Source organism: Salvia splendens, chromosome 15, assembly GCF_004379255.2.
Source record: "Salvia splendens isolate huo1 chromosome 15, SspV2, whole genome shotgun sequence".
NCBI classification, from domain to species: Eukaryota; Viridiplantae; Streptophyta; class Magnoliopsida; order Lamiales; family Lamiaceae; genus Salvia; species Salvia splendens.
The window spans coordinates 14,057,190-14,129,278 of record NC_056046.1 but is presented as its reverse complement, the minus strand read 5'-3'; the positions used below and the strand labels follow the sequence as shown (position 1 = coordinate 14,129,278).

Below are 72,089 nucleotides of genomic sequence, written 5' to 3'. Positions count from 1 at the left end.
TGAGCGTGCGTATATTTTCTCTCTCCTCACTTCCTGTCCTCCTCCCTTCCACGTTTCTCTTTTACTTTCATTATCCATCAATTTCTCTTTCTTCACCCACTTTTGCTTCCGTCTAATTCAACCAGAGGGAAGAAGAAATCCTCACTCACTTTCTCATCCCTTCAATTCAACCCAGTAGAAAGAAGAAATCCTCACCGAATTTCTCATTCCTTCAATTCAATCCAGCAGAAAGAAGAAATCATCACCCGACTTTCTAATTCCTTTGATTCAACCCAGCCGGAAGAACAAGAAAAAAAAACTTAGATTCAATTAAATTATGGCGAAATTGATATCCCGAATAAGAGGCGAATAATTTTCATTTTTTATTGTTTTCAGTTTTTGTTAACTTTCTTTTACCCATTGATTAAATTCTATTGAAGAAAGAACTAGGATTCAACTGAATTCTCGCGGAATTTATCTTTATTGTTGCTTAATCAATATTTTCTGCCATCGACGCAAATTTGTGTTTTCTTCTCTTTTTTTCTGAATCAATTCTCGACGACGCTTTTATTAAAATATTTAATTGCAGTAATATCATTGGCAATAGGCAAGAGTGAGAATAAGAAATTTGTTATGGGTTTCACATCTCTGCAATTTTGATTTTAGGAGAAAATGAAAGCAAATGTTTTGTGGAATATCAATTTAGAGAAAAAATTCATGGAGATGAAACTGCTTGGTTATGAATAATGTTGATGGAGAATTAGATTTGTAGACAATAAAAATAAAAAAAAATAAAAGAAAAAGGAGAAAATTGGTTTAGCCGCTCACGCGCTCCGCAGAACATCTCTCTATATTTTAATTGTTTTAAAATATAAATAGTAGCATTCCCTCAGTCCAATTCAAGATGTTCACCTTTTCTTTTAGGATTGTCTTGTTCAAGATGTACAAAATAAATTTCCATCTCCTCATTAAAATACCCAACCACTTTTTTCTCTGTACTTGTTTCACTTAACAATTCTTTGAAATCACGTGCCACTCAAGAACATGAACATCCTAGGTGGGACGGAGGAGTAGTATATAATTGTGGGATGGAGGAGTAGCATATAATTGTGGTAGGTGATTCATTCCGCTCAACGGAAGTCAAATGGTTTCTTTTTATTTAAAAAACACTTACAAAAATATGGCTATAAAAAGAAATCATACATGTTCAAAAAAAAATGTGAACATGTTGGCTTGATGGGCTAGCTAAAACTTAAAAGTCAATAGTTTAGGTTAGGAATAAAGGGTAAAATAAATGCTAGTCAGAAAAATATTTAGTAGTAGATGCTAGTTAAAATCTGAGCATTTTACAATTTTAATGTGAAAGAAATCCGTAGCAAGTAGTAGTATATTATGGCTAGTACCAAAAGACAAATTTTTATGTTAACAGAGTAAATAAAATAAAGAATATAACAAAAAAATCACGTTAGGAATAAGATGCAATATAGAACACAAAAAATACTGTAAGTATTTTATAGGATAAATAATATGAGTAACATCGCGTGCAGAACTATGATACAAGTAACCCACCTAACAGTTTTAGCTATTGCAAACTTCCAGCAATTGCACACGAGAACATCTTCAAACCATCACAACATTAAACCAATTACCTGGTTGTAAAAGTCCTTTTGACTAAAGCCGACAGCCATGTTAAACATTGTTGCATAACTTTCTGATCTTCCTGTCGTGGTTTAACATAGCACTCACACTCTCAACTACCAGAATGATCTGCAAAATGCAGAAACAAATAAATATAGGAGGGAGATGTGAATGTAGAAAATCTAATGAATACATCTTTAATGGTTCTATGGAAATGGAATTTGTGAAAATTCTGTATTGCAAAATCCTAAGTAGATTTTATACCAATGTAATCTTTCATGTATATTCATTAAGCCACTCTAATACATCACCAAAAGTGAAAAAGGTGACACCAATTTGCAAGAATTGGCTAACTGGAGAAACTTAATCCACCAGTCATGTGATTCATATATGGTTGTTTTTAAAAAGTGTATTACTCATAAAATTGCTGCGGTAATCACTGCAAATTTTCCGGATGGATCAAGAGGAAAAAGAACATACAGATACATTTCTTCTCGTGTTCAAAAAATGATGTATGTTCATTCATCATTACCAAGGAACAATATTGATAAGTAATTACCTGGAAACAAGCATATCCGATTGCAGTCGCAAAGTAAAAGTTTGCATTCCCAGTCCCCTGCATTGTATAACAAGTTAATAACAAGCAGAGACACTTAATTTGCAAGTACATGATATTATGCCCAATTCCCAGGAAAAGGTTATGCATATCCATCTAATCACACAGGCACATACCCTCCAAATCCATAGGTTGTGCATTACAGGGCTGAGAAGAGAGATCCCAACATATCCACAAAAGAGGAAGAATGTAAACTGCATCTCTGTGCCCAAATTGATTTTTAGATGTCAGTTCATGGTAAGGAAGCTCACAATCAAACTTCACATGAAAGTGCATCCAGAGAAAGAGGGCAACTAACCTGCTAACTCATTAACAAATAACACCAGTAAACTCAAATATAAAGCCGAGTCCCCAACCTAGATAGAGCAGAAGTAAAACAAGATATTAATATTAGTCAATAATTGTGACTCAAACGATATATGAGGATATCCTATATATCAGTCGAACACATCAACAGAGAAACCAAAACAATGCTAGGTTTAAGTTTAACCATCACTTAAGTCTACAAATCCTTGCCCAACAAACTATTTCTCCTTGTTCATCCTTATTCAACTGACTGCAACTAATCTAAGATTAATTTTGCACCTCAATACCTAGTATTCAGTTAGTAGCACAACTGAACTAAACTGCAGCATTGAGCAGTTGCACCAATTGAGATTAGGATTTACTAGTACCTGCTCCTTTAGATATTCTTAAAACTAGAATTCAACTCAATGTATCATTAGCTGGTTCCAATCAACAAAATCTGTCAAACTGATGGAGCATTCTAAACATGTAAACAGCAAAATTGCAAGAACGTTTGAGTGCATGGCTTCAAGTACAGGAATTTCAGTTCTATCTGAATATCATTCTCTTATTCATACAATTTCTGGCACTCAGTTTTTCCAAGAGTGAGGATCCTGCATCCTAGATAGTTCGCTTTTCTCCATGCTGTGTAGCAAGATTCATAAGAACATTTAATTCCTAACTCAATTAATGGACTCTATGAATATCTTATATGTCTAACTATATAGTACATAAAAAAGAGTAGTCATCAATTATCGGGCATAATTCTTGTTTGGGAATGGAGAAAACTGGGAGTAGTTATTGGTTTTATTTTCCTTCAATAGTAACAAAAAGTAACAGATGCTGGTTCCATTTTCTTTTTGAAAACTTAGAAGTAAACACTAAATAAATAGTTGTTCAAACATCAAAGCATAATTTATATAAGCAAAAAAAGATACACCCTCCGTCCCCAAAGAATATGCACTTTGGGTTCGGCACGGGGTTTTAATGTAAAATTGGTAAAGTGAGAGAGAGGTAGAGAGAAAAAGTAATTAAAGTATTGTTAGTGGAGAATGGGTCCCACCTCATTAGAGAGAAAAGAGTTACCAAAATTAGAAAGTGCATATTCTTATGGGACGGGCTAAAAAGGAGATAGTGCATATCCTTGTGGGACGGAGGGAGTAATAAAGAGAGAATTGGTCATAAAGTAATGTACGCACTAAAAATAGAAACATTTAGATTCTATGATTTAGATAAAATGGGAAAGCTCACCGATGGATAAGATTTTAGCATTGAAGAGACTGCCAAGTAAAGAAAGGCCAAAAAACATGGCCTATGATTTAGCCGTATAGCTAACGGCAATATCATGAATAGGATGTTCACATGAAAAACAATCAGGAAAAAATTCCTGAAAAAATCAAACACTTCTGCAAAGAAGTACCTGCAGTAAAGATGCAAATGTGTTATGGAAGTTTGGAAAGAAACAAACTGCTACGCAATGCACATTTGACAAACAAAACACTCACTCAGAACTCACCATAACACACCAATATTTGGAGACAAATCCTCAATGGCAAGAATAAATCCATATGTCCTGCAAAATGGCACCGGAAGTAATCAATGAGTTCGAGAAAATAGATAGGCCATTATATCAAATCGTAGGTCTTCAGTGCACAATGATGAGAGAAAACAAAATAAGCAAATATATAACAAAGTATAATCAACAAAATCCAATAGGTAAGTAAAGCACATTCAATTAAATATTGCAAAGATCAAAGAAATTATTTCAACCACAGATAAGCAAATTATTTTCCAGTTGGAAAGGGGGTAGGGAAAGGGGTCAAATTCTGCCAATACTTCCACTCCAGTTAGGTAAGAGTTCAAGTAAAAGTAACAAGTTGAGAAATCATAATATGGTCATTCACTATACATATCAGGAAACGCATGGACCACAACAGAGATCCTGAATAGCTATTCAGATAGATGATGTACATAAAGATGTGGGCTTCTTGGGGATGACCAGTTATCGGTTGTGGCTTGTGTTGAGAACATTTGACGCGCATGCATGGCATAAAGCATAGCTACTATTTCATGTTGATACTCCTAAATAATTGCTAAACCAAAACAAAAAATTTAACCATAATTATATGTATATACATTCAATGTTTACCTCTTAAACATCTCCCCAAGACCACCATACTCTTTCATAGAGATGGCACACATAATTAACACATAGGAAGTCCATACAAATGCCCAGAAGAAGAAGGTGACAACTCTCCGCCAAGAGAAATATGTTTTAGAGAATTTATCATTCAGTGACTTGAGTTCAGCATGATCGGCTGATATCTTTTCTCCACCTTTTAGATTACTCTGCGCAAAAAGTTTTCTTGGGGGTGCATCAAGACCATAACCCAACAAAAAAACCACCTGAATGGGAGAAAAATCAGTGAACGTTCTTTAGCATCTGTCTGTGCTAAAAAATTACCGCTAGCTAAATAATAAATTTCTGCCCAACACATACCGGAATCACTAGAACTATGGGATACAGAGACAAATGTGATGATACGACCCACCCAAAAGCTGCCAATGGTACTAATCCTGCATATTTCAAAAGCAAACATGTAATCCACATTACGTCAAAACTTAATAATGGTGTTTATTTTAAAATTTTGGTCTATCGTACAACAATAGTAAATGTGAAGTGTACTGAATGAGGTCAGCCAACGTAACACATACAAATTGAAATTTGGGACACAATCAAAGAGTTGTATAGTATTACTACTACAGTACTAATTAAGCCTTTCATGACAATATACATAAGACAGCCTCTAAAGCTTTACAGAAATAGCAAAATAAATGTGTAGCAGTTTAAAATTATTAATATCCTAGATAATGAATGCAGAAAGAAGACAGGTTGCTCACTTCATACCTGCAGATGCTCCATAAAGTGACATGACAACAAACATATTTTCTATAGCTGAAGTATTGAAACCAATGCAAGAGACGATTGTGAAAGGGTTCCACAAATACACAAGGGCAGCAACATCACCAGATGGCACAGCCTCTATAAACAAAATTTACAAAATAAAGTAATTTTTATTAGTTTCTGGATGTGCTATCGAAAAAACTAAACGATCAATTCAATGGCAGCGTGTTCAGTTACCATTGCCTTTGCACAGCTTATCAAGGCCTAATGCTTTACAATTGTGAAGATGTGCTCTTACAAGACTGGTCCCAGTTGCACGAATAAGGATTGCGCTGATAAAATCTGCAACCACAGAAACCAGACTGTATCCAAAAGTATGTTGATTTTTTACTGAGCTTAATGATATTCGCACAAAAAAATCCAAATACAGGATGTGAAATTGGCACAATTTCGGTTGCGAAGAAAGAAGATGAAGACGTGCAGTACATGCTGCATGAATTCTACATCTGGTAGCCCAACCCCATCCACACAAGAAAAGGCAAACTAATTTGACATAGTTGTGTGGGTAATAATAGTTTTACATTACAATTGTCAGAGAGTCACTTCCGAGTGAAGGATCATGTGGCATTTTAAGTGATGAACCAGAAAGATGAAGGGTGTAGCATTGTAGCATGGTGTGACATAATTGTGTTGGCATGGAGAAATAACATACTCCCTCTGTCCCACAAGAGTATGCACTCTTTCCTTTTTAATCCGTCCTACAAGAGTGTGCACTTTTTAATTTTGGAACACTTTTCTCTCTATTGAGTGGGACCCATTCTCCACCAACAATACTTTAATTACTTTTTTTTTACTTTCTATCTCTTTCTTACTTTACTAATTGTGCATTAACACCTATGCCCAACCAAAAGTGCATACTCTTGTGGGATGGAGGGAGTATCTATTCTATCACCAGTAAATAAAAGCTTCACTTGATTCCTCTGAAACTGCTCAGAAAGATGCAATGCATCAGCATCACCAATGATCCTAACTAGCATTCTAAGTATTTCTGATAGAATTAGAAAGTACAGATTACAGCCATGTGTGAGAAAACATGAATGCTTTACAGAGTGGACCATAAGCCAGAGAAAGAGAAAGAGAGAGAGAGAGAGAGAAATTGATAGGAAGCCAATACCTGCATAACAGTTCACTAGATAGCCCTCCAATTCTGCATCACGCAATTGAATAATCACTAAAATGACACAACATTGATGATCAAGTCAAGCATGAAGTTATTCAAAGTCTGTTCAATACAAAAATTAAGGGGGTGATTACTTTTTAACAGTAAGAGGCCCAAGAATCGAGAGCAACAAAGGCGACCCATGGTACATTGAACCTGTTTATCACACCCATAAGAGTAGTCTTAACACGATAAAAATCCAAAACAAAACAAAATATAAGTTCATATACAAATGCAAGGACAACATGAACTATCACAAACCAGAATAAGGAGACATTGACAATTGCTTTAGCCAGTAGCCTTCCGCCACTACAAGAAAAAAATAAATTTCAATCGAACTTATTACAGATATAGTAACATCACATACATGTACGCAGCTAATACAGAGAGATAGTGAGAGAGGAAGTACGACGGCGGAGGCTGGTGAGCGGAGTGGAGACTTCGGGGCGTGAAGAGAGGTTGAGATTTTTGGAAAAATAAGTTAAAATTAGTCTGAATAATACAGATGGACCTATAAGAAAATTTAATGCCCATATTACCCCTCGATCTGTGCAAAAGGTCAGCTCAGGCCATCCGCAACGCTGTCTCTTATCCGTCTCTTAACCGTCTCATCTTTTCACTATTCTGGAGCCTCACTGTACTTTTTATCCCATCTCTTAACTAAGATACAGCACCTGCAATCCTCTATCTCTTAACCGTCTTTTAACCATCTCATCCCTTAACTATTCATTCAATTTCATTTTTTATTTTTATTTCCAACAAATTCAATTAATAAAAACACACTTCATTAAATAAAATAAAATAAAATTTTTACTTAATATTCAAAAAAAAATTTTAAAAACACATAATTAAAATCCTACAAAAATATTTAAAATACATAATTTAATTTCTTCCGCGCACTCTACTGGTTGCCAAAGTTTGTCCAAATGTGCTCTATTAGATCATCTTGGAGTTGGGCGTGGGCGGTAGAATCACGTGTCTTTGCCCGAATAGACAACTGATCTTGCATAGACGGATGCACCCCACTGCGAGGCGGACTACTTGCGGTAGAGCTTCCCGGGGTTTTAGGGTCGAACCAATTTCCCGCCTCAGGTCCTTCGTCGGCGACAATCATGTTGTGCAAGATTATGCAAGTATACATGATATCGACCATATTCTCCATAAACCACGTACGAGCCGGGGCTTTGATAATGTTGAAGCGAGCTTGGAGAACCCCGAAAGCTCTCTTCACATCCTTGCGAGCAGCCTCTTGCTTCTGCGCAAAAAGAGCCTGATTTTCGTTCACCGCCCAGTTGAACGTCTTTACGAAGGTTGGCCACTTCGGGTAGATGCCGCCGGCAAGATAGTACCTCATTTTATACTGCCGGTTGTTAGCGATGAAGTTGATGGCCGGCGCTTTACCATTCAAAACTTCTGTGAAGAGGTCGGATTGGATTGAGCACGCTGACGTCGTTGTTCGATCCGAGGACCCCAAAATACGCATGTCAAAATCCATAACCGATAGTCGGCAACGGCCTAGAGTATAACTGTTGTTGCCGCTTGTGTATGACCCCCTCCACGCCACAGGGCAATTCTTCCATTATCAATGCATACAATCGACGCTGTCAAGCATCCCGGGGAATCCGTGCACTTCTTCGTGAAGTCGGAGCAGAAACTAACAATCTGCCGTGCTTGGGCTCCGGAGAAATTCGTCGGTGAAGGCTGCCCGGACGCCTTTGCAGAAGTTTATCAGACACATTCTCTCAGTGCTTTCCCCGATGTGCAGGTATTCGTCGAACACATCCGTCGTTTGTCCAGTAGCAAGCTGACGGATTGCTGCAGTACATTTCTGCAGCGTCGTGTGACTGGGACGGCCAACGGCGTCGAACCCTTCTTGGAAGAACTCTTCCCGGGCTGCCAACGTATTTGCGATGTGCATAAATAGTCGTTTTCGCATGCGGAAACGGCGACGGAAGTAGGGTCTCTCCCCATACCGGGTTATCACAAAAGTAGTCGCGTACCAACCTTGAGGCGGCTTCCTCCCGGTTACGATGGATGTAAGTTCGGGATCGCCTTGGAGGCGCCGCGGCTTCCTCCTTCTCCCGACGTCGATCTTCTGCTAGCGATTCTTCCATTATGCGACGCATTTGCTCAAATGGATCCATAAATGATTAAAATTTGGGAGAAAAATAATGTTTTGAGATTAAAATTAGAGAGGAAAGAGAGATCATTTGAGAAGAATAGATGTGTGTTTGTGTGTATAAATGAGAATGAAAGAGGAGTATTTATAGAATAAAAAAAGAAAAATAAAAAAATAAAAAAAAAATACCGTTCAACGGTAAAAACGGTAACATTACCGTTATAAAGTTTTTTTTTATTAAAATTGAATTTTTTAAAAAAATGATTTATTGTGTCAGCGTGACGACGCCCACTCGCGGGCCGTCCCTCCGGGATGAGACGCTCGGCGAGACGGGACCGGGAAGGAAGGCTGCAACGCTGTCTCGCGGCCGTCTCGTCTCTCCGAGACTAGACCGAGACGCCCGCGAGATGCGTTGCAGATGCTCTCAGTCTCCACAATTAGACAATTGCTGAGTATCTCCATATTTCTACTAAAATTTGCCAAATAAATTAACTTATCACTCACAAAATTAATTCACTTCTCAGTTCTCACGCAAACTCTGATTCCATTCTCCTCAAATTTACAAGAAGTAATCGGCTAATGGCGGCTGATCAAGGAGCTATTGAAACGTTCATGAGCATTACCGGAGCCGATGAAACCACCCGCTATACAGAAGCTTGAGGTGGTTTTTAGCATAAATTAGTGCGATAATTTTATTTTCTGTTCTTCTGTTGATTCGATAATATTGTTTATGTTTTTCATTTTCTTTCTGAAAATGTTATGTCTGATCGCAATATGTGGCGTTGTTGGATTGCAAGCTACAGGAATATATATGTATGTGTGTATATATATTGGTAGCATATTAGGGTTTTCTTTTGTTCAGATTTTTTTTTGTGAAATTTCATTAGTTATAGGGAAACTCACGTGCTAAAATTTTGTTGCTGTGTTGGTGGGGAGCAGTTTCGTATTGAGATTGGATTTTACTAACTAAAGATGTATTTTGTTCGAATTAATCAAACCTTTTGTACTCGCAAAGCTTCACGTTTTGGTGGTGGTGATGGTTTCTGTGGGACGAAAAACATTGAATAAGGTTTTGGCAGTGATGAGGCTTTGATTTTGTTTTAAACTAATCATCATGAGATGATTTTTGTGGAATAATTTAGACTCTTACATAAGGATTCGTAACTTGGTAGTTACTTATATGAAAACCAGCATTCTTCTTGTATGCTAAAGCATGGTGTGTTTGGAGGGCATCCGCAGCGCTAGCTCGTTGCCAGCTCGGTCTCGTCTCGGCGAGACGAGACAACATCGAGCCAGCGATGCGGCCACTCTGTCTCGTCCCGTATCCCTCAGCCGAGAGCATGTTGGCGAGCTCCCGTGCGGCTGTGACGCCCACTCACCGGCCCGCGAGTGGGCGTCGTTTATATCCGTTGAGAAAATGTTTTTTTTTATTCCGAAAAAAATCAAGAAAAAAATCCCCCAAAATACTAGCAGTTTTTTCCAATATTTTAATTTTTTTTCCTATTTTTTTAGCCCCCAATCACTTCTATAAATACCAAATCATTCCACAATCCACCATAAAAAAACTCTCTATTCTCACTCAAACACTCTACATTCTTCATCTCAAAACATTATTTTCTTTCAAATTTAATTCATTCATGGATCCATTATTAGTATTGATTTAATATTTCAATGAAATATTAATTGAATTTGTTGAAAATGAAAATAAAAAATGAAATGAAATGAATAGTTAAGGGATGAGATGGTTAAGAGACGAAGGGGTTGTAGGTGTTGTCTCTTAGTTAAGAGATGGGGTAAAAAGTGCAGTGGGGTCCATGAATAGTTAAGAGATGAGACTGTATTGATACAGAGATGTGGATGGCCTAGCATCATGCTGTGAAATAAACAAAGTGTTTAAAGTGGATTAGAATCTATTCTTCCTAAAATAAGTTCTTGATAGGAAATTAGCAAATATCTCATTCGTTAAGTTTTTTTGCTTGAACTAGTTTGTTTCAGCACATAAATACTCTAGTAGTTATAGACACCAAAACCTAGGAGTCAACAAAGCAATGGATTTAAGCTTATGGCATCTACTACAGAAAAATAGTGGAGCAGTTGAAAAATCAGCAGATGACTTACCTGATCTTTCAATTTCGCACATAAATGGTACCTGATCTTTATTTTATATTATTTTTGGTACTCATGACAAAAATAACTCTAGATACCAAACATGTGATTTTTTTGTTATGGAGGATATTTTTGAAAATTTCAATTAAATAGAACCAAATATGTGATTTTTTTTCTTCCTTTCTTATTTCTTTTTTTCCTCTTTAGTTTATTCTTCTTTCTTTTTTCTTCATTTTCTTCTTTATTTTTAGTATTTTATCTTCCATTCTTCTTTCTTTTTTCTCCTTAGTTTATGTTTCCTCTTTTTTCTTTTCTCTTCTTTTTCTTCTTTCTTTTTAGTGTTTTATACATACATCTAATTGCATCCATAATATAAATCAATAACAAAAACACCTAATTAAATTAATTATTTAAAGTAATTAAATTAATTGAATATTTTTAATTAAATTATTTATACTCATTTTTGGGTTGAAATACCTAACTTAATATATTCAACTCTTTATTATCATGAATACAATTCACAATTTTAAATTTTGATTAAGACTATATTGATTAGTTATTAATTTAATATAAAATCATTATTATTATTTATTAATTACTACTCCATTCGTTCCTTCATAGTTGAGTCATTTTCCATTTTGGAAAGTTTCTTCATAGTTGAGTCATTTCCATATATGGTAACTTTTTTCTCTCTCTTACTTTATTCTCTCTACTGTATTCACTTTATACTTTATTCTCTCTACTGTATTCACTTTATACTTTATTCTCTCTACTTTTTCCTTTCTCTTACTTTTTTTTATCTATTTATTTAACGCACCCAACATTCATTTCTAAAACTCCGTGCCAAAAAGTTTCGCCTCAACTATGAAGAAACGGAGGGAATACTAGTTTTTAATATTATAACAATAATATTATTATAATAATTAAATATAATTATAATTATGATTAAGTATATTTAAATGATATTAAAAAATAAATTAATTATTAATTCATAACATCAAAATAATAATATTAACATTGATTAATAATAATAGTATAAAGAGTGAGGAGAACGAGAGAAGATATTATAATAGCAATTTTGGCACTAGTTTTGTCTATGTCCAAAATACCCTTTATAATGCAAATGGAAAAATGAATTTGTTTAGAGAGTATTTTGAGGTGAAAATTGCATCAGGTATCAAAAATGTGATTTATAGGTATAAAAAACGATATAAAATAAAAATCTGGTATCATTTATGTGCGAAAGTGAAAGATCATGTACCATTTACATAGTTCACTCTATTTTTAAAAGTTTGTTCCTATTCAGGAAGAAAATTCTGACGATGATGAAACCAAGAATACATGGATTATGGCTTTTTCATTATACTAAAACTAAGTTCCTAACTCCACTTGTTGATAACGAAAAGATCAATCTCCTGACTCCCCCTTCTGCACATGCGCGCTACAGACAGATAATATCTTGAAGCAACCATGTTTCTTAAACAATAGCTAGTTTCTAATATATCATTTTAGTTTAGTCAAAGCAAAGGTCTGAGGGCTAAATGTGTAGTTAATGTGTGGTAGCGTGGGGGATTATATCATCAGTTTTTTAGTTTTTGAATAATGTTGATGTGTGCAGCCATGTGTATTAATTACATGAGAGTGGTGATGCATGGAAGGAAGGGGGTATAGATGCTACAGGTGAGCACTTTCTCATTACTTCCAACTTAAATTTGTTTCATTCTTGATCATGCTCATCTTTGGTTGTTGACTGTTGAACACGTACTGACATGGTTATGCCATGTTGTAGCATTTATTTACTGATGTGAGTATCTTAACTTTTCAAGCTATGGTATGCTAAAGTGTTTCTAGAGCTGCTGATTGAACTGCTATATTAGGCATTAGGATTATTATGCTTCTGTATAGTGATATACACTATGTATTAATGTCTATATAATTATGAATGATGAATAACATGCTTTTTTCTTATTCTGCATAGTCTTTATTTTATTGATTAAAAACTGTACCTTTATAGTATATATATATATATATCATACCATTGTGGTCCAAAAAATGTCTAAAACAAAAGCTGAAGCCTGTGCATAATGAATTGGGATTCAAATGCAAATCTGCTCCTTTTAGAGTGGCCATCTGGACTGTTTAAGCTTGTTCCTGTAAAATGAAATGATTCACAGCATATCAGCCTCTTTCTACTGAGGAATACTGTAGTCAAATTATGCCTATGAACTAATATCATGATTTGAATGAAATTTCTTATACATTCTTGGTGTTCCCTATGTATAGGATCTCTGATGGTGATAGCACTAAAAATCATATCATGTGTGATCAATTACAATGATGGAGTTCTAAAAGAGGAAGATTTGCGTGAGGCTCAATTAAAAGCGTTGAAAAAGCTGCCATCTTTGCTTGAGTACTTTGGTTACTGTCTGTGTTGTGGAAGTCACTTTGCTGGTCCAGTGTATGAAATGAAGGATTATTTGGAATGGAGTGAGAGGAAAGGGGGTATTGGTTCTATATTCTTGTAAATGCTTCAACATGATCTTGTTATTGATTCAGCCATTATCATCTGTGATAGATTTGGCACTTGCAAAGCTGTTCTTCAAGCCACTGTCTGTATGGGATTATATCTCTATCTTTTACCACATTTCCCACTTTCTCGATTCACAGAACCAGTATACCAAGAATATGACTTCTGGAAACGACTAAGCTACCAGTACATGTCAGGCTTCACTGCTCGTTGGAAATATTATTTCATTTGGTCCATCTCAGAAGCTTCTATCATAATATCTGGTTTTGGATTTTCAGTTCCGTGCAGTTACCCCTTGTATGGAATATTCAAGTTAGCACCTGGCTCAGGCATGGTAAGTTAACTAAGTATTTATTAAAAATGCATATCTGCGAAGCTGCCCGTGTTGTAACCTCCAGAGTAGCATGGGAGTAGTCCAAGTGCAGCATAACAACTATGATGATCTATTGGCCTTTATATTGCTTCCTTGCTCTGCCACAGCTTCAGAGGCTAAATTCTGAAACGCTTTCTCATCCAAAACAATCAATTGCAGTTGATCTTAGATGCACAGCTGAAATTATTACTATGCGTACCTTTTTATTGTGCTTGCATATTTTGAGCTTAGAGTTAGGAATATTATGATTGTATGATAATTTTGTACACATTCACTTTGAATTATGCTTTTTTTTACATTTGCTTATCTGATATCTGTAAAATGAATCATAAAACTATAATCTACATCTTCATCCAATCTAATTTTTGTTACAATGTTTAGATGTCTATGAGAGGCTGATTCAGAATGGAAAGAAACCAGGATTCATGGTTGGTATGTCTCTCCACAATTAGATTTCGACTTAAAGATATCAACAGTAATGTGTAGGTGAAAAAATCAAGCGTTTACTATATTGGAACGATTGTTCCAATAGTTCTAATTCTGCTTGGCAAATTCATCAAGCCGGCGAGGCCAGCAAGAGGCAAAGCTCTGAAAGACCTGTAATGGGATTCAAATTGCATTTTCGGAATTCTATTTGTGATTCGAAGTAATGGAATTGTTATTTATTTGCATCTTTTTGTATTTGTACCTTGCGTACGTCCAATCTAATGACAAAGATGTTGAAAGTTAAGTATTGATCGCAGTTTAATGTACGCATTTTAAATGGAGTGAGCTACATAAATGGTACATGATCTTTTACTTTGGCACATAAATGATATATGATATTTATTTTATATCATTTTTGATACCTTTAAATCACATTTTTTGTACTTGATGAGATTTTCACCCCAAAATGCCCTCTACACAAATACATTTTGCCATTTGTGTCATAGAGGATATTTTGGGCATACATAAAACTAGTACCAAAAGTGATATTATAATATTTTATCTCATTCTCCTCACCCTTTATACTATTATTATTAATCAATATTAATATTACTATTATTTTGAAGTTATAAATTAATAATTAATTTTTTTAATATCATTCAGTATAAACTTAATTATAATTATAGTTATAATTATATTTAATTATTACAATAATATTATTATTGTAATACTAAAAACTAGTAGTAATTAATAAATAATTATAATATTATTATTAATCAATATTAATATTACTAATATTATTGTTATTATTATTATTAATATTATTATTTTATATTAATTAATAACTAATCAATATAGTCTTAATAAAAATTTTGAATTTTGAATAAAGAGTTGAATATTTTTAGTTAGGTGTTTCAACCCTAAAATAAATATAAAATAATTCAATAAAAAATATTCAATTGATTTAATTACTATAAATAATTAATTTAATTAGGTATTTTGTTCTTAGTTTATATTATATGCAATTAAATGTATGTATAAAACATTAAAAAAAGAAGAAAGAAGAAAGAAGAAAGGAAGATTAAATACTACTAAATAGAAAGAAGAAAATGAAGAAAAAATAAAGAAGAAGAAAACAAAGAAGAAAAAAAGAAATAAGAAAGGTTAAAAAAATCACATGTTTGGTACTATTTGATTGAAATTTCCAAACATATCCCCCATAACAAAAAAATCACATGTTTGGTACCTAGGGTTATTTTTGTCACGGGGTACAAAAACGATATAAAATAGTAAAAATCAAGTATCATTTATGTGCGAAAGTGAAATATCAAGTATCATTTAAGTAGTTCACTCTTTCAAATGAAATGTAAAATCTGCAATAAAAGTTGGAAAATAAGATAGATGACTTAATTTTAAATGAGATGTCAAATTTTGAAAAAATAAGTCTTTCCAAAGATATTACTCAAAGTTCATAGACTTGTGTAGATATTTTTAAAGATTGAGGGTTGCGTTTGATATTATGACAAAGTTTAGGTAAAAAATGTAGGTCACTTTTTTTAAATTATGGTATAAAAATTAGTACTAGATTTTAGAGGTTTGCAAATTATATATGACGCGTGGTATGTACAAAATCAGATTTACATAATCTAGTCGTGATACAGAATCAGATTGCTCGTAAAAAAACAGGTTTACCATAATTGTTCAATTATAAAAATAACCAATAAGCAACAGTCTTTTTAGTTTGGGTACAACACGAGCGACACATGACAAAATTCCAACATCTCGATTTTGAAATCATGCAGTATAGATGGATTATTAGTTAACATATAAGATGTTATTATCTGAATACGTATATTTATAAATTTGTTACAATATTTCAATCATAAACTAGTAATTTTTCGGTTGACATACCCGTTCAGTTTTCAGAATATTGAAAAACTATCACTATTAAGTTATTTAATACTACTTTAAAAAAACTATTAATATTACAAGAGAGACCTTATGAAAATATATAACTGTGGGATATACTCGATTTTTCAAAATTATTAACAAAAAATATAGATGTGTTGTTACTATCTGAATAGACCAGTAATGGGATTCAAATTGCATTTTTGGAATTCTATTCAGATACTTGAATAGATATTTTTAAAGATCGAGGGTTGTGTTTGATATTATGACAAAGTTTAGGTGAAAAAAATGTAGGTCACCTTTTTTAAATTATGGTATAAAAGTTTACTCCCTTCGTTTCCTCATAGTTGAGTCATTTTCTATTTTAAGAAGTTTTTTTATAGTTGAGTTATTTTCATATATGGTAATAATAAATATTTTTTCTCACTCTTACTGTATTCTCTCTTATTTTATTATCTCTATTTATTCATTTTCTACTATATTCTCTCTACTTTTTTCTCTCTCTTATTTTTTTTATCTATCTACTTAAAACACTAAATATTCATTTCTTAAACCCCATGACGAAAAGTTTCATCACAACTCACAACTACGAGGATTACTAGATTTTAGAGGTTTGCAAATTGTATAGGACGTGTGGTATATACAAAATCAGATTTCACATAAGACAAAAAAAAATATTCCAACATGGTATACAGAATCATGTTGTACGTAAAAAAAAAGCAGGTTCACCATAATTGTTCAATTGTTAAAATGACTAATAAGCCACTTTCTTTTTAGTTTGGGTACAACACGAGTGACCCATGACAAAATTCCAACATCCCGATTTTGAAATCATACAGTATAGATGGATTATTCGCTAACATATAAGATGTTGTTACTATCTGAATACATATATTTTATATATTTGTTACAATATTTCAATCATGAAATAGTAATTTTTTCGATTGACATACCATCTCGGTTTTCATAACATTGAAAAACTATCTCTAATCAGTTATTTAATACTTCAAAAAAACTACTAATATTACAAGAGAGACTTTATGAAAATATATAACTATAACAAAAAATATAATTATGAATACAAATGATTTGAAAATATCTTAAACAAAATTTCAAGCTTAATACTGCAAATCATGAATAGCATGCCTCATATAAACAAAACTAGTATGAAACACAGTATAAAAAATTCGAAAAAAATATATGGATTCGTGAAATTATGAACACTATCTCTGAAGTAATATACTCCAAGTACAATTAAATTATAACATCATCTGATTGTTTGAAAAATAATGATTAGATTATGATTCTTGCAAAGAAAATATGAACATCGTGAGACTTTATTCCAAAAAGTGTGCCAACTGTGGCTGGTTTTTTTGGTTGAGTGATATTACATGACCACATTAAAGTTAGCCACACAAACATATACTTCATCCGTCTGTGAATAGGAGTCTCATTTCTTTCCGGTACGAGTTTTAAGAAATGTTAAAAAAGTAAGTGGAAGAAAGTTAGTGGAATAGAGGTCTCACTTATATATATTAGTTTAAAAAGATATGTGAGTGGAATAAGTTAGTGGAATGTGAGGTCTCTTTACCATTTATAGTAATTATGAACCGGGACTCCTATTCACGGACAGACCAAAATGGGAAAACGAGACTCCTATTCGTGGACAGATGGAGTAATTAATAAAATAATAGTGTATTTAGTGCTCATTTATTTCATTCTAAAAAGTAGTATCAATTTATTTAAGACTATTTTACCTTTAAGTAAATAGTAACTGATGAAGTGATTAATTTTATAATAACTACTCCATCACTTTAAATTATTTCATCAACTGGGAAAACGTTATTAAGCATATGTATAACTTTAGATCAATTCATTATGGGACGATAACATTAAGTTTGAAACTATATAACTTATTTTAATTTCTTTTATCTTTTGACTTCATTTCTTCTTTTTCTTATTTTATTTATTATATTATGTATTACTTATTTTTTAAATTATTTGGTATGTATAATTAATTTTAAATTCAAAATAAAATTTCTTAATGATATTTTTATATAAAAGTAGTTCAATTTATTAGATGAAATATTAATTTCTCAATCTTAAAGCTATACATATAAAAATATGTTATTTTAAACTGCAATACAAGATTGACAATTAAAAAATTAAAATTCATTAACATAAACTGAAATCTTAAGTGGTTGAGGAGGGAGGCAAGGATACCGCGCCATCTTAGAGGTCACGTGTTCGACCCCTGGGAGGCGCATCTTGGGGATTAATTTCCCCTGGGGCTTATGGATTCACTGGCCTGAACCCAGGCATCGGGGGAGTGATCTGGACCCAGGTATCGGGGGAGGCTGGAGGCCTGGACCCATGCCAGGGGAAGGAAAAAGCTGGACCCGTGCTAGGGGGAAGGTAGGTGGACTCGTTGGTTCCCACCTTGGCAACGAAGCGCAGCTCGGTGGTAAGACGCTTCACCTCCGACCGTTAGGTCGGGGGTCCGAGTCACTTCGGGGGGGAACCATCGCCGATCCTCCTAAATTTTAAAAAAAAAACTTAATAAAAATAAACAATGGCATTCTTAGTTGAATATATGATCAATTTAAATCTATGATTGTTTAATTGAATAAGAAATCAATTGTAGCCATTATTTGTTTAACATCACAATGTCGCGCCTTAATATTATCATTATGTCATTTACAACAACATCATGAAAAATGTTCATAGTTCTCATATCTATTCTCTTGACTATTCGTTGATCATATTTTTTCTAGTTTATTCATCTTTTATTTTAGAGTATATATTATATATTATGATTAAATTAAATTTTCAGTTTAATAAAATTATGATATTTATTAAAATAAAATATTTATGTGCACATTAAAATAATTACAATTTTATAATAAAGTTCTAAAATTTTAGATAAATCTACCATTTGAGATGCTCCATTAGTATATGAAACGAATAAACTTCATTCGATTGGAGATTTAATTTTGATTTTGAATTTAATGATATTTTTTTATTAATCTTAGTTTTATCTAAATAATTGAGAATGTAACCATATTAAATTATTAACACACTAGACAGTAATATCATAATAGTCTAATAAGGTATGGTATATAATAATAATAATAATACCTACTAAAGAAATATAAAAATAATAGTACTAATAAACTTAATCATAAACTAAAAATAAAATAGTACTATTACTCAAATTAAGTAAATAACAATAATCTCAAACTTAAATTGAAAAATTAAACTATCGAAGTAAAAACTATGAAGCACAAATCTACTTCATTGCGTCAATCCTACAACAAATCCACATTTTCTCTGCACTGGATGCCTCCGCAGTCTTCATGAGCGTAGCTGGATATGAGATTCACCTAATTACTTATCTTTTTTATTATTAAATTTTAAATTGGGACAATGAACTCAAATATATATACTAAAATAATAATAGGATAATTGCGACAATAATAATAGCTCATAATATTACATCGCACCATGTTGTAATAGTACCATATATTAGCAATAGTACATAATAATATGATTTTGTATTTTTAATATTATTATCGGTATTATTAATATAGCCTATAGTATGTATTCGTAACAAAATTTCTAATGTGTGTCATAAATCATAATATACAATGAAACTATATAATAATGATGGAAGTGATCAATTGCTAACTCATCATTTAATTGCTAACTACAACTAATTTAAGGCCATGGGATTTTTAGAAATCTGGTGGTCTACAATTTGACATGTGTAATTTCGTTTTTCATTTTTTATTATTAAAAAGATAATAGCAACTATCAAATTTAGGGTTTAGAAATACAATGTCAATACAGTGTATGAAATACATCAACACAATGACATGGCAAAGTCAATACAATTTCATATTGACATTGTCAAGCATTGTATTGACATATTATTTGCCGTGTATTGATATAAAGCTGTTAACGAAATTTATGAAAATTTTCAAAAAAAATTCAAATTTTGACATCGAAACATATGCAAATGAGATCTCGTTAGAATCCTTATGAAATTATCTTTAATTTGATATATGTTGTGCGAAAAAATAATTTAAATCGAAAAAGTTATATGCGGTTTAAAGTTATGGGATATTTTTCAAAAGTTAGTTACACCTACTAATTTGTTGTAAATTGACATTAATACCCTTATTGATGTTTTTTTTTATCTTAGGGACAAAAGGTGATTCGCTTACCCCAGGCGCCCCCATAACCCGGCCCGACATCGCTATGGAGGGGTTCAAACACGGTACCTCAGCGGCCCATTAGGTGGGAGGAACTTACACTGGTAACCAGCACACAAGGAGCCACCACAGTGGTGAAACTCCCACACTGCGGCTGCCAGCATTCGATCCTGTCTGCTTAGGGACAATCTACCACCCAGGAACCAATTGAGTTAAGCCCGTGCGGGCAAGATGTTTTTTTTTTTATTGATGTTTTTGATGTTTTTGATGTTATTGATGTTTTTTTTATCGTATTGACATTTCGAAGCTGATGATCTAAACCCTTGATTTGAATATCTAATAACTATTATTTAATTGTAGTTATCAACTAAGTATCGTGTTTTATTCATAATATATCATTATGGATATATGGCCACACTCACCCTATTGGTACTATGACCTTTAGATATGTTATCTATGTAAGTTAATATTATTACTTCTATGTTATTATTATTATTGTTATTACTCCCTCTGACAAACTCATATTTTTATTAATTTAATTGGCATGTGCCATCCACGAACGAGACTATTTTGTGTGGACGAAGGAAGTATTATTATTATTATCATCAAGTTTAGTTATTGGTATATAATTGCTTTATGTCATATGATAGTTATTTTGACAATAATGATAGTTATATAATATAGTGTAGTTATTTTTGTAATGTGATAAAATTATATATTTTACATAATACATTGTGGGAATATATTAGTAGTATCTTAAATATATAATTATTTATAATATTAATATGTGACATATATAAATGAAATCAAACTTTTGATTATATGGTAGTACAATTATAGTGTAATTTTATGGTATGCAATACAATTATATACTTATAACATTGCACATTCATGAAAAATGACTAGCAAAATTAGAATAGCTAGGAGTAACATTGTGTATAAGATTAGTTAATCTTATTTGACTTGATCGTAAAATATATTAACTATATGCAACCGTACATACTTATTAGCATAATTTATTTATGATATATTAATATCTTCTACTAAGGGTACGATTTATTTCTAATATATCAATATATATAGGGTCCTGTTAGGTTGAGATTTTTTAACTTAATTGAGAATTGAGATGCATTTTCAGCCACTCATCCACAACATTTTTGAAATGTCAACTGCAAGTGGATTATGTCAACTTGGGGGTATTATCATCAATAACTTGCACATCAAATGTCAACAACTTATAGTTGACATTATATGTGTGTAGTTGACATTAATTGTATATATAGTTGACAAAAAAAATTATTTTTTTAAAAAAATTTATTTAAAAAAATCAAAATTAATAAAAAAGTATTTATTGAGATGAAATTACCATTCTGCCCTTTCATAATTAATTAATCTAAAAAAAATTTTCATGTGGCAAATTCTGGACCACTCATTTAATAAAAATGAGTGCCTGATAATGCATTTCAATTCTCAGTTAGGCTAAAAAATTTCTATTAATCAGAACCATATATATATATATATATAATATGTTTTAAAGTATTGAAAATCGTGCATAATTTAAAGATTTGTTATTATTTTTCTTAAAAATAAATATTTGTCATTATTATTATTATGGAGAGAGAAGGTTGTTTATATAAATTTGAAGTCAAATTATTACTAATATTTTTCGAAACAGTGAGAAAGGGCTATTGCGTCATATCAATTTAGCATTAGCTATTACTATTACTATTACTATTACTATTACTATTACTATTACTACTACTACTACTTTAACTTTTGTAATTATTTATAAAAATACCACCGTGCGGCATATTATGCCTGCAAAGTGCAAAACATTACCGTTTTTTTGCCCGTTATTTTTTTGCCCGTTATTTTTTTGCCCGTTTTTTTGCCCGTTATTCACCGCCCACTCGCTCCCGGGCCCACCTTCAAATCGACAAATTTCCCTAACATTGGTTCTCCCTAGGCCTAGAGTATCCCCAACACCAGCCCGCACTCGATGATGCCGACTCTTCAATGAAAACAAAACTCAAATCTTTCTCAGTCTCCTCCTTCATATGAGAACGGAGCCTTCAATTCATCGTTGGTTCTGCTTCTCGTCTCTCTCTCTCTCTCTCTTACTTCTTGTCCACGTGTCGTGTCGATCACTTTTATCAGTTTTTTAATCTTTGATTAATTTTTGTGTTGAAGTAGTAAGGGATGGCGTCCGGTGGCGAAGCAGCGGCGTGGGTACCGCAGGAGGAGGGGCTGAGGAAACATCGAGAAACATAGAGAGAAAGACGAGAAGCAGCGGCGTGGGTGCCGCAGGAGGAGGGAGTTTCTGATAAAAAAGGGTGAGTGTATTAGGAGTTTAGACAAGGGAGAGAGAAAAAAGGAAAGGAACTGGAGGTTTTAGGGTGTGAAGAATGTTGGCTGGTTGTTCTTCTACATTGTTGTCACCAAGGCATAGATTGAGGAGTGAAGCATCCGCACAGTTTCAAGCTTGCCACATCCCTGCCATGACCACACAGAGGTTGGATTTGCCTTGTAGCTTCGGGCGGAAAGAGGCGTCGTCACGGCCACAGCCAGTTAGGCAGATTGGGATTTCAGTTGATAAGGGTATTGAGTCCAAGAGTTCTTTGAGGGAGAGCATCAAGCTCCCTCCTGTTGCAGCAAAGAGAGGGGATGAGTTTTGTGCTAGGAGTAAGAAGAGATATGCAGCTACAGATGAAAGGAGTAACTACATGGGCAGAGTGAAGAAGAGAAAAAATGGCAATGGGAAATGTGTAGAGGAATCAGGTCAGTTTATGAGCAGTGAGGATTTCTGGTTCCATGCTAATGCACCTCAGGTGCCTTTCTCTCTCTCATGCTCAGGTGAGGAGAGGGGGTGCTTCGACCCGCCTCCTCTCCCGCCTTTGTCGAACATCCCTTGGTTTGACTCTGTTGTGACTGAGGTTACTGATTCAGGGATGTCTAAGGATGTGCATCCTCACAGGGAGGTCTCAGCCTCGGGTTCTTCGAGCACTTCCTCGGGTAGTCACAACCTGGCTCTTGGGTTGGGCAGTAGTAACCCCACGGTCGAGCGTGAGGCCGCTGGCAATGGCTCGTCTTCTCGCAATCCGAGCGAGGTCGTGGCGGGGCATAATGGGAGTAGCCAGAGAGAGCCTGAGTGTGTCGAGTTGATCAACTTAGTTGTGGCTTGTGTTGAGCAAATAGGCTCCAAGAACATTGCTGCAGTCAGCCATTGCCTTGCTAGGCTCGGCGAGCTTGCCTCCCCACGAGGTTCCCCTCTACATCGCCTCATCGCCTACTTCACCGAGGCCTTGGCCCTGCGCGTTGCAAGGCTATGGCCTCAAGTGTTCCACATCACGCCTCCTCGTGAGCTTGAGCACGTAGATGATGATGCGTTGAGGGTCTTAAATCAAGTGAGCCCGATCACCAAGTTCGTGCATTTTACTTGCAACGAGATCCTGCTGAGGGCGTTGGAAGGGAAGGACAGGGTTCACATCATTGATTTTGACATCAAGCAAGGCCTACAGTGGCCTAGTTTGTTCCAGAGCTTGGCCTCTAGAGCAAGCCCTCCGAGCCACGTGAGGATCACAGGCATTGGTGAGTCAAAGCAGGAGCTGATGGAGACAGGGGATAGGCTAGCCGGGTTTGCTGAGGCTTTTAATCTCCCCTTTCAGTTCCATCCAGTGGTTGATAGGCTAGAAGATGTGAGGCTGTGGATGCTTCATGTGAAGGAGAAGGAGACAGTGGTGGCGAACAGCGTGTTTCAGCTGCATAAGATGCTATACGAAGGCAGCGCGTTGAGAGAGTTTTTGGGGTTGATCAGAAGCAGCAATGCTCAAGTGGTTGTAATGGCAGAGCAGGAAGCAGCACACAATGAGGCCACTTTTGATGCTAGGCTTTTCAATTCACTCAAGTACTACTCGGCCGTGTTTGACTCCATTGATTCGAACCTCACCTTGGAGAGTCCGTCAAGGATGAAGATTGAAGAGATGTTCGGGCGGGAAATAAGGAACATCATAGGTTGTGAGGGGCGACAACGGTTTGAGAGGCACGAGAAGTTTGACAAGTGGCAGCAGCTGATGGAGCAAGGAGGGTTTCGTTGCGTTGGAGTTAGTGAAAGAGAGCTGCTTCAAGGACAGATGATGTTGAAGATGTACTCTTCTAACCACAATTATAGGGTGGAAGTGCAGCAAGGGTCGTCCTCGTCCTCGTCTATGATCCTTAGCTGGTCAGATCAGCCTCTTTACGCAGTGTCAGCATGGGCTCCGGTTAATGGTGGTGGAGGCTCTTCGTCGTTGCCTCGTTGATGGTGGTGGTCGTCTTCAGTCATTCTTTTAAACAGAAACAGATATAATCGATTCTTTGTAGGTAGAAAAATGGTATTGATCATTCTTTCATTCGTTGCAGATATCATTTGCTTTGAGGTAGTCATGAGATATAATTTAATGCTACATAGGTTTGTAGTTTTGTTTGGTTTATATTCTTTGATTCGTTTCTATGTATTTGTTGCATTTAGTGATCGAAATATTTTTTTGAAGATTATAGAGGTTGTCATATGTAATAACATGATTAATGAAAAAGTTCAATGTTGGTTATTGCGTTGTAATACTTACTTGCCTCTCGATATCATATTTTTTCAGAAAGTGTAAAAATTATCAAATTAGGTTTCCAGGACATATTACAATTAATCAAAGTGCGTAGTGTATTAGGTTATAGAGATTTATCGATAATCAATCTGTGGAAGATAGTAAAATATACTACAAGAGGGGGTATATATGCGAGGCTTTTCAATTCACTCAAGTACTACTCGGCCGTGTTTGACTCCATTGATTCGAGCCTCCCCTTGGAGAGTCCGGCAAGGATGAAGATGGAAGAGATGTTCGGGCGGGAGATAAGGAACATCATAGGTTGTGAGGGGCGACATCGGTTTGAGAGGCACGAGAGGTTCGACAAGTGGCAGCAGCTGATGGAGCAAGGAGGGTTTCGTTGCGTAGGAGGTAGTGAAAGAGAGCTGCTTCAAGGGCAGATGATGTTGAAGATGTACTCTTCTAACCACATTTATAGGGTGGAAGTGCAGCAAGGGTCGTCCTCGTCCTCGTCACTGACCCTGAACTGGTCGGATCAGCCTCTTTACGCAGTGTCAGCGTGGGCTCCGGTTAATGGTGGTGGAGGCTCGTCGTCGTTGCCTTGGTGGTTGTTGTCATCAGTCATTATTTTGAACAGGAACAGATTGCGATCTATTCTTCGTAGGTAGAGAAGTGGTATTGATCATTCTTTTCATTCGTTGTAGATATCATTTGTTTTGAGGTGGCCAAGAGATATACTACAATTTCATAAATAGTTTGTAGTTGTCTTTTGGTTTATATTCTTTGATTCATTTATGTGTCTGTTGAGTTTAGTGATCGGTGTATTTTCTTTCAAGATTATTGAAGCTGTGTCATATGTAATATTAGCATGAATTATTTGATTAATGAACAAGTTCTATGTTGGTTTCTTCATTGGAATAGTTGATTGTTTTACCTTGTAGATTAATTACTTACCACTCGATATCCTTATTTATTGTGCAGTTTATATTTATTGTTAGGATATTTCTGATTTTACCTCTTAGGATATTATCAGGCGAATATTTCAGTAATTATAGGTGTAACGATTGAAGCTCAGAAGTGTTATCAACACTATGCTCATTGTCGATAAGTCGATAACACATGGAATGGAAGAGAGGTACTAAAGCATATCACTAATGAAGAAACATGGAGTGATGCTAATAGATACTCCCTTTGTCCACAAAATGTTGTCCATGTTTGATTCGACAAGGGTTTTAAGAAATGTGAAGAAAAGTGAGTGAAAAAGTTAGTGGAATATAGGCCTCACATTTATGTACTCCTTCCGTCCCACTTAAGATGACACTTTTTCCTTTTTAGTTTGTCCCAACTAAGATGACACATTTCCTTTTTTGAAAACTTTATCTCTCCTATTGATACACCCAACCATTTTATCTCACTCCTGTTAAAATACTCATCTTTCTTTCTCTCTCTATTTTAATACTTACACCCACATTTTCTCTCTTCAACTAATCACATTAACCAATAACTACTAAAATTCAAAGCCGGCCAAGAAATGTGTCATCTTAGCCGGGACGAAAGGAGTATTAGTTTTATAATAGAATGTGAGTGTAATGAGTTAGTGGAAAATGAGGTCCATTTACCAAAAAAAGAAAAAAAGCAAAGTGAACAATATTTTACGGAAGGACCAAAATAGTAAAATTGGACAACATTTCACGGACGGATAGAGTAAATAAGAAAGTCTTTAAGCCTATAAGCAAATAGCATGCATGACATTAGTCATAGATTGCACCTTCCAAAATTACGGAATCAGTATTCAAATGCGAAGTCAAGAATTTAATATTTGGCGGCCAAAATATAATTTTAATAACTGTGAAATATTATGTCGGTGTTGTCAAAAGTAATTATAGTATTGGTAGTAGGATTTACATGAGAGAGATAAATGAATTAGAAGAACATTGATGAAAACCATGGATAGATAAGTGATTGTTGAGTAAAGTAAAATCAGCGTCGAAAGAATTGATAATATCGAGAAAAACAAAAGTGATGCTCTTATATTTTCTTCAGAATAAAGAATATAGCAGCTTTTAAAGAATTTTTTAAAAAAAGATAAAGACAAATTAACATAATTATAATTGTAGGAGTTCAAACGAGACTACCAAAATATAAGTATATTACAATATGAAGTGCAATGTTTTCCCTAATATTTCAAATTTTGTGGGATATACATTTCTCGCATTATATTCATTTGAGTTTAAGTAACTTTCATTTCTTCGAAGCCAATTTTCATCACATAATATGTTATATCATGTCAATATATGATGTAACAAAACTTCCATTATAAAATAACAAAGTTTTTTATTTTTTATCATACGTGTGTAGATAATGCATCAAAGATCAACTTGTGTCCTTTATCTAGTCAAATTGATAATTGGTGCGTTCTCATCGAAATCTTCGTCGTCAACTATTTTATCATACTTATGTGTTGCATTGGGTGCTATAATCAGACAAGCTATTTATCTATAAAAAAATAGAAACAATGCAAAACAATGGTATGAGTTAGTGCAACCAATTACCAAATGATTTTAATTTCACTAATCATATTACATCATTATTTCCACCACACAAACATATTATTTCCACCATGAACAAGTATTAGTTAAAGATATTATAGTACGAGTATTTTTTTTGTCTTACGTACTGCTATGCCCAAGAGCATCCACAATGGCGGCGAGCGGACCGGCTAGCCGATTCTCGGCGCTGGCCGATCCGCTCGCCGAACCATTGCAGCCGGCCAGCGCCAAATTCCCGAGCGCTGGCCGATGCGCTCGCCGATCGGCTGGCCGCCATTGCAGGCTCCCGATCGGCGAGATATCGGCCAGCTTAATGTAATTTTCGAAACACTATATATACGTGATTTGCACGTCATTTTCATGCACGCATGTATTGCTGATATAATGTACGCCTGTATTATCATGCACAACATGATTGTCGAAGATGAAGGTATACAACTGACTAGTTGGGCCAACGACGATAATGAAGCCGGTCCAAGCCATGGCGTGGCTGCCCCCAACGTACGAAGTGGGGTACCTCACGATGAAGTCGGCCGCCTCCAAGCACATGCCGACATGCGCCAAGTGGAAGCTCATATTCGACTCCAAAAGGATTTAATTGAAGAGTTGTGGGCGCGGAGGACTGCACGGCGTTAGTTTTTTTTTAATTATGTAATTTTTTTTAATGTACCTTTTTTTTATTTAAATAAAATTATTGCATTTCCCGTATCTGTGTCGTAAGTTGAATTCCGTATTTTGTGTAATTGTTATTTTTATAATTTTGTTTATTGTGGCTAGCCTATGGCTAGATTATTGCTTGTCCTGATGATGTGACAGGAGGAGTTTTTAGTGTTGATGATGTGCAAGAGGAGTTTGTGGCTAGTCTATGGCTGAGCTATTGTCATTGTGGATGCTCTTAACGACCTCACGCCTTTCCAAATTACACTAGTAAATCAAAGAAATAAATAAAAATTTTCCAAAAAATATGATATATACTGTTAAAACTCACTATTTTTTACAACAACGTATCAATTTAAAACTCAATATACTTCTTAATTTATTAATATTAAAGCATGAAAATATAAGTTGCACCAAAGTGCAAATATTTAGATAGTTATACAAATTATGCTAATACTATTAGACAAATTAAACACGTAACTCATTATATAAAATCCTTAAAACGAGACGTCTGGCCATGTGTTAGGAGGATAAAGAATCAAAACTGAATAAAAACCAATTAGTATGGTGAGACAATTAATGGTAACACTAATAAAAAAATTTACTCACTCAGTTCGTCTGTCCCATTTTACCATTTTCGTTCATTGCACAAAGTTTGTCCCAATTAGAATCTTTCCAAAAATGAACAGTAAATACACTCCTCAATATTCTCAATGTAGGATCCTTATTCCACTACACACTTCCATTTAATACAAAGTACAAAAAATTTCTTAAAACCCGTGTCGGTTCAAACTGGGACAAACTTTGGGGAACGGAGGGAGTATCTTTTAGGGACACAAAAATCGAGACGTAATTACTAGTGTTTGTAAATTTTAAAAATAACTACTATATAATTTAAACACAAAAGAAAACGTTTTTAAATTAAAGACTAATTATCATAATCTTTTACTTTTATAGGACGCTTCATTTGTGTCCTCTAATTTTAATTGGAACACTAATAATAAGGACACTTTATGAAGCGTTGGTGGTGTAATTAGACACACAAATTACAGTCCTTAATAGCATTAAAAGTGTCCTTATCCGATTTTTTTGTTTTAGTGTAAATAAAGAGTAAAATGATTAAAAAATTGATGAAGAGTATTATATTTTTCTTTTTACTTTGTTCATAAAATATATAGTAGCATATACTTCCGTCTTTTAAATTAAAATATTTTTAAATAACATAAACTTAATACATTATTGATAAAATAGAAAAAGATGAAAAACAATAAAATATTATTAATAAAGAATGAGTCTTACCTCGTTACAGAGAATATGCTTTCTAAAATTAAAAAAATTCTACTTTTAAGAGACTTGAAAAGAAATGGAATAGAAGTATTTTTAAAGAAGGGAAGAAGGGGGCCTATTCTATTGCTTATAGCATCATAATCCAAAATTAATATAAAATCTACACTCTTAGATTTATAATGAATGGATGAGATTAAACCTTACGAATTTCAATAAATAGCAGACAAAATATCAACAAAGGGTAAGATTGTCATTCTGATATCATATCATAATTTTCATGTTTTTTATTTATATCAATATAGTGTATTAAAAATATCAAGACAATGACATAAATATTTCAACACAAGTATACGAAAATATCAACACAGTTTTATTGAGATTTTACAAGGTTTTATTGAGATTTTACATGCATTATATTGAAATTTTTTGATGTATCTGTTGAAAAAATCTGTTTATCACATATACGAAAATTGAAATAAAAATTCTCAGATTTCATCATTCGAACGTCGTTGGAGCATATGCAATTGATATCTCGTTAGACTCCTTATAAATTTACTTTTAATTTGATATATTTTTTGTGAAAAAATAATTTAAATCGAGAGAGTTACATAAATTTAAAGTTTTGGAATAATTTTAGCAAGAGAGAATTGACATTAATATCCATTAATTTAATTTAATAATTATTTAAATTTAAAATATAAATACTTATTATTATATCGCTAATCTAATAATAATTAAGAATTGATCTTAATTTTAGATTCCTTATGAGCGCTATTAATTTTTTTAGAAAGAAAGTTTCTCTTATATTAGTAGTATAAAAGTCTCTTTATTTTGTGAGAAATTTTGGAATAAGGGGTTAAATTCGCTGACCTTTCGTAATTAGGGATTCAATTTGCTGGCCTTTCGTAATTTAGTATCGAGGCATGCGCATTCTCCATAATAAGGGATTTGTGATATTTTATCTTATTTATATTCTTTTTTAATATTATTTCCCTTTAATCATTTATCAATTGCCTAAATTACTCCCTTCAAATTTTTACCTAAATTATACTTCATAAAAATTTCAGCATCTGAATTACTCGTCTGAATTAGAAGAAAAAAAGACAAGTTCTTATATATCCAAACAAGATGATTGTACTTCAGTTTACAACAACCAGAAATCACTGAAACAAGAGAACCAAAATGCAATCAACCTAATAATACCTCACTGTCCTATTCACTATCTCCATCTTTTTGGAGTGAATCAGCTCCCAAGCTTATTACTTCATCTTGATTATCATTATTTTCATCTTCACAAGGATCAAGCACACTCTTAACCTGTTAAGTATATAGTGGGAGAAGAGATTAAGAAAGCCTGCTTGATACAGTAAAAGTTTGAATTATGTTGGAATCCCATACGTTCAGAGCTAGTACCAAATGCTTGCTATTTACTCATATATTTACGTGAACAGTTCCTTAATTAATACTCTAATTAATAATTGTGTTCAAAAGCATTTATCAATCACTTTTAACTAACAAACTATGCTATTAACTGAAAAAGTGGCTAGTTTTTAATCATATGCAATCTAGAAACATTTATTTATTGTGAGACAAATATGACGGACAAAAATTTAGGTGATGTATTTAGGTTATGTGCACCGACAGTTAAAAACAAATTAGGTCGAAGAAAATCATCACCGTGAATACTCAAGAATAATTAATTGTATATACTGCTCCAATTTCATGCGCTGAAAAATAGATCCCAAAAAATTGGGGAGAGGTGAAACGGGCAGAGTGAGGAAAAGAGGAGATGAAACGGCGAACTTTTATGAAATAGAATTTAGGTTGCTGAAATTTTTATGAAGTATAATTTAGGTAAAAATTTAAAGGGGGTAATTTAGGCAATTGATAAATGATTAGAGAGAAATAATATTAAAAACGAGCATAAATAAGATAAAATATCACAAATCCCTTATTATGGAGAATACGCATTGCCTCGATCCTAAATTACGAAAGGCCAGTGAATTGAATCCCTAATTACGAAAGGTCGGCGAATTTAACCCCTTATTCTGAAATTTCTCTTATTTTGTTAAAAATAAATATTTTTATTCTTGAATTGTTCGTACTTTCACTTTTCATTCCCTAACAAAAGTATTGATCATCATTCATTTTCTGTGTTTTTCAGCTGCAAAATTGATTGGAGATGCGAATGCTTCGTTACTGCTTTCTTGCCTGGTTTGATGGAGAATCTCGATTCTTGCGAATGATTTTTCAGCTTTGAATGTCGAGGAATCCGATTATCATTTTTCTCTTTCTAGATAGGTTTGAATGTTGATGTACTGATTTGTTAAATTCTTTGATTTTTTGATTTGGTGGCGTTGCTGTTTTCAATTTGTTTATCATAAATTCTTTCGATTCTTTACTGCACATATCATATAAGCATCTCTGAGCATTCATATAGGACACAGAAAAACATATATAAACACACACACACACACACACACACTGAGAGAGAGGAGAGGTTTGAGAGGTTTGTTCGATTTGTTTGGACATCGGATTCCCTTTTTTTTCATTCTTTCTTGGTTTTTTCATTTCCTTGAAACTCACACACACTCACTATAGCACACATTGTTCCGTTTTTCTTGATTTCTCCTCATATAATACAATTTTCTTGGCATATATGATTGTAAGTGTAAATTGTCACATAGTTTGGGAAGTATACAATCATAGAGAACCTGGAGTGGAAATTTCTGATAGAAAAGGGTGAGTGCATTTGGAGTTTTAGACAAGGAAGAAGGAAAAAAAAAAGTGAAGGAACAACACTATTTGGGGGTTTTAGGGTGTGAAGAATGTTGGCTGGTTGTTCTTCTACATTGCTGTCACCAAGGCATAGATTGAGGAGTGAAGCATCTGCACAGTTTCAAGCTTGCCATATACCTGCCATGAGCACACAGAGGTTGGATTTGCCATGTAGCTTCGGTCGGAAAGAGGCGTCGCGACGGCAGCTAGTTAGGCAGGTTGGGATTTCAGTTGATAAGGGTATTGAGTCCAAGAGTTCTCTGAGGCAGAACATCAAGCTCCCTCCTGTTGCAGCAGAGAGAAGGGGTGAGTTTTGGGGGAGGAGTAAGAAGAGATATGCAGCTACAGATGAAGGGAGTAATTACATGAGCAGAGTGAAAAAGAGGAAAAGTGGCAATGGTAAATCTGAGGAAGAATCAGGTTAGTTTTTGAGCAGTGATGATTTCTGGTTACATGCAGCTACACCTCAGGTGCCTTTCTCTCTCTCATGCTCAGGTGAGGAGAGAGACGAGAGGGGGTTCTTCGACCTGCCTCCTCTCCCGCCTTTGTCGAACGTCCCTTGGTTTGATTCTGTTGTGACTGAGGTTACTGATTCAGGGATGTCTAAGGATGTGCATCCTCACAGGGAGGTCTCAGCCTCGGGTTCTTCGAGCACTTCCTCGGGTAGTCACAGCCTGGCTCTTGGGTTGGGCAGTAGTAACCCCACGGTCGAGCGTGAGGCCGTTGGCAATGGCTCGTCTTCTCGCAATCCGAGCGAGGTCGTGGCGGGGCACAATGGGAGTAGCCAAAGGGAGCATGAGTGTGTCGAGTTGATCGACTTAGTTGTGGCTTGTGTTGAGCAAATAGGCTCCAAGAACATTGCTGCAGCCAGCCATTGCCTTGCTAGGCTCGGCAAGCTTGCCTCCCCACGAGGTTCCCCTCTACATCGCCTCATCGCCTACTTCAACCGAGGCCTTGGCCCTGCGCGTTGCAAGGCTATGGCCTCAACTGTTCCACATCACGCCTCCTCGTGAGCTTGAGCACGTAGATGATGATGCGTTGAGGGTCTTAAATCAAGTGAGCCCGATCACCAAGTTCGTGCATTTTACTTGCAACGAGATCCTGCTGAGGGCGTTGGAAGGGAAGGACAGGGTTCACATCATTGATTTTGACATCAAGCAAGGCCTACAGTGGCCTAGTTTGTTCCAGAGCTTGGCCTCTAGAGCAAGCCCTCCGAGCCACGTGAGGATCACAGGCATTGGTGAGTCAAAGCAGGAGCTGATGGAGACAGGGGATAGGCTAGCCGGGTTTGCTGAGGCGTTTAATCTCCCCTTTCAGTTCCATCCAGTGGTTGATAGGCTAGAAGATGTGAGGCTGTGGATGCTTCATGTGAAGGAGAAGGAGACAGTGGTGGCGAACAGCGTGTTTCAGCTGCATAAGATGCTATACGAAGGCAGCGCGTTGAGAGAGTTTTTGGGGTTGATCAGAAGCAGCAATGCTCAAGTGGTTGTAATGGCCGAGCAGGAAGCAGCACACAATGAGGCCACTTTTGATGCGAGGCTTTTCAATTCACTCAAGTACTACTCGGCCGTATATGACTCCATTGATTCGAACCTCACCTTGGAGAGTCCGTCAAGGATGAAGATTGAAGAGATGTTCGGGCGGGAAATAAGGAACATCATAGGTTGTGAGGGGCGACAAACGGTTTGAGAGGCACGAGAAGTTTGACAAGTGGCAGCAGCTGATGGAGCAAGGAGGGTTTCGTTGCGTTGGAGTTAGTGAAAGAGAGCTGCTTCAAGGGCAGATGATGTTGAAGATGTACTCTTCTAACCACAATTATAGGGTGGAAGTGCAGCAAGGGTCGTCCTCGTCCTCGTCACTGACCCTGAACTGGTCGGATCAGCCTCTTTACGCAGTGTCAGCGTGGGCTCCGGTTAATGGTGGTGGAGGCTCGTCGTCGTCGTTGCCTCGTTGATGGTGGTGGTCGCCTTCAGTTATTCTTTTAAACAGAAACAGATATAATCGATTCTTTGTAGGTAGAAAAATGGTATTGATCATTCTTTCATTCGTTGCAGATATCATTTGCTTGAGGTAGTCAGGCCATCCACAACGCTGTTCCTATACCGTTCCTTAAACCACTATTTGAGGGCCCCACTGTACTTTTTTACTCCATTCCTTAACTAAGGAACAGAACCTGCAACCCTTCGTTCCTTAACCGTTCCTTAACCGTTCCTTAAATTACTATTCATTCAATTTCATTTTTTTATTTCCAACCCAATTCAATTTAAATAAACACACTTTAATAAAAAACAAACACACTTTATTAAAAAACACACAACATTTAAAAAAAATTCAACTTAAACTTAAAAAAAATAAAAAAAGCACACTATTAAAATCCTAAAAACATAAAAAACACAAAATAAAAAACACACAATTAAACGTGGGAAAATAAAAAAACTACTCCGCCGGCGAATCATCCTCCGGAGGCGGTCGAGGTTGAGGGGGAGTCGGAAGGCCAAGTTGTGATGCCATATACACAATTCCGTTCCACCAGGCCGTGAATTGGGCGTACGAGAAGCGGGAAGTGTCCGCCATTGTGGCGGTCATGTACGCCACCATAAGTGTGTCCGAGCCTCCCCGCGAGCCCGATCCCGAGGCCGACTGGCTTGATTCGCCTCGGCCTTTCCTCGCTCTAGACGTCTTCGCCGCCTTCGTCCCTTGCGGCCGACGGCGCCCACGGCTGGATCCCCCGTATTCGTCGGGCATTGGATCCCCCGTACCCCCAAACACCTGCGGTGTACCCTCGCTGGCCTCACCGGTGTCACCAGACGAGTAGCGGCCGCTCGCCGTGTGCTTCGTGCGCTTTGAGGTTGAGCCCGAGCTCGAGCGGACACCGCCGACCCACCTTTCCTCGTCCTTGACGAGCTGCCAAATATCAACATATTTGAACTGTAGACCGGTGTCCTGGTAGAAGACGCGCAAAGCCGCCCTCAGAATGTCGGAGCCCGAAGCTCCGCTTTGGTAGTTCGCCGCTTCGGCCGCGTAGATGCCGCAAAATTTTTTGACCTGTGCGTCGACTCGGCCAAAGTGAGCACGAAGCATTGTATATTTGCGCTTCCGGGCCCCGTTCGGCTTAGTCTGGTGGTAGACATCACGGACCTTTTCCCAGAAGCACTTGGCGGCTTGTTGGTTCCTGACGATGTGATCGTACGAGACGGTGAGCCAGGCGGTGTACACCGCATTAGTTTCTTCGTTGTTGTACGGATGCCGGCCCAGATCCTCCAGTTCCTCCTCCTCCTCCTCCTCCTCGGGTGCCTCAGACGCAGCCCTAGAGCTTCCACCGCCTCGGCTTCCTCCCTGGGTGGGTTCTACGGGGATATCCTCCCGAATCTGGGACAAACCCTGAGAAAGCCGCGAGCCGGGTGGTCGAGCGTAGGCATCCACATCGAAAGTGGGTGGTTGGTACCCACCCGGCGTCGCCGACCCCTGGGTGCCCGGCGTCGACGACCCGGAACCACCTAGTGTGTTGTACATGGTCTCCCAATCGCCGAACGCGTTGAGATCCCACCCACCGGAGTCGCCACCGCCGTAATTCCCGTCGCCGGACATTTTGTGAAGGAGATTGAAATAGAAAATTGGAGAGGAATTGATGTTGGTTTAGGAAGAGTAGATGTGTAGTTGTGTGTGAAATGTAATAAATTAGGTGTATTTATAGAATAAGAAAATAAAATAAAATAAAAAAAATTAAAAAAAGTTAAAAAAACGGTAATATGACCGTTTTAAAAAAAAATTTATAAAAATATATTTTTTTTTAAAAAAATTAATTATTGCGTCATCGGGGAGCGGGGAGCGCCACGTCGCCCGAGTGGGAAGCACGCACGAAGCGGGGAGCGCCACGTCGCCCGAGCGCGTGGCGGCACAAGCCGTGCCGCGTTCCGTGCCGTCGGCACGCGGAACGGAATGGGAGCGGAACGGTGTGCCGCAACGCGTTCCGCGGCGAAACCGTTCCGGCGGAACGGCACGCGTTGCGGGTGCCCTCATGAGATATAATTTAATGCTACATAGGTTTGTAGTTTTGTTTGGTTTATATTCTTTGATTCGTTTCAATGTATTTGTTGCATTTAGTGATCAATGTATTTTTTTGAAGATTATAGAGGCTATCATGTAATAACATGATTAATGAAAAAGTTCAATGTTGGTTTTTGCGTTGGAATACTTGCCTCTCGAATTGTGTAAGTCAAGTGATAAGCCCATATGAAGATAAGCTGTTAACAAAGAATTAAGTAAAATGAATACTCCATAGTGCTCCTAATTTAAATTCGATTGACGAGTTAATTATCAAAATTCAAATTCAAATTCGTTAATTATCAAAATTCCAAGTACTCACTTCGATATACTAATAGAATAGGATAACAGAAGAATACGAAATTAAAATCTAAGCTCCAAATATATTCCTCCCATCTCAGTTATATACCTTAACAAAGGATCGCGCTCTCGAGTATTTTTTTCTCTCGTTTTCAAGCACATGTTTGTCTTCTAGCTCTAATTTTCTTAAATAGTAAAGGCCAAAATTGGTCCTGAACATATATCTATTTTAAGATTTTGATCTTAGACATTATCTTTGAATTTTTGCATCCCAAACATTTCAACTCGGATCATAATCGATCCAAAATTAACTATTCCGTCAAATTATAACCGTCAACGTTTTTAATCTCGATTTTGACCAAATTAAGCTATTAAATATGATTTTTAATTATTGAGTGAGTTATATTTTTAGGCTCTATACTTTCAGCGACGAACATTTGCGGTCCCCAGACTATACTACTTGCTCGTTTCAGGTGCTTTTTCACTTTATGACCACATTTTCGAACAAAAACGCCCACCAAAACCTAAAGGGCATTTTTGTACACCCACTCTCCAAAAGTAGGTATTTATTTGATATTTATCTTAGTTTGGGTACTTTAATTATGATTTGTGTTTTATTCGAATAATTTTTGTTTGCATTGGTTATAGTGTGCACGGAGGCGGAACTAGTAAAAAGGGTGTGGCTTAAGCCCCTACCCAATTTTTTTTCTAGTTTTTCTTTTTCAAAAATTTACTAAATATTTACAAATTATGTTTATCCCTTACAAAAATTCTGCTGCAGAAAAGTAAATGGTCATTGTTGAATGAATGAGAAGGGCTGAATATGTGAGAGTATAAACTTACAAGTTACAGATATTAAAAATGATTTCCGAGAGCTTCAGGAAGAATGATATCATTTTACTATAATTGGTACAGTATGGAGACCGCAAATGATATTTTGCAATTATAGGGACCGCAAATGTTCATTGGAGTATAGAGCCAAAAAATGTAATTCACTTTTATTAATTTTGAAATTGGAATCATACTATATTCTACTCCATCCATCCCAAGTTATTTGAATTGTGTTTCATTTTGAATTATCCAAGTTATTTGAGTCATTTCTCTTTTGACTAAAAATAAAACCTCTAATCACATTTACTTTATTCTTTCTTTGACTTCACCATCTCTGCCCTATCTTACTTTATTCTCTTTTACCATTTATTTTATTCACTAAACACAACTTTCATAATTTAAATTAATCTCCCTTGAATCTTGCAACCAGCTTCCCCATCTCCGTCACCGCCACCGCCACCGGCTGCTCCACCGCCCATTTCAGATCACCCAAATCAAGAATCACCCCTCCACTCCTAATCCTGCTCTCTAAAATCCATCCCAGCTCCTCCACTGGAACCCCCTTCACCATTGAAATCACACTTACATTCTTGAAAATCCCATCCCTCTCAAATTCTCTGCTCTCTACCTTCCTCAGCAACTCCCTGGCCGCCCCCTCCGGCTCCGAATCCCCGACGAGAATCGGATTCCTTTTCTACCCCCTCAACATGATCTCCACCACATTCTTCACCTCATCGTTTAGCTGCAGACGGGGATTCAAATAGACGTTTCGATTCTGTGATAACTGAGGCGGATTAGAGAATAATTTGGGGGCGGAGGCGTTCTCAATTGCGACTTTGACGGCTGGGATGGGGAAGCTGGGAACCCTAATCTTATATTCACTTCATTTGTTTAGAATAAATAAATTAGAATATATGATTTCAATTTCAAAATAGTTAAAAATCATACTTGAGGCTAGGGATGTCAATTTAGCCCGCAACCCGTGGGCTGACCCGAATAGCCCGCCAAATTTATAGGGTTAGGGCTGAAAATTTCCAGCCCGATAAAATTACAGCCCGATTAGCCCGCACCCGATTAACCCGCAACCCGTTAGGGCCAGACCCGAAACCCGATGGGCTGGCCCGGAAACCCGATAAAATTTATATTGTTCTATTTGTTTGACTCTAATTCGACACTTCATTGGTTATTTTATAATACAGATTACTGAAAAAAATAACTTTCCATTTTATATATTAAATATATAAATTATATATTAAGTTTTTATTAATATAATAATAGATAAATGAATTAGAAACTTCAAATTCACTAAAAAAATATATTTAATTTCTAAACATGCTTTAAAATTTCTTGATGTTTATGTTTTATATTGCATAAATCTCAAATATTAGTATTTGATCATGTTAATATTTGAGTTTACGCATATATCTCAAATTTATTATAATTAAATATTTTACATTTTATAAATATAACTAATTTTTACCATTATTTATTGGATTTGATCGCATGTTAATTTTATCGGTAGCAACCCGATTAACCCGATGGGCTAGCCCGGAACCCGAGCTTTTAGGGTTAGGGCTGAACTTTTATAACCCGAAAAAATAACAACCCGATTAGCCCGCACCCGATTGACCCGCAACCCGAATAGGGTTGGCCCGAAACCCGGTGGGCTGGCCCGATTGACATCCCTACTTGAGGCCCTTAGTCCTGAAAATTTATCACTTATTTCTTTTTTCATCCGTCCCTAAAAATTTGTCACCTTCACTTTTACCATTTTTGGTAGTAGACCTCATATTCCACTAACTCATTTTCACTCACATTTTATTTTAAAATTACTAATATATAAAAGTATGACTCACACATCACTAACTTTTTCAATCCACTTTCTATTACATTTCTTAACCTTTTCAACCTACTTTCTATTACATTTCTTAAAACACGTGCCAGGTCAAATTGTGCCAAATTTTAAGGGACAGAGGGAGTACTTAGAGCATCCACAATGGTCTAGGACCTCCCATAGCCCTCACATAGCCTTCCCACTGCCACATCATCCAGCACTAAAATCCTCCTGCCACATCATCTGGACATGCAACTGGACATCAAATAGCTCTCACATAGCCTATCCACATCACTAATAACAATTATATAAATTTAATTTACAATTGTAGCAACATACGGAATTTAATTTACGAGATAAATACAGGAAAATTGAATAATACTATTAAAATTTCAAAAAGTATAATAATTAAAAAAATACATTTAAAAAAATACATAAATTTAAATAAAAACTAATGCCTTCCAATCCTCCGCGCCCACAACTCTTCAATTAAATCCTTTTAGAGTCGAATATGAGCCTCCGTCTGACGCATGTCGGCATGTGCTTGGAGGAGGGGTTCTTCATCGTGAGGTACCCCACCTCGTACGTTGGCGGCGGCGACGCCGTGGCTTGGACCGGCTTCATCATCGTCATTGGCCCAATCAGTCAGTTGTACATCTTCATCTTCGACAATCATGTTGTGCATGATAATACAGGCGTACATTATATCACCAATGCAGTCGACATGCCACAAACGCGTTGGTCCCTTAAATGCAGCCCATCGCGCCTGAGGCACACCAAATGTGCGCTCCACGTCCTTTCGCGCCGACTCCTGTCGCGTCACAAAGTAGGCCTTCTTCGCATCTGATGCGCACCGGACCGTCTTCACAAAGACGGGCCACCTAGGATATATCCCATCCGCCAAGTAGTAGCCCATATCATGTTGGTTGCCGTCGGCGACAAAACTGATGGCCGGATCGACGCCCTGGCACTGCTTGTTGAAAAGGGGCGACGAGTTGAGGACGTTTAGGTCGTTGTTCGAACCGGCTATCCCAAAATACGCATGTCAAATCCACAGCCGGTAATCAGCTACGGCCTCGAGGATCATCGTGGGATTCTTTCCCTTGTAGTCGGTCGTGTAGAACCCCTTCCAGACAGCGGGACAGTTCTTACACTCCCAATGCATACAATCTATGCTGCTTAACATTCCCGGGAACCCATGCTGCTCCCCGTGCATCCGCAGCAGATCCTGGCAATCTTCGGGGGTAGGCTTTCGGAGATACTGATCACCGAATACTTCAATCACGCCCTGACAGAAATACTTCATACATTCGAGGGCAGTCGTCTCACCGATGTGGAGGTATTCGTCCCACATGTCTGCCGAAGTGCCGTAGGCCAACTGCCTGACTGTCGCAGTGCACTTTTGAATAGGGGTGTGGCCGGGTTTGCCAGCCGCATCGTGCCTGAAGCGGAAATACAGATATCGCTGCTCCAAACCGTTAACAATACGCATAAACAAGTCCAGCCTTATCCTAAAACGACGCCTGAAATGGTTGGCGTTAAAACGCGGCTCCTCTGCGAAGTAATCTGTGAATAGGCGCTGATGTGCAGCTACATGATCACGATCAACCACTTGTCGACGGCGGACAACTGGTCGTGGGCGAGGTACCGGCGGCTGCATATAACTCTGTATCCATCGATCAACCTCACGACTCGTATAGGCATCTAGCTCTTTGTTCAACATACGCTCGTACTCATCAGCATCCCCATCACTACCACCACCACTACCACCGGCATTACTCATTTCTTAAATTGATCTTGTACAGAAAGAAAGATAGAGAGAGTACTCGTTAAAACAAGTGGTGCGAATGAAAATGACGTCCAAAGCGCGTATATATAGTGTTTTCGAAAAAAAAATTAAATTATGACGCCGGTCTGACGCCGATCCGGGGCCTACAATGGCGCCGTGAGGATCGGCGTTAGAACCGGCGTCACCACACGAATCGGCATGGGTACGCCGAAATTGACGCCGATTTCGCCGACGCCGGTCGCAATGGTTGGCGTCAGAACCGGCGTCGGGGAAAAATCGGCATCGCGGTTTTGACGCCTCCATTGCTGATGCTCTTAACAACTTAATTTGGTCAAAATCGAGATTAAAAACATTGATTGTTATAATTTGACGGAATAATTAATTTTGGACCGATTGTGATTCGAGTTGAAATGTTTGGGATGCAAAAATTCAAAAGATAATGTCTAGAATTAAAATCGTAAAATGGGCTTATGCTCAACCAATTTTGGTCTTTATTCTTTCTTAAACGGTGTTATTTGTTGAACTTCATTGTTGATTTGTAGTAATTAAGTTGGGAAAGACTTCCAGAAGCTTAAATATTTTTTATTCTTTTTTAAAAATTTCATCGACATTTTCCTTAGTTTGCTCTAATAAGTTACTAATATTTTTAAAATTTAACTTATAAGTACTCCCTTCGTCCATGAATAGGAATCTCGTTTTTCTATTTTAGTCCGTCGTGAATAGGAGTTCTCGATTCATTTTAACTATAAATGGTAAAAGGGTTGTCACAACCGCATTTTGCTAAGGATAGCAAATGCGGGTAAACCGCGACTAATAAGAGGGATTAAAGAAACGGGGAAAGAAAAAAGGGGTAGAACTTAAGAATACGCTCAAATGCCAAGTCAAGTGACATCATAAAATAAGAGCCAAGTATTCAATTACAAGGACTTAGAAATACAATAAGCAATCTTATCCAAATAAATCAGAGTTTCGATGATGAGAGAGAGTAAAATTTTCTCTTAGCAAAATACAGCGGAAAAAGTCCTTACTAAACGACCTCGTATATGAAGACACGATCCGTTGAAAGATCCACTTGATTATTTACTTAACATCGACTCAGATCATCACCCCTTCACCTTGATGTTCAACCTACACATTTAAAAATACATATAGGGCTCAGTACAGGAGTACTCAATGGACACGTGCCGAAAATCAAAACATACAATATATAGTTGTCAAGCCATGAACAGTAACGCACGGGATTTTTTCTTAAAAGGCCCGAGATTACTAAATTCATTGTGAGCTTAAAGTTCACCTGCACACTAAGTTCTTCAAATTCATACCATCTCTGAGAGTCGTGTAACGAGAAGGTGGCCACCTTCCATGGACACCATAGCCGGCCAGCCCTCTTGGATGGCTCACAGCCCTCGTGCACATTATTCCGAATAGGATTTGTGGTCCTATTGGGAACCGAATTCGTTATAAAGTTTTGGGGTCGCCAAAACCAACAGGCATACAACCCAACATATAGGTCTAAAAAACAAATATTTTATGTCATGACAACAACTTGAAAATAATCACAGCTCCATTTTAAGAAAATATGATATTTCATAATTTCACAAGTATTTGGTTTATATCCACACTAATGTGCTGGATATTAAAAGAAAGCACACCTGATACGCTTATTCCTCAATTAAATTTCTCTCGTGTTGGCCTCAATTTGCCCTCGAGCAAAATCCCCTTTGAATATAAATAGCATAGCACCCTAATTAGTACTTGAAATATTTCTCTTGAGAAAAGAATGCATGCATCCTATTGGATAGCACCTATATCTTAGTCTCGTCTCATAGAATCTCTAATCCTTTCTCGGCTTTACTAAGTTGTAGGATTTAATTATTCACTTAACTAAATCCGGAGAAATTCCATTTTCTCGAAAATAATTGCTTGGGTAATTATTTAATAAAGTACGGATCTTGAAAATCCCTTCTATTTCTTTCTTCGAATTTTCTTTAGGCCGCCCAAGGCGTTGCAGGGTAACGCCGGTCGGTTCCTCGCATCCCCAACTTCATCACTTTCTATCTTTGGAAACTTAATAACTTATCCTGGAATTAAATCAATAATCAAGCTCCAAACCGAATTTTACAATTAATTCCAGTCCATAGTAAATTAATTAGGCCCAGTCTATTAATTAAATGAGGCAGTCCAACTCCTAAATTTGTCGGCCCAACTACTAAGTAATTAGAGCCTCTCCTTACTAGCTCAAATCTCAAAAACAAAGCCCAACAATTAAATAAAATCAGCCCCAAATTGTCAACTAGCATACTAATGGAATAGGCCCAATCGGTTCTTCTCCCTTCTCAATCTTCCCATCTATCTATACACATATAAAGCCATAGTTTTAGCTGGCCCATTTTTCCCTCTAACTTTAATAAAATTTGGATTGATCAATATCACAGGAGTAATTTTTACTCATATTTTATAAACATTTATTACATGTTTTCATTGTTTTAATACATGAAAAGCAATTTCAGATCACCAAAACAGCTTTAAAGACCGATGTAAATGAACATGTAAGATCCAATAGATATATTAATAAGTCAATGTGCGAAACAGTTTTTAATAATTACTTTTTAGCTAATAAACCAAACAATCTGAAATAGTGTAAAGTAAACTTGTGCAAGATTAATGACATAAGTAAAGCTGACAGATTCTTGATTCAATTACAGGCGAAGAAATATCCACCATGAAAAAGGAGTGTACATTTCACATTCCTTTATACATCTATCATCTAAAATAGGATATCTTCTGCTTTGGTCTTTAACCATTCAATCCACTGAAGTCCTACAGAAAAACAAACGTGAAGCAAACATTCTCATACAGTTAGAGTGCCAAAGGCAAATAAAAACTCCAATATTAACTTCTGGAGCACACAATTGGTAGGGAGTAATTAGAAATATACAGACCTGATTTTAATTGACTAATACAATCATATATTTAAGACTAAAGTCCAATTTTGGTCACTTACATTTGCCCTAAAATTCTTTTTGATCCCATACATTAAGTTTGTGACCTTTTGGTCCATAACATATTGTTTTGGTACCTTTTGGTCCCAAACAAGGTCATAAACTTAATGTATGGGACCCGAACAAAATTTTATGGATAATGTAGGGGACCAAAATTGAACTTTAGTCCTAGATTATAATTAAGTTATTGATTTGGTCAAACATTTTGACTGTTAATTTTAACAGAAATGGGTTATTTTGGACCAAAACAATATGTTTGGGACCAAAAATTACCAAAACAATATGTTAGAGACAAAAGGTCACAAACTTAATGTAAGGGACCAAAAAGAATTTTAGGACAAATGTAAGGGACCAAAATTGTACTTTAGTCTATATTTAAAAATAAATCTCAAGAAATATAAGTTGACAGGTACACACCTTAACAATTTGATAAGTACTCCCACTGTACCATTAAAGATGACTCACTTTCATTTTTGGTTTGTACCAACCAAAATTGCCCTTTTACTAAAAATGAAAACACATTTATCTCTACTTCATTCCCTCTCTCTTATTTTACACTCACCACTTAACACACAAAATAAAGTTGCATAAAATCTCGTGTCGTCCAAGGAAGAGGTCATCTTCCTTGGGACGGATGGAGTACATACTTATTGTTATAGTCCAATACTAAGTTTTACATGACAAATAATAAGGCCACAAGTTGCAGCAAAACCAAGAACATCACTAAATCTGAAGTTAAACTATTGAGCTCATCAAGAAACAGTGCTTATTACACATGAATCCATTGAAAAACTAATTTTAATCCAATATCCAAAGGATATATTTAATATCAGATTCAAATTCAAATTTCAAATAATAAGCCAAAACACTCACACTCCTCTATAAATAGAACAGAAGACAAGGACCAAATGCACTCACCATTTCAGATTCTAAATTCCAACGATGTCTCCTTTCTTTACTTTGCTCAAAGATCTTCAACCATACACTTCTAAGTGGGTAATCAAAGCTAGATGTGTTAGAGCATATGAAGTTTCTGGAACAAGCAACAAGATAAATATAAGCTCCCTTGATTGTGTTCTTGAAGATAAGGAGGTATGGATCTAAATTTACAGTTTTATTATCAGTAATAAGATAGTCTAAAGTTTTACTTATTTTGTTGCAGGGGACTCAGATTCATGCAAGCTTCCCACGTGATATAATGCATAAATTCAAAGACCAAATCAAAGAAAACAAAGTGTTATGTATTCGCAATTTCTTTGTGAATAAAAACCGTGTAACAAACATAATCACTACAAACAAAAACCGCCTATTTATGAACTCAAAAACTGAAGTTCTTGAAGTGGAAGACTTAAAATTCCCAGAACATGTCTTTCAGTTCAAAACTTTCAACAAGGTGGCAGAGATAAAAAGAATTGATAAGGAGCCACTATTCGGTAGAATTTCTTTTTCCTTTAGTAAATTTTGTTAAAGCTTTATTCAAAATATATAGAAATTTAATTTATTTATTGTCACAAATATAATGGGTGTTGTGGTGGATACTGGAAATGTGGTGACACAAGGAAACTCTAAACTCCTAGAGTTGCAGATAATGGATAAGTAAGACATGTTGTGCTTTGACCACCTACTGAGTAACATATTAAATTTTTATAACTATGCATAAGAAAATTTACTACACAGTGGGGAGACCACGTAGACTCTTATTTAAATCAAATGGAGACTACTAACAATAAAACAATTCCAATCATAATTGTGAGATTCTGCAAGGTCTAACATGTTTAAAGGAAATTATTTAATTTGTACAATAACATATATTTGATTATACATTATAGATACTTTACATTTTATAATCTAATATTTGTATGATTAAATGCAGGTGAAAAAAGGGTTGGAACATATTTCAATGTCTCCAAAGTGCTCCTGAACTATGACAGTAAAGAAGTACATGATCTACGCAAATGGTAAACAAACACATAGTAGACAAACATTTTATAAAGAGAAGTTATTAAATCTATTTTAATATCTATATCTTATAGGTTTTCTGGAGATGCAAGGATTAATCTTACAAAACAGAATGTTGGAAAAATTATGAAAAAGGCTCTTGGTGAATATGAGGATCTAAAAATAATAAGCCTTGAGGATATACTTTGCTTAGAGGTGCTTTACAATATAACATACACATTTACATTCTTCTAATTGCATATTAGATAAAAAAAATTACTCCATTATGCAATTAAGTTTGTTGATGCATGCACACATGAAGGAATATGTGGAAAGATAGAGACAGTGTTTCCTCACTATGGGGAATGGTTCTATTTATCATGCAAAATATGTGGCAAAAAAGTTGATACAGCAGGAGAACAGTACTACTGCAACAAATGCACTAAACACTATTATGAGGCAATTGAAAGGTATTCTTTATTTTAAAGAAGTTTTATCCTTTATATATTTATATTTTAAAAGAGTAATACTAATAAAATTGTTGATGTCTATAGATATAGGTTTGTTGTTAATGTAGTAGATTCAACCTTCAATGCATCACTACTGATATGGGACAGAGAGAGTCGTCAAATGATGGGAAAAAAGGTTGGAGAGGTTGTATCAGCAGATATGGAGGTATATAAATATATATAAAATAGAGTCTCATTATTCATAAATCTAGTCTTAATGACCTAACTAGAGACTAAATCAGGGTCCTTAGATCTAATTTTTAATGGATGAGATGAGATGATGTAGTGAAAATTTTCGCATTCATTAGTTAGCTGAATTACGTCAACCGAGGGTATTTTTGTCAAATTACATTTATAGTTTATTACTTCATCCAGTAGATTTATTACTTCATTACAATAGTTAATTACTTCATTCCAGTAGATTATTACTTCATTCCACTTTGAATTTGAATTTGTTTAACCTTTTACAAAATTTAAAGCGAATAGACTGTGTGAAGTGTTTTCAAAATGAAGTATTTATTCTTTATTATTATGTCAATGTTGATGAAGTTATAATCTCATTTAGTAAGATAATGGACTGAAGTAATAACCCAATTGAAGTTCAATGAAGTAAAATCCTATTGTGATGAAGTGGTATACTTGTTGAATGAAGTAAATTCACATATGAATGGAGTAGTGATCATTCTTCCTTATATGCTTAAGTATCCCTTAAAGTAATAACCTAGTCGAATGAAGTGATAAAACTATTTGAATGAAGTAATATAATAGAATAAAATGAAGTAGTGATATAGTCAAATGAAGTAATATAGATAGTTAAATAATGAAGTACTAATAATCTAAGTGAATGAAGTAATAATGTAACTGAATGAAGTAATAGTTTAGTTGAATGAAATAATATGTAAATCTAAATAACGATGATTTTTATATTTTTTCTTCTCCAAATTCGTAGCCAATAACAGTACAAGTTGAATAAAATAATGAAGTACTAATCTAATAGAATGAAGTAATATTCTAGTTGAACGAAGTAGTATAGAAATTTGAATAATGACGATTTCCGCACCAAAATGCCTTCAATCAACCGCGATAATTTCCACCATAAATTCTTCAAAATCAATGACCAATTACCTCAATTTAAACACATCATTACATTGCATTGCGTTAGTTAACTAGGTATATTACTCTACTGCTACCGAATCTACAATTGGTAAGAATATGTTATTGATGAATACTACTCCACAACTCGTAGTTCGGTCTTTAATATTGGTTAGACATTGATCACAACTCATATAAAATATATACATATATAAGTATTAAATAACAATAATTTAGCTTTGAAAATCAAATTTATTTTCAGGTAGGAAAGGAGGACTTCATAGCATCAGAAATTGAAGAGAAAATTCTTGGAAAAACTTTTCTATTCAAAATTATTGTGCGTAATGACATGGAATACAAAGTGAATTAGCCTTTCAGTGTTATCAAAATGTGCACTATGCCACATATAATAGAGAAATACATGACAGCATCTCTTATCTCGCATAATACTGAAGTAGGAGAATTAAGCTTAAATTTCAGTGACCTTCTCTTTGGATCAGACATTCTTAATGAGGTATGTATTAACAAATATACTATTAAACATAATAAATTTTTGGAAGGGCTAACATATTTTTGGTTGTTGTATTGGCAGATGAGAGTTGATAGCATGCATAAATCTGTTACATCAACTAAAACATTTGCAAAAGGTGAAGAATGGATTATGAAAGCATCATCACTCGAAAGAAAGTTGGAGTAAGTTTGGGAGAATCAACTCCTTGGCTGATTTTGGGGCTCGATTAAGGTGGGGGATAATCTGATTGCTCTATTTTTGAGCTAGTGAGTGAGCTGGGGTACATTTGTCTTTGATGAAAATTGGGGATGAGACAAGGTGGCATGCCTTACAGCCTTGGTTTGTGGTTCTGGGCTGTCTGATCGGTCTATCTACCTCTTCACCTATGAATCTATTTTTAACCCCTTTTTGTGTTACTTTGCTGGGTCTCTCTTGGAATATTCGAAGCCCCTTGATTTAGAAGTATCAAGCACCTTTCTCTTGATCTCAAATCCTTTTTTCCAACAAAATACTTATATCATTCCAAGTCGAGATTACATCAATATGACTTCATGCGTGGGGTTCTGAAATTACCACGACATGGGATTTACTAGGATTTATTATACTAATTAAATCTTGATTTTTATCCAAGAAAATTCGGGCATCACAAGAGTCTTATATTCCACTAAATCATTTCTCTCTAATTTCATTTAAAACTAATACTCTCTCCATCCCACAATAATAGTCTTATTTTGCCATTTCGGTACATCCCACAATAAGAATCATATTTCATTTTTATTATAAACGGTAGAAGGTCCTACATCCACCAACTTATTTCACTTACATTTTATTATAAAACTATTATATATAAGTGAGACTCATATTCCATTAACTTATTATATCTACTTTTCTTTACATTTCTTAAAACTCGTGGCATAACTAAATAGGTCTCCTCTTCCGGGACGGAGTGAGTAGTATATATAAGGGAGACTCATATTCCACTAACTTTTTTTCTATCCACTTTTTGATACGAACATAAATTTACAAGCATATCTCCCATATCTTATTATTTAGTCTATTATTAATTCATCATATATTCCCATATATTATTTTCTTGTTTAGTAAGTTAGAGTAATTCTATTATAAATATGAGGTATTGTTATCTTTGAGAATCAATGAATGAATATCAGAATTTACGTCTGTTTCTGTTTTATTTTATGCACTTTGTTTAAAGCTTAGTTGTCAACGGGATTCTGCCTCACGGGACTTCCAATTTATCGTCTCCGGCATCGTGATAAGGGAATTATCCTTATCACTTTTTTTTAAATATTTCTTAAAACCCGTGCTATCAAGAAATGAGACTTCTAATGGCGGACGGACGGAATGGAATAATTATTTTCGTCGACATATATAGAAATCAAATTAAATAAAGAAAGGAGAAGTAGGTTCGAGAACTGTACAAAGTTACCTAGACCTGTTTGAACTAAAGTTAAGGGAGTATCAATTATTTAAGCTTGTGTTGATGAGCTGTATACCATTGTCGTTTTGCAGTTTAATAGAAGGAAAACGACAACGAAGTTTCAATAAGCCGTCTTCATGTTTGGCAAGTTTAGGTAAACTTCATGTTTCACCAACAATAATGCATATCTATTTTTTTTAACTACTACTAGTACATAGTATATCATTGTTTACATGAGAGTATAATTACCAAATTTAAATGTTTGATCTTGTTATTCGATGTTACACAGAAATAAAAATACAAACACAATTTGTTGGAAGATCACACAAATTGTACAGATAAAAACATGAGACGAACATGAAATGTTACACAATTTTCACACAACACGTAAAATTTAAACCTTAATTAGAAAATATACTAATAGTACTATAAAACATAGAAATAATAGTAGTAGCTAGTCTCTTAGTAGAATCCTTCACCGAATTGCACCGTGTACGGTATATGCATAATTACTTAACCTCCCCAAAAAATGAAATTTTTGCTCTTTTAGGATCCAAGCCAAATCATTTTCATTTTTTAAGTGCAGTAAATTTCAGAGATGATTCATTCCGTTTAAATAAGTACAGAAACATGACACAATCCTATCAAACTGCACAGATTGAATAATATGTCACACACTCATGTCAATGGATAAGTACTACAGTTTAAGGCTTATATATGTCTATTGCAACATGTAATATCACAATCCCATCACACCTACCGTATCAAACTCTACTAGTATTCAGGCATATAAAGTGACGTTGATTTAACTATGTGATTCTATGCACTTAATTATCATTTTAAATCATAATTTTACACAGATGTAGTCCATGAATTCTATACACTAATGTGAATATATCGAACTTCAGTACTGATGTAAAAATAAGGGCATTAGCAATGAGGCGCCCTATAGGGCGCCCTATGCACCGCCAGATCATCATTTTATCCTCCTACTCTTTCACCTACAGTAGGGCGCCCTATAAGCCGCTCTAAATGCGTCATAAGCATTTTCTTTATTTGAATATTTAAATAACTATAAAAATTAAAAAAAGCCTTCATTTCATTTAAAATTAATACATTATAATACGAATTAAAAAAAATACCCATTCTCAACGACGGCGGTTACGGTCTCAAACTTCTTCAATCATGTCGTTCATGAGCTGAGTATGGTCTTGTTGGTTGCGCATTGAGGCATGTCTAGATATAACCTCATTGAAGCCCGTCGGTAATCCTCGAGCGTGGGGCGCGATCGCCGTGCTGGAGCTAGATCCACCTTCATCATCGGCCCAATCGGTGACGCTTCCACCTCGTTTTTGACTATCATGTTGTGCAAGATTATGCACACATATATGACATCGGCGATGACTTCCTTGAACTAGAGACGCGTCGGCCCTTTCACTATTGCCCACCGTGATTGGAGCACACCAAATGCCCGCTCCACATCCTTCTGTGCCGCCTCCTGCTTTTGCGCAAATAAAACTCTCTTCTCACCTATTGGGCAGTTGATCGTCTTCAGAAAAACAGGCCACCTTGGGTATATGTCATCGGCCAAGTAGTACCCCATGTGATATTGGCACCTGTTGACAGTGAACTCGATGGCCGGGTCGTTGCCATTGCATTGCTCGGTGAAGAGGGTGGATGAGTTGAGGACGTTGATGTCGTTGTTCGACCCCGCTACACCGAAGTAAGCATGCCAGATCCAGAGTCGATGGTCAGCGACGGCTTCGAGGATCATCGTCGGGTGGCTGCCCTTGTATCCACTAGTAAATTGGCCTCTCCACGCCGTCAGACAATTCTTCCACTCCCAGTGCATACAGTCGATGCTCCCTAGCATCCCAAGAAAGCCGTGCGCCGTCTCGTGCATCTTCATCAGGCCCTGACAATCCACAGTAGTCGGCTTTCGCAAATATGTGTCGCTGTAAGCCTCCACAACTCCCCTACAAAATCTCTTCAGGCACTCGCGGCCAGTTATCTCCCCGACGTGAAGGAACTCGTCGAACATGTCCGTCGTGGTACCGTAGGCCAACTGTCGGAGTACAACCGTGCACTTCTGCAACGGCGTAAGTCCGGGTCTACCCATGCCATCTTCCCGATACTGGAAGTATTCATTACGTGACTCCAACGCCTGGACAATGCTGAGAAAAAGATAACGATGCATTTTAAACCGGTGGTGAAAAACAGTCAGGCCCCACCGTGGTTGCTCGGCAAAATAGTCTGCAAATAGACGTTCGTGAGCTACGGTGTGGTCGCGGCGGACAAATGTCCGACGTCGAATAGGCCTGGGGATCTGCTCCGCCACCGCCGCCTCCTCCTCGCGCTGCATTTCGGCTAAGCAATCCGCCGTTGCGTCATTAACGGCATCGAATAAGGCTCGAGTCAAGGTCCGACTAACGCCCTCCGAGGTACTCCAGTCGTCGTCGTGATTCATTTTTATTTGTGAGAGATGATCGAAATATTCGTATGGAAAGTGAGAGATGAGAGAAATGTTCGTATGAAAAATAGAATGAGAAACGAGGTTTAAATAGACAAAAATTCAGAAAAAAAAATGAAAACGTGTTGCATCGTCCGCGTCGCCCACAGTGGGAGGACGATGCCCTATCATCCGCGTATTGTCCGCGGACGATGCATCGAGCCACCCACAGTGGCGGGCGATGGCGCGCTCGAGGCATCGGGCGGCCTATCGCCGCCCCATTGCAAATGCCCTAATAGTAGTAAGATATTATTGAAGAATTCCGTATTATAAAGTAGTAGATTGTTATATACATGTAGCAAAACTAAAATAAACTGTACGAAGCTCTGTTGTTTGTCTCCCTTGATCATGTATATAAATTATACTACTACTCACGAAAAGTTCAAAAGTATCTCAACTAAAATTGAATTGAAGAATTTGAATTTGGAATATTTCAATAATGAGATTGTTTCATTTCCAGTATTATTTGAATATATATTCATATAGTATACTATAATTCTTGTTCTACAATTATCATATACTCCTACTCGGTTTGCAATTTCAACTAATTGATCAATGTTGGTGCGATAATTTTTCTATGCATATTTTTCACTCCCTTTGTTCCTTCTTCATAAATGTCATTTTGATTTTTAAAGAATGAGACAAGTTATCACTGTCCCACATGTTCTTATCACTCGAAGATAATGTACCAAATACAATGTCACTACATAAAAGAGATGATAAGCTGTCATGTTGAGAACTTATCAAACCTTCAATAATAAAAATAATTTAGAATTAACAATAGAAAATTACTCCGACAAAGATTTTAAATTGGTGAATAGATTAAAATTGTGACGCACACTTACGTGGAATCTTTAATAGGAACTTATCTAATCATTTACTTTATGAATAATTAAAATGTATGCTAATGGAGATGGATAATGTGGGCTGTGTATGCGGCTCTGATTATTATATTTTCGTTGGTTTTAGACTAGGGATGAGCAAAAAAACCGGAAACTGAATATCCGAACCGAACTAAACCAAACCGAAATTTTGAAATTCGGTTCGGTTCGGTTCGGTTTTAAAAATAAAAAAAAATCAGTTTTTCGGTTCGGTTCGGTTTGGTTCGGGCGAAGAAAAAAATCGAAAAAACCGAAAAAATCGAATTATATATATATTCTATTAATTTAATATATTATATTATATATAATATATATATTCTTTTAATATATTCTACTATATAATATATATTATATGTATTATTAATTTTATATTATATATAAATATTCTATTAGTATATATAAAATAAAATAAAATAAACATATATAAATATATATTTATATTATATTTATTTTTTTTTCAGGTTTTTCGGTTTTTTTTCGGGTTTTTCGGTTTTGTTCGGGTTTTTTCAGTTTTTTAAGTTCGGTTTTCGGTTTTCGGTTTTTCGGTTTCGGTTTTTTTCGGTTTTTCGGGTTCGGTTCGGTTTGGATTTTGAACTAAATTCGGTTTTTTGGTTTGGTTTTGGTAAAAAACCGAACCGAAACCCGAATGCACACCCCTATTTTAGACTAACACTAATAAAAGTGTTATGTTGCCGAAAGTGTCCCATACAAATTTAGTAGTAGTATTTTATTGCTGAAGATTGTTAGAGCATCCACAACCGTGTTCTTGCCAATGGCACGGTTGTGGGCCCGGCCCCACTTTTTCTGCCTGCTCTCTGGCAAGAGCACAACACCCACAGGTGTGCTCTTCCGCAAGGGCGAGCACAATTAATTTAAAATTCAATTAAACAATAACATTTCCATAATAATATAATTCATTAAAAAAACCTAAATAAAATTACAAATGACAAATAAAATAAAAACGACATAATTAAAAGCCTAAAAATTAAAATTTTCATAATTAAAATACTAAAAATTAAAAAAACCGCTACTCGTTGCCGAATTTCATCCACATGTGGTTAATTAGGTCTTCTTATAACTGAATGTGGGTTCGGGTATCGCGCATTGTGTGCCTTGTCTCGATCCTCTGGCCAACCGTCGTATGCTCACCTCGGCGTGGGGGAGACCTCGCTGTTGAGCTTCCAGCTTCATCCTCGTCGTAGAAGCTAGCCGCCCTCGGTCCTTCGTCGGCTATAATCATGTTGTGTAAGATAATACACGTGAACATGATGTCGGCGATATTATTCACGTACCACAACCGAGCCGGGGCCTTCACAATGTTGAATCGGGCATGAAGGACCCCGAAGGCTCTTTCGACGTCTTTCCGCGCGGACTCTTGACGCTGCGCAAAAAGAACCCGTCTTGGGTCGTGCGGGTTGTGGAGCGTCTTCACGAACGTCGACCACCTTGGGTAGATACCATCGGCGAGATAGTAACCCATGTGGTATGTATTTCCGTTGATGGTGAAGTCGATCGCCGGTGCTACACCATTCATCACATCATTAAAGAGTGGTGAAGAATAGAGCACGTTCAAGTCGTTGTTGGCTCCGGTAACGCCGAAATATGCATGCCAAATCCAAATCCATAGGCGGTAGTCGGCGACCGCCTCAAGGATAAGTGTTCGGCCGCCGCCTTTGTGACTGCTTAAGTGTTGCCCCCCTCCAAGCATTCGGGCAATTCTTCCACCTCCAATGCATGCAGTCAATGCTGCCAAGCATTTCGGGAAAGCCATGGACTGATTCGTGAAGACAAAGCAACCGTTGGCAATCATCGGTGCTGGGTGCCCGAAGGAATTCATCCCTGAAAGCTGAACGAACGCCCTTGCAAAAATTCTTTAGACAAAGGATTCCAGTGGACTCACCGATATGCAAATACTCGTCGGAGATGTCGGCCGTTTGCCCAGTAGCGAGTTGTCGGATGGCACACGTACACTTCTGCAATGGTGTGATACTTTGCCGGCCGGCTGCATCTGGACCTGTTTGGAAGAATTCAACACGTGCGGACAATGTGTTGACAATTCGCATGAACAAGCGCTTTGACATGCGAAAACGACGCCTGAAGTAATCTGCCGGAAACCGCGGCTGGTCGGCAAGTAGTCGGCAACGAGCCTTTCGTGGGCTCCCTCCCGGTCACGATGGATGTAACGGCGATTTGATCTAGTTCGTTGAGGAGGAGGAGCGGGGGTTTCGCCGCGACATATGCTTCGTAAGCGGCACGATGTTGTTCGTAGTATTCTTGTTCTTCGCGCTCCGCTTCCGCCATAATATGGGTGAAATCCATTTGAGGTTTTGAGTGAGGGATGAATGTGTTGATAGTTTGTATGAGAATTATGAATGAGAGATGAATGAGAGATGATTTGATGTGATAAATGGATGATGAATGTGTGTATTTATAGATGATTTTGGGGGAAAAAATTTTAAAAAATCAAAAAAATTCAGAAAAACGGGCAAAAAAACGGCCATGTTTTTGGGATTTGGAAATTTTTTTTTTTTTATTTTTTATCATTATTTAAAATTAATTAACGATTTTTTTTAAAAAAAAATATTCAAAGGCAACGGCTATACCGTTGTCCAATCGTGTGCCGCCACGTCGACTACTCGCTGGCACGGTGCATCGAGCAGTGCCGTGCCAGCGGCGCGAGCGCAGCGGCGGCGAGCCTCGTCCTCGCCGCTGGCACGGACGGCGGCCTTCTTCCCCACTACCGTTACGGATGCTCTTACGCTGCACATTTGTGAATACTACGATTCAAGTTTAATTGCTTAAATTCGGTGCAAAAATAAAAATTAATTACTTACTTAAATTTGCATCCAAATCGAATGTTAACTTACCATTCAAATTTTTTTGTATTTCGGAAGATTCTAGAGTACTCCAATCCCTCTTCATAAGAATGAGGTGGAGACACTAAAACTTATTAACAAAATGTCAATTTTCAATACTAAGGGAAACATCAATAAGTCATTTTATTTGATATTTTGTGAAAATTTGTCATTTATCTCGTTGTTCCTTAAGTTTATAGAAAAATGACTTGAATAATCAAATTACAACTTTTAAAATTAATTATATGTCAACTCATAACTATATTATTATCTCTGTTCTTGAAAAATTTGTCACTTAAATTTAATTTTTGATCATCCCACAAAATTTGTAGTAGACCACACATTTTATTAACTCATTTTTATTCACATTGTATTATAAAATTATAAAAATAGAACTCACATTCCACTAACTTTCTCAACTCATATTCAATTACATTTTTTAAAATCCATGCCATCAACACGTGACAAATTTTAAGAGACGAATAGAGTATCTTATAAATTTGGGCCTCAAATTTATGCTTGGTGTATACATTCATGATGAGATAATTAAGTAATAAAACATCTCTATTATTCTGAAATTTGTTAAACTACTGTACTAGTAACATAATAGAGGTCACTCGACAATAGAAGTTACATTCATGATGAGATAATTAAGTAATACTAGTAACATTATAGAGGTCACTCGACAATAGAAGTTTCTAATTCTCGATTCTCAAATAAACGTTTATTCATAAATTGATAAGATCATAGGAAAATTGATATTAAAAATAAATTAGCATATCATTATAAATAATTTTGAAATTCTTTTATTAATATATTACTATATTCCCCAAGTTCCACTATAAATTATCATTATATAATTAGTACTATTTGATTTATGTACTGATAATTTATATTCAATGGAATCAGTACACAAGAAAAAGAAAAGGATAGTGATTTAATAATACTAGTATTAATTAAATTTGAGCAATAATGATATGACTAAGTTTGGAAGGTAAAATAAATATAATAATAAATAAGGCTCAACCTCAACCCTAGATGATATTCAATTTATTTAAATTTGATTTAATGTAATAAAAAATTTTGAATAATTGGATAACAGAAATAAAATTGAAATTAATAAGGAACATATGTAGTTTTTAATATTTAAAAAAAAATTGGGAAATAAAATCATTTTTAACATTTACAAAATTATTATACTAAGAAATTGTGAATATTTTCTTCTTATTGTTATGATAATTTAAAAAAGAAAATAAATAAATTAATTAAAATATTAGGCATGAATTTGTATTTAAAACTTTGATATGTAGATAATATGTGAAGAATAATTATAGTCGTGATTTTTTAATGATCAAATCGATGATATATTTCTTGATGTAAACTATATAAAGGTACAAACTCATATATTGTACAAACTCCAAACTTTTCAACACAATATCAACACAATGTCAACACGGCGTAAAATTTCAAGATTTTGATATCAACACAATGTCAATACAATTTCAACACAACATCAACCGTTGCCATTGTTGATATTTTCTAATGGTCCAGATCATAGTTTTGAATTTGTACAATATTTAGAGTTTACATATGATCACATTCCTATTATATTATAGATATACTTATCTTTTGTCAAGAAAATCTTTAAGCTGTCTAAAAGCATCCACAATGGATGCCCGATCTCACGCCCGATCGCCCGAGATCGGGCTCGGGCATCCACTGCAAGCGTCCGAGCCCGAGCCGCGGGACTGAAAGATCGGTTGTCCTGATCTCGCGCCCGATCGGGCATCCATTGCAGTGTCGAGCCCGATGACGCGGATGCCCGATCAACATGTTTTTCCTTCTTTTTATTTTTTTTATTTTCTATCTATAACTATACCTTATTTTCATTCATTTTTCACACAACTCTCACACATCTCTCAACCCTCACAACTTCTCAAATCCAATATCTCTCTTTCACTCACTTTTCCAATATGGCCGGAGAAGATACAAGTTGGGCTATGGAACGCGCAATGTTTGTTTTCGGGAACCAGAGTCTCACATGTATTCGTGCAATACAAGAGCAAGAGCAGGCCGAAGAGTAGGTCCCGAGGCCCATCCGCCACTGGCCGCCACTGGACATTCCTCCATCGAGAGCATCGTCTAGCTCATCAACGTCTGTTCGAAGACTACTTCGCCGATAAGCTCCGTTGGGGAGCGACGGTTTTTCACCAACGGTTTAGGATGCGGCGAGAACTGTTTCTCCAGATTGTTCACGCGTTGGAGGCGCGCGACGAGTACTTCCAGCAACGGCAAGATGCGGCCCACAGTCCCCGCTCACGAAGTGCACGGTTGCGCTTCGTCAGTTGGCATACGGTACCACGGCGGACATGTTCGACGAGTATCTTCAAGTAGGGGATACAACTGGCCGGGAGTGTCTGGTAAAATTTTGTGAGGGCGTGATTGACGCCTTCAGCGCCACATATTTGCGCAAGCCGAATGCTAAAGATTGCCAGTTCCTGATGAGGATGCACGGTTTTCCTGGAATGTTAGAGAGCATTGATTGTATGCATTGAGAGTGGAAGAATTGTCCGGGAGCGTGGAGAGGCCAATTCACCAGTGGGTATAAGGGCATCCGCAGTGGTGCGGATGTCCCGGCGGAATTCCCATTGCCACGCCATAAGGATTTCCCACTGCACAGTGCCGGAATTCCCGACGGAATTCCCACATTAAAAAAAAATCACAAATTCATAAATTAACCACTTTCCGGAAGTAAAGAATTTACGGAATTAAAATTTCGACGCGAATAGGAAAAAAATCCATTAAAAAAAGAAAAGTACATTTCACCAAATTAAAAAATACATTTCAATAATTACAAACTACATCAACGACGACCCCTACGCTGCCACACTTCTTCAAAAATATCGTTCTGGAGTCGAACGTGGGCTTATTTTTGGCGCATGTCGGCAAATGCACGGACTTGATCGACGTCATCATGGAGTATCCCCATGCGTACATGGCTCGTGGCCACGCCGTGGCTTGGACCAGCAGCGCCAGTATCATCATTGGCCCAATCGGTCAGAGTTTGGCTTCATCTTCGACGATCATGTTGTGCATGAAATACATGCGTACATGATGTCGGCGATGCTGTCAACATACCACAGCCGTGACGGACCCTTCACTGCCTCCCATCGAGCTTGGAGCACACCAAATGCCCGCTCCACGTCCTTGCGCGCTGCCTCCTGACGTTGCGCAAAGTATACCTTCTTCTCATCCGTTGGGCATCTGATTGTCTTCACAAAGACGGGCCACATCGGGTATATTTCATCGGCCAAATAATAGCCCATGTCGTGTTGGTTGCCGTTGGCGATGAAGTTGACGGTCGGACCGACGCCCATGCACTGGTCATTGAAAAGGGGCGACGACTGGAGGACGTTGATGTCGTTGTTCGCCCCGGCTACTCCAAAATAGGCGTGCCAAATCCACAACCGGTAGTCAGCTACCGCTTCAAGGATCATCATAGGATTCTTGGCCTTGAAACAGGTAGTGTACATCCCTTTCTAGGTAGCGGGGCAGTTCTTCCATTCCCAGTGCATACAATCTATGCTGCCCAGCATCCCCGGGAAGCCGTGCTGAGACCCGTGCATATCCAGCAGAGCCTGACAATCATTGGGGGTAGGCTTCCGAAGATACCTATCCCCGAATATCTCCCTCACGCCCTGACAAAAATACTTCAGGCAATCGCTGGCTATCGACTCGCCGATGTGGAGGTACTCGTCAAACATGTCCGCCGCACCTCCGTACGACAACTGCCTGATTACGGCAGTGCACTTCTGGATCGGCGTGTGGCCGGGTTTACCCGCTGCATCCTCCCGCTCCCTGAAATACCCGTATCGATGCTCCAAAGCGCCAACGATACGCATAAACAGCGGCCGATGCATCCTAAACCGTCGCCGGAATAGGTTCTCCCCAAACCGAGGCTCCGACGCAAAGTAGTCATCGTACAACCAACGGTGGGCCGCGAGATGGTCGCGGGATACTATAGTGCGACGATGGATGGGTCGAGGCACCGCCGGCGCCAAGGCCGCTTGTTCCTCTCTCGCCGCAGCCTCCCACACATGTGCCCAAATCCGAGCCATAGGGTCTTCGTGATGGCCACTACCACTACCACTACCAGCCATTACTATTATATAAAAGAAATTTAGAGAGAGAGAAACTTGTTAAAATAAGTGGTGCGAATGAAGTGAAATTCAACGAGCCGTATATATTGACATTACAAAAAAAATAAAAAAATAAATCGGAATTCCGCGGGAGTCGACGCAATGGCAGACGTCCCTACGGAATTCCGTGGAAGGCCGCGGACCTGCGACGTCCTCAGCTCAATTCCGTATCCATGCCATTCGTGCCTAATAGCGGACGTCCGCCACAAATTCCGGCACATCCGTGGGAATCCGCGGCGAAGTCCGCAATTGCGAATGCTCTAAGGGTACCCATCCGACGATGATCCTTGAAGACATCGTTGACCACCTTCTTTGGATTTGGCATGCTCACTTTGGCATGGCGGGGTCAAACAACGACATCAACGTGCTGAACACGTCGAGTCTCTTCACCGAGCAATGCAATGGCAACGGTCCGGTTATCAAGTTCACTGCCAACTGACAGCAACATCATATGGGGTACTACTTAGCCGATGGCATATACCCGAGATGACCAGTTTTCTTGAAGATGATTTCCTGCCCAACGGATGCGAGGAAATGCCTTTTTGCACAGCGGCAAGAGTCTGCACGGATGGACGTGGAACGAGGATTCGGTGTGCTTCAAGCACATTGGGCAATAGTGAAAGGCCCGGCTCGGTCCTGGTACATGCATCATATTTCCAATGTCATGTACGCGTGCATAATCTTGCACAACATGATTATTCACGATGAAGGTGCAAGAGCTGGCGATTGGACCGACGATGAAGCTGAATCGATCGCAGGTCATGCAACCCTGTCGGTCGTTCGAGGTTTACCCTATGGAGTCAGTGAGATATTACAAGCTCAGGAGACCATGCGCAACCAACAAGCTCATCTTCAACTCATGAACGACATGATTGAAGAAGTTTGAACACGTAGTGGTCGTTGAAATTGTACCTCTTTTTAAGTTTCTTCGTTGTAATATTTTAAAAATTAAGTAATGTATATTTTTTGCTAGTTTTTTTTTTAATTTAGAGTCTAATTTTGCTATTTATAATGTGTAAATATAAAAAAATAATATTAAAATTGAAATCAACAAATGGATAATAGTTAGGGCATCCACCAGGGCTCCACCATTGTAGAAAGATAGGACATGCTGATGTGACAACCACTAGGGCTCTCACTAAGGCATCCATCGTGATCTTTAAGGATAAAGTTTTGCCTCTTTATTTAAGAAATACGGATAAGTTTGACCAAATTTGTAAAGAAGGATTATAAGATTTTTCCAAATATGAAGAAGGTTAAACATTACTCTCTCCGTCCGCGAATAGGAGTCCCGTTTTTTCATTTTAGTCCGTCCGCGAATAAGAGTCTCGGTTCACTATTACTATAAATGGTAATATGGTCACACCTTCCACTAACTTATTTCACTGACATTTCATTTAAAATTAATATATACAAATTGTACCCCTATCTTTTTTCCATCCACTTTTCTTAACATTTCTTAAAATTCGTGTTGCCCATAAATAAGACTCCTAGCGACGGATTGACAGAGTAAAATGCAATATATTCTTAACCCAACCAAAAAAAATCATAATCCTCCATGTTTTTTTACTAATATTTTCACGCACCAAACCCACGCAGAAACACACACAAGGACAGAGTTACATTCACACCGTACGCGTCCACCTCCTTCATATATATCCATACAATTGGCTCTCCTCTCTCCATTCTTCCCTCTCTCTTACCACACTCCATATTTTCATTTACATAAACTACATCATCTTCCTCCTCCCTTCCAATTACGCCCACGGCCAATTCAATTCGGTTCGTTGATTGCAATCACATGGGCTTATTATTTTCGTTGCCGGCGGCGACCGGGAGCACCGCCATAGCCCCGTCGCCGGAGCCCGGGCTGGGCGACTTGCCGGAGAGCTGTGTGGCGTCGGTTATTGGCCACCTTGAGCCGATGCAGATCTGCCAGCTTGCAAAACTGAACCGGGCTTTCCGGGGAGCCTCGTCGGCTGATTTCGTTTGGGAGTCGAAATTGCCTGTGAATTACGAAGATCTTATCGGTAGGGTATTCGAAAATGATGCCTCTTTCTGCAAGGGTCTCTGCAAGAGGGATATCTATGCGAGGCTTTGTAGGGCTAATTCGTTCGATGGTGGCTCTAAGGTCCGTTTTTTGTGCCCTAAATTCGATTGAATTCGTTTATTTTTGCGATTTGTTAAGGTTTTGGATTTTATTTTTGTTGAATCGTTTTGGAATAGGGTTTAATTGAGATTTGGGTGATTTTGCAGAAAGTATGGTTGGATAAGAGGACAGCCAACATTTGCATGTCGGTGTCTTCAAATGGATTGGCGATAACGGGAATTGATGATAGGAGATATTGGAGCCGTATCCCAACTGAGGAATCAAGGTGAGGATTAATTTTGTTAATATTTTGAACTTTATAGGGGCGTAATTTAGATCGATAATGTATAAATTGAGATTTGAAGAATTTAATTATGAAATGAGCTAAAAATGTTCAATCCATCAAAGTATTTGTCGTATTAGCCTATGTCATTCTTCTTAGTCCAAGCTTCCACACAAATTAAACGCAAGAAAGTAGTTACATTTTTAGCTATGTTGGTACAATATTATGCAGCAGAAAGATTTTGTATTGATTGGTCTTTCTATGGGATTTGCTGAAATAATTGCCAAAATCTTGAAAGATAACCGAACATGGTCACTGTTAGGAATTAAACAAGTGGACTATATCTTGCTATTCCTTTCATAGTTATTAATCAGAAAACCTTTCTTACTATTGGAAAAGAAACCAATTTTAAAAGTAAATTTGTTGGATTTCACAAACGAAGAAAGTACGCTAACTTGTATATGATGATCAATTGGATTGTTGGTGAGTGGTAACTAATTTACAAAAGTTTCTTGAATCCTGCAGCAGAAATAGTGAATCTTGTTAATGACCTCAAACTCAGTATTTATGTTTTACATCCAAATATGAAATATCTATGCACTTGTCTCCCTCCCCGTGTTCTTTTAGAAGCAATACATGTGCATTTCATATCCAGTAAAGGTTAACTAAAACTGATGAAATTTATTCGTGTGTAGGTTTGCATCAGTTGCGTATCTCCAGCAAATATGGTGGTTTGAGGTCGATGGGGAGATTGAGTTTCCCTTTCCGGCAGGGTCGTACAGTATATTCTTCAGATTACAACTTGGATGCGCCCATAAGAGGTTTGGGCGTAGGATTTGCAACTCCGAGCACGTTCATGGCTGGGATAAAAAGCCTGTGCGGTTCCAGCTTTCGACCTCAGATGGTCAGCAAGCAACAAAACAGTGCTACTTGAAGGAGCAAGGGAGGTGGATCCATTATCATGCCGGAGATTTTGTTGTCTCCAGCTCGTGCAAATCGATCAAAGTCAAATATTCGATGACACAGATTGATTGCACTCACACCAAAGGTGGGCTGTGTGTGGATTCTGTACAAATACTCCCTGCGGAGTTCAAAGGGAGGTTGCAGCATTTTTAATTGCAACCCTTCTCTCTGTTGGAAATCAACAATCTTTGTAGAAAAAATGATGTGTAAAGGGCTTCATAATTCAGAGTGTAGGTTTTGTTGGCCTCATGGTAATGAGGTATCTGGTAAAGATCTATATTTGGGATCTTTTATTGTAAAATAATGTGCATCATTATTGTAAAATGGTTCTCCTTTATGTTTTTTGTACTAAATATATGACCCACATGTACTAATCATGGTGGTTATGTTTCTGCCATGCATGTGGAGTTTATTGGTGCAATGAACATGAGGTGAGATATCATTTTGCAGTAGGAAACCAGACTTTTACCAGAAATGTTAAAGTCATAAGACCTAATTTTCTGGATATTTGCTTCTGCCTTTTATTTTATGATTTTTTGCTGATGCAGCTATTTTGGAACAATTTGTCCAAATATTGTTTATGTTACTCCCACTTTTTCATAAGGAGAAACAAAATATCCAAGTTGCTATCATAGTTTGTTTGTACTCTCATCTCGTGTGAGCTTGTAATCAGAAATAATTACTCCTATTCTTTTATTTATTTGGTGGGTAGTATTGAAATATTGAATTGTTATGCGATTTTCTGGTAATATCGGTGGATCTCTCAAGGCCACACGAAGCTGTCTAGAATTTCTTTTAGTACTACTACATAAAAACATCTTTATTTGAGACATTCATAACGGTGAAGCTTTTTTAAGGAAGTAGGGAATTTAATTTATCTTAAATGAAGTACTTTTTTTTATAAGTATGGAGAGATGTAGTGATCAAACTTCCTTTTTTTGTAGTAAAAGCAATCTATTAAATTGTACATTCACCAAGTTTTTAAACCATCAAACTAGCCACAAGTTCATTCTACATCATCCCTTCAGAAAGAGTTCATTTTACAGTAAATGTGAAATTAAACAATCTTTATTTGTTTATTATACCTTAATGTAAGGTATTTCATCTTCACAAAAACTTTTATGTGGATGTTAGAGCATTAGCAATGGAGCGCCCTAAGGCGCGCCCTATGGCGCGCCACGTCAGCAGTTTTATCCTCCTACCTCCCCACCTGCAGTGGGGCGCCCTAAGGCGCACCCTAAGGTGCGCCCTATAGCGCGCCACATCATCATTTTATTGTTTTATTTAATTAATTTAACTGTTTTCAAATAACAAGTAACGAGTAAATAAAAAACGGTCTAAATGACAAACGACGAAGTTTTAATAAAAAAAAGTTACATCATTGAACTAATAAAAAAAAAAAACTAAGTCGGACCAATTCCCAACTTCCGACGCAACTCATCGAGTAACGCCCGGAGATATTCGGCTTCGTCGGGGTCGGTACACTTCTTGAGGGCCATGTGCGTCTGCAACATCGTCCTTGTCATCGACGCTGTTGCTAACGACTCAAACGCGGTGGCCGTATGGGTCGGGAGCTCTACCGGGACCGGAGCTTGGGTTGCAGCGGTCGACGATGAGGTCGCGGTCGCCTTCCTCTTGGCCTTCGCAGCCTTGACGCCGGGAGGACGCCGGAATGACATCGGTGTGCCGGAACTCCCTTCATCCACGTACGTCCGGTTGAGGTCAACCGGGTGACTGCCGCTGCCGCTACTCGTGTAGTCACCAACTTCGGTGACCTTCGTCCTCTTCGGCGCACCAGTGTGCAGAATTCCACCTTGGAACTTCTGCTTCTCCCTCAAGAGCGCCCAGATGGCCTCGTGCTTGAAATCGCCGAACATCAACCGGTACGACAACATCGCTTTAGTGCGCACGCCGCTCGCGCTCTCGCCGCTCACCTGTGACCGCGTGAACTTCTCGAACTCCGCCGCGTACAAGTTCACTTGCTTCTTGACTTGATCCCAGTGCTTGCGGAGTTGCTCACGCTTGCGCTTGTACGCGGTCGGCGGCTTGACCGCATTGTAGAGGTCCGCGATGCGTTCCCAGTACGCGATCTGTCGCTGGTTGTTCGCGAATATCGGATCTTCCGATATATCTACCCAACACCCGGCCAAAGTGAGAATTTCGTCGTCGTTGTAGTTCGTACGGCCGGGGGCGTACTCATCGCAATCACCGGGAGGCGGCAACTTCTGCGCCCGCTGCCGGTTCCGCTTCTTTCTGGCTGGGGTGGAAGCGGTCGCGGCGGGGTCGGGATCGGCCGCTGCGGTTGGGCGGTGCAGAGACGGCTCCATGTCAGACAACCCATACGATTCCGTACTGAAATCGGGATCGTAATGGGTGTTGGTGTCGAACGAACGATAATCGCCGCATTCTGTACCCGGCCAATGCGCCCCTGCGCTAAACGTAGGACTATTGGGGCTTGAATCCATTTCGTAGTAATTATGTAAATGGAAGTTTCGAAAATGAAATCGCGTGAAATGAAATATTACAAATGAACGGTATTTATAAAAAAACGAAACCACGTGCCATCGTCCGCGACCTCCATAATGGGGCGGACGATGGCGTGGATGATGGCCATCGTCCGCGGCCATCGTCCGCGACAGCCGCAATAGGGCGGACGATGGTCATCGTCCGCGCTTTCCTCCGCGACCGAAGTATAGGGTGCGACTATCGTCCGCGCCCTATGGCGCGCACCCGCAATGGGTGTGGACGATGCGCGCCATCTGCCGTGCCATCGTCCACCCATTGCGGATGCTCTTATGCATCTGTGGTCCCGTCCACGTAACCCAATAATATCATTTACTTTCATTAATAGTATGTTGTACAAAAAGCTTCATTTATAATGTAGTATTGTCTAGTTTCATATTTGCTTTTACAAATGATATCAATTGTCATGTATCAATTGCATTTATTAAAATTATTATTATTTGATATCGTTTGTCATGTATCAACTGTTTGGAGGGAAAAGTAGGGTCAATGTTATTTTTCATGTAGCATCTATTTTTTAAAAATATTATAAATTGAAAACAGTGATAATTGGAGGATTAAGTTCTTATATAAGTTCTTATTTTCAATTATAGTTCAGATATATAATATTCAACTATTTAAGTTACATGAATATTATAGTCCTACTAATATTAGTTACAAATATACATATTCAAATTTATCTTATTACAATTATTTTTAAGAAAAACTGGATTGAATTATGGAAGAATTTGGAAAATATAATGACGTAAACATAATTAAACGATTGCATTGCCGATCGAAGGTCTGAGTAGAACGTGATTTCTTATGGCTCTATCCATAGGAGTATCGGTTCCGTTGCTCCGCTTTCTGCTCTGCTTCGCCGCCACCATCCCCGTCAGCTTCTTCCACCGCTTCGTTCCTGGTGGAGCGGTGCCGCCGCCACTGGAGCCTTCCTTTCCTGTCTCTCCTTTGGATTCTCCTCCAGTTTGCATTTCATTGTGCCGATGCTCTTAGGATACGCCTCCATGCTATTGTGGAATCATTACCTTCTTCCTCGCCTTCGGTTACCTCATTGGCTGGTCAGTTGGAACTTTTCATTGTTGTTATCGAAATCTCGATTTTGTCGATTTCTTTTGATTTCAACTTTCAAGCATTGTATCTATCGCCACAACCGTGCGTAAGTCGAATATTTAGCCTGCTCCAACCTATCATATAGAATGCCCCAATTGATATAAATGAAAATTTACTAGTACCATTTCAATTACCTCTGTAGTCTGTAGGCTATTTTCTTAGGGCTCCTTAACATATTACTCATTATTTGTCAGCCATATTTAATTCACTTCTACTGTTTTCTGAAATTGGAGTAGGATTAGTTGTTTAGTTGAAGTTATTTGGATAAACGTTTTTATTTGTATGGTAGCAAATCATATACAGTTCAAGTTAAGCGTGGGGGATTATATCATCAGTTTCTTAGTTTTTGAATAATGTTGATGTGTGCAGCCATGTGTATTACATGAGTGGTGATGCATGGTAGGAAGGGGGTATAGATGCTACAGGTGAGCACCTTCTCATTACTTCCAACTTAAATTTGTTTCATTCTTGATCATGCTCATCTTTGGTTGTTGATTAGTATCAAAAGCCTAATTCTGTTGAACACGTACTAACATGGTTATGACATGCTGTAGCATTTATTTGCTGATGTGAGTATCTTAACTTTATTAAAGCAATTTTCTTATTATGGTATGCTAAAGTGTGTCTAGAGCTGCTTTAAAAACTTATTGGTTGAACTACTATATTAGGCATTAGGATTATTATGCTTCTGTATAGTGATATAGACTATGTATTAATGTCTATATATCTATGAATGGAATAACATGCTTTTTTCTTATGCTGCATAATCTTTATTTTATATTCTGTAATGGTAGTAAAACCAATAGTTCTCTCAATTTTTCTATCTGTAGATTCTTTGGTCAAACCATTTTGTTCTCTCAAATTCTGCGCTTGTGAACATTTAAAAGCAATGTTGATAAAATCTGCTTCCACATATATCGTTAGCAAAGCACCAACTATTGTCCTCTAGTTCTTTTTGGAATACTAGACCAGAAAATTGATTCAAAAGTGTAATTTACCATAAATATTGTGGTTCACAAAATGTCTAAAACAAAAGCTGAAGACGCCTCTGCATAATGAAATGGGATTCACATGTAAATAATGCAAATCTGCTCCTTTTAGAGTAACCATGTGGACTGTTCAAGCTTGCTCATGTTAAATGAAATGATTCAAAACATATCAGCCTCTTTCTACTGAATTCTGTATTAAACCATGCCTATGAAGAAATAACATGATCTCACTGAAATTTCTTATACATCCTTGGTGTTCCCTATGTATAGGTTCTCTGATGGTGATAACACTAAAAATCATATCATATGTGATCAATTACAGTGACGGAGTTCTAAAAGAGGAAGATTTGCGTGAGGCTCAAAAGCGAAACCGGTTGACAAAGCTGCCTTCTTTGCTTGAGTATTTTGGTTACTGTCTGTGTTGTGGAAGTCACGTTGCTGGTCCAGTGTATGAAATGAAAGATTATTTGGAATGGACTGAGAGGAAAGGGGTATTGGTTCTATATTCTTATAAATGCTTCAACATGTATCCGTACTTTTGATCTTGTTTTTGATTCAGCCATTATCATCTGTGATAGATTTGGCAACCTACAATGCAGGGGCCATCCCCTTCTCCTTATTTGGCAACTTGCAAAGCTGTTCTTCAAGTCGCTGTCTGTATGGGATTATATCTCTATCTTGTACCACAGTTCCCACTTTCTCGTTTCACAGAACCAGTATACCAAGAATATGGCTTCTGGAAACGACTAAGCTACCAGTACATGTCAGGCTTCACTGCTTGTTGGAAATATTATTTCATTTGGTCCATCTCAGAAGTTTCTATTATTATATCTGGTTTTGGATTTTCTGGCTGGACTGATTCGAATCCACCCAAACCACGATGGGACCGTGCAAAGAACGTTGATATACTAGGTGTTGAGTTGGCAAAGAGTTCCGTGCAGTTACCCCTTGTATGGAATATTCAAGTTAGCACCTGGCTCAGGCACTGTAAGTTAGCTATTTTTTAAAAATGCATAGCTGCTAGCTGCGAAGCTGCTCGTATTGTAACCTCCAGAGTAGCATGGGAGTAGTCCAAGTGCAGTATATCAACTATGACGGTCTATTGGCCTTTATATTGGTTCCTTGCTCTACCACAGCGCCAGAGGCTAAATTCTGAAACGGTTTCTCATCGAAAACAATCAATTGTAGTGGATCTTATATGTGCAGCTTAATTAATACTATGCATACCTTTTTATTGTGCTTGCATATTTTGAGCTTAGAGTTAGGGATATGATTGTATGATAGTTTTGTACACATTCACTAGGAATTATGCTACTATTTTTTTACATTTGCTTATCTAATATCTGTAATGAATCATAAATATATAATCTACATCTTCATCTAATCTAATTTTTGTTACATTGTTTAGATGTCTATGAGAGGCTGATTCAGAATGGAAAGAAACCAGGATTCTTCTAGTTGCTGGCCACTCAAACTGTCAGTGCAGTCTGGCATGTAAGTGTTAATACTTTTCTTCTTACCCTAATAGATTTTTTAGCCCCTTCTTCTGCTTTCTTCTTCAATAGTTACTATTAGTTCCTGGAATTATCTTCTCTCTATAGTCAACTGTCAAAGAGTACATGTTGTTAGTCATTTTGATTTCTGCAAAATGTGGATACAGCATATGAAGAATGTCTATAGGACGAAGGTTGAGTTGTTAATGTTCTGAGACAGGAAAGATGTTTCAAATTGTGTGGCCATGCTTTTTAGGCCTGGTGTCTTTGTAGGATAACATATTCGTAATTTCTGAAACAAATTGCATAATTTTGCCAGTCAATATGAATGTACACAAAAGGATGGTCACAGAAGGCTTAGTTTAGTTAGTGCTTTTCTTTCTTTCTTTCTTTCTGTTTAAACAATCTCATTTGAACTGCTTGTTTCTTTTTCTTAGAGATTTGAATGGGTGAGTTGACCAAGATAGCTATATGTCCTGATTAATACTCTTAAGTTTTTTACTGATTCATTGGTTGACAGGGATTATATCCCGGGTACATCATCTTCTTCATTCAATCTGCTACTATGATTGCTGGTTCAAGAGGTAAGCATCAATCTATGCCAACACTACTTTCGGGCAACGTCTGAATCATTTCTTCACATCCGACTTCACTTGGTCTATGAGCAGTTCTTTACAGATGGCAACAAGCTTGCCAATCATCTCTGGTTACGAACCTGCTAGTTTTGTAAACTTTGCTTACACACTCCTCATTCCGAACTACTCCTGCATTGGTTTCATGGTTGGTATGTCTCTCCACAATTAGATTTCGACTTAAAGATATCAACAGTAATGTGTAGCTGATTGACTATGGTGTTGTGCTTGTGCCTTAAACAGTTGCTCAGCCTTCACGAAAAAATCAACCCCTACGGAAGCGTTTACTATATTGGAACGATTGTTCCAATAGTTCTAATTCTGCTTGGCAAATTCATCAAGCCGGCGAGGCCAGCAAGAGGCAAAGCTCTGAAAGACCTGTAATGGGATTCAAATTGCATTTTTGGAATTCTATTTGTGATTCGAAGTCATGGAATTGTAATTTATTTGCATCTTTTTGTATTTCTACCTTGCGTACGTCCAATCTAATGACAAAGATGTTGAAAGTTAAGTATTGATCGCAGTTTAATGTACGCATTTTAAATGGAGTGAGCTACATAAATGGTACATGATCTTTTACTTTGGCACATAAATGATATATGATATTTATTTTGTATCGTTTTTGATACCTTTAAATCACATTTTTGGTACCTGATGAGATTTTCACCCCAAAATGCCCTCTAAACAAATACATTTTGCCATTTGTGTCATATAAGATATTTTAGGCATACACAAAACTAGTACCAAAAGTGATATTATAATATTTTATCTCATTCTCCTCACCCTTTATACTATTATTATTAATCAATATTAATATTACTATTATTTTGAAGTTATAAATTAATAATTAAATTTTTAATATAATTAAGTATAAACTTAATTATAATTATAGTTATAATTATATTTAATTATTACAATAATATTATTATTGTAATACTAAAAACTAGTAGTAATTAACAAATAATTATAATATTATTATTAATCAATATTAATATTACTATTATTATTGTTATTATTATTAATATTATTATTTTATATTAATTAATAACTAATCAATATAGTCTTAATAAAAATTTTGAATTTTGAATAAAGAGTTGAATATTTTTAGTTAGGTGTTCAAACCCTAAAATAAATATAAAATAATTTAATAAAAAATATTCAATTGATTTAATTACTATAAATAATTAATTTAATTAGGTGTTTTGTTCTTAGTTTATATTATATGCAATTAACTGTATGTATAAAATACTAAAAAAAGAAGAAAGAAGAAAGAAGAAAGGAAGATTAAATACTACTAAATAGAAAGAAGAAAATGAAGAAAAAATAAAGAATAAAAAAAGAAATAAGAAAGGTTAAAAAAATAACATGTTTGGTACTATTTAATTGAAATTTCCAAAAAAATCCCCCATAACAAAAAAAACACATGTTTGGTACTTATGATTATTTTTGTCACGGGGTACAAAAACGATATAAAATAGTAAAGATCAAGTATCATTTATGTACGAAAGTGAAAGATCATGTACCATTTAAGTAGTTCACTCTTTTAAATAATGTAAAATCTGCAATAAAAGTTGGAAAATAATATAGATGACTTAATTTTAAATGAGATGTCAAATTTTGAAAAAATAAGTCATTCCAAAGATATTACTCAAAGTTCATAGACTTGTGTAGATATTTTTAAAGATTGAGGGTTGTGTTTGATATTATGACAAAGTTTAAGTAAAAAAATGTAGGTCACTTTTTAAAATTATGGTATAAAAAATTATTACTAGATTTTAGAGGTTTGCAAATTGTACATGACGCGTGGTATATACAAAATCATATTTACATAATCTAGTCGTGATATACAGAATCAAATTGCTCGTAAAAAAACGGGTTTACCATAATTGTTCCATTATAAAAATAACCAATAAGCCACTGTCTTTTAGTTTGGGTACAACACGAGCGACACATGACAAAATTCCAACATCTCGATTTTGAAATCATGCAGTATAGATGGATTATTTGTTAACATATAAGATGTTATTATCTGAATACATATATTTATAAATTTGTTACAATATTTCAATCATAAACTAGTAAATTTTCAGTTGACATAACGTTCAGTTATCA

The 72,089-nt window shown here is 36.7% G+C and overlaps 5 protein-coding genes and 3 pseudogenes across 10 annotated transcripts; 7 read left to right on the top strand and 1 right to left on the bottom strand.

The window, feature by feature from the left end:
* Positions 1-1,426: 1,426 nt before the first annotated feature.
* Positions 1,427-7,140, bottom strand: LOC121767185 (phosphatidylinositol glycan anchor biosynthesis class U protein-like). 3 transcript variants are annotated; one of them, XM_042163401.1, is made up of 14 exons: positions 7,052-7,140; positions 6,904-6,951; positions 6,738-6,798; positions 6,598-6,630; positions 5,661-5,785; positions 5,427-5,561; positions 5,019-5,095; positions 4,668-4,924; positions 4,035-4,091; positions 3,770-3,938; positions 2,532-2,589; positions 2,350-2,435; positions 2,177-2,233; positions 1,427-1,746 (listed from the first exon to the last, which is right to left on the bottom strand). In XM_042163401.1, exons 2-14 carry the CDS (start codon positions 6,917-6,919, stop codon positions 1,669-1,671), a joined length of 1,209 nt encoding a protein of 402 aa, XP_042019335.1. In that variant the 5' UTR covers positions 6,920-6,951; positions 7,052-7,140; the 3' UTR covers positions 1,427-1,668. The 3 variants fall into 3 exon arrangements, with proteins under 3 accessions (XP_042019335.1, XP_042019333.1, XP_042019334.1); XM_042163399.1 differs by having other exon boundaries at positions 5,661-5,765; positions 6,598-6,654; positions 7,052-7,133; XM_042163400.1 differs by having other exon boundaries at positions 5,661-5,765; positions 7,052-7,133.
* A 4,858-nt stretch (positions 7,141-11,998) lies between these two features.
* On the top strand, positions 11,999-14,370 carry LOC121766730 (annotated as a pseudogene).
* A 7,902-nt stretch (positions 14,371-22,272) lies between these two features.
* LOC121768051 (scarecrow-like protein 28) lies at positions 22,273-24,912 on the top strand. 4 transcript variants are annotated; one of them, XM_042164397.1, is made up of 2 exons: positions 22,273-22,413; positions 22,509-24,912. In XM_042164397.1, the coding sequence occupies exon 2, from the start codon at positions 22,721-22,723 to the stop codon at positions 24,611-24,613; it is 1,893 nt and encodes a 630-aa protein (XP_042020331.1). In that variant the 5' UTR covers positions 22,273-22,413; positions 22,509-22,720; the 3' UTR covers positions 24,614-24,912. The 4 variants fall into 4 exon arrangements, with proteins under 4 accessions (XP_042020331.1, XP_042020332.1, XP_042020330.1 ...); XM_042164398.1 differs by having other exon boundaries at positions 22,273-23,093; positions 23,262-24,912; XM_042164396.1 differs by having other exon boundaries at positions 22,277-22,397.
* Positions 24,913-31,532: 6,620 nt separating this feature from the next.
* On the top strand, positions 31,533-34,280 carry LOC121767163 (annotated as a pseudogene).
* Positions 34,281-44,905: 10,625 nt separating this feature from the next.
* LOC121766729 (replication protein A 70 kDa DNA-binding subunit A-like) lies at positions 44,906-48,199 on the top strand. Its single transcript, XM_042162988.1, has 8 exons — positions 44,906-45,055; positions 45,126-45,204; positions 45,837-45,921; positions 45,997-46,117; positions 46,238-46,371; positions 46,456-46,576; positions 47,873-48,016; positions 48,095-48,199. Exons 1-8 carry the CDS (start codon positions 44,906-44,908, stop codon positions 48,197-48,199), a joined length of 939 nt encoding a protein of 312 aa, XP_042018922.1.
* A 12,264-nt stretch (positions 48,200-60,463) lies between these two features.
* Positions 60,464-60,781, top strand: LOC121766728. The gene has a single exon (XM_042162987.1). It carries the CDS (start codon positions 60,464-60,466, stop codon positions 60,779-60,781), a length of 318 nt encoding a protein of 105 aa, XP_042018921.1.
* Positions 60,782-61,573: 792 nt separating this feature from the next.
* Positions 61,574-63,735, top strand: LOC121768824 (F-box protein PP2-A12-like). Its single transcript, XM_042165390.1, has 3 exons — positions 61,574-62,026; positions 62,152-62,270; positions 62,963-63,735. The coding sequence occupies exons 1-3, from the start codon at positions 61,697-61,699 to the stop codon at positions 63,381-63,383; spliced, it is 870 nt and encodes a 289-aa protein (XP_042021324.1). The 5' UTR covers positions 61,574-61,696; the 3' UTR covers positions 63,384-63,735.
* Positions 63,736-66,457: 2,722 nt separating this feature from the next.
* On the top strand, positions 66,458-70,187 carry LOC121768150 (annotated as a pseudogene).
* The last annotated feature ends 1,902 nt before the right edge of the window (positions 70,188-72,089 follow it).

Excerpts from the sequence above, each read along its gene's own strand:
- LOC121767185 (XM_042163401.1), bottom strand. Across the intron at positions 4,925-5,018 it reads CCATAGTTCTAGTGATTCCG|GTGGTTTTTTTGTTGGGTTA; the intron begins GTATGTGTTGGG and ends TCTCCCATTCAG. Across the intron at positions 2,590-3,769 it reads TGCTAAAATCTTATCCATCG|GTTGGGGACTCGGCTTTATA; the intron begins GTGAGCTTTCCC and ends TGCTCTATCTAG.
- LOC121766728 (XM_042162987.1), top strand. The coding sequence starts at position 60,464 with ATGGACGTGGAACGAGGATTCGGTGTGCTTCAAGCACATTGGGCAATA.
- LOC121766729 (XM_042162988.1), top strand. The coding sequence starts at position 44,906 with ATGTCTCCTTTCTTTACTTTGCTCAAAGATCTTCAACCATACACTTCT. Across the intron at positions 45,056-45,125 it reads GTGTTCTTGAAGATAAGGAG|GGGACTCAGATTCATGCAAG; the intron begins GTATGGATCTAA and ends ATTTTGTTGCAG. Across the intron at positions 46,118-46,237 it reads AGGATATACTTTGCTTAGAG|ATAGAGACAGTGTTTCCTCA; the intron begins GTGCTTTACAAT and ends ATATGTGGAAAG.
- LOC121768051 (XM_042164397.1), top strand. The coding sequence starts at position 22,721 with ATGTTGGCTGGTTGTTCTTCTACATTGTTGTCACCAAGGCATAGATTG.
- LOC121768824 (XM_042165390.1), top strand. The coding sequence starts at position 61,697 with ATGGGCTTATTATTTTCGTTGCCGGCGGCGACCGGGAGCACCGCCATA. Across the intron at positions 62,027-62,151 it reads CGTTCGATGGTGGCTCTAAG|AAAGTATGGTTGGATAAGAG; the intron begins GTCCGTTTTTTG and ends GTGATTTTGCAG. Across the intron at positions 62,271-62,962 it reads ATCCCAACTGAGGAATCAAG|GTTTGCATCAGTTGCGTATC; the intron begins GTGAGGATTAAT and ends ATTCGTGTGTAG.